The sequence below is a fragment of the Lycorma delicatula genome, chromosome 13, assembly GCF_047948215.1.
Source record: "Lycorma delicatula isolate Av1 chromosome 13, ASM4794821v1, whole genome shotgun sequence".
Lineage (NCBI taxonomy): Eukaryota > Metazoa > Arthropoda > Insecta > Hemiptera > Fulgoridae > Lycorma > Lycorma delicatula.
In genome coordinates, this window is record NC_134467.1 from 17,471,830 (window position 1) to 17,543,918 (window position 72,089).

At 32.1% G+C, this 72,089-nt stretch overlaps 1 protein-coding gene and 1 pseudogene across 1 annotated transcript; both read right to left on the reverse strand.

Moving 5' to 3' along the window:
• Positions 1-1,399: 1,399 nt before the first annotated feature.
• Positions 1,400-5,245, reverse strand: LOC142334027 (uncharacterized). The gene is made up of 4 exons (XM_075381695.1): positions 5,210-5,245; positions 4,099-4,251; positions 3,876-4,004; positions 1,400-1,492 (listed from the first exon to the last, which is right to left on the reverse strand). Exons 1-4 carry the CDS (start codon positions 5,243-5,245, stop codon positions 1,400-1,402), a joined length of 411 nt encoding a protein of 136 aa, XP_075237810.1.
• A 14,518-nt stretch (positions 5,246-19,763) lies between these two features.
• Positions 19,764-59,044, reverse strand: LOC142334067 (chromobox protein homolog 1 pseudogene; annotated as a pseudogene).
• Between the last annotated feature and the right edge of the window lie 13,045 nt (positions 59,045-72,089).

Genomic DNA, 72,089 nt, shown 5'->3' on the forward strand with positions numbered 1-72,089 from the left:
TTACTAGACAAACAAACATTCATCTGTTTCACAGAAAAATTTATTAGCAATAATGATAATATTATATAAATTAATAAAAATAATAATTTAATACTTTTCAATATGCTTGGTTGCATCTTCCATAAGCAGAGGAAAAATCATATTTAAATGAATATTATATCGTATTTTAAATTCTGCTCAAAATTAAACTAAAATTTATAATAAAAAACTTGAATTTTACATTAATAATAAAACTTACCCTTTCATTTTTAATTTTAAAATCTTCTGTTTTAATTAATTCAGTCTCAACAATTTCAAGAGGATCTATTGGAAAATTACTATTATCAATATCAAATGTATTGTTATTCAGTTGTTCAGTATCAAATTCCTGAAACGCAGAAAAAAAGGCTGGTGAAGTATTGCATGACTTTCCCAGTTACGCCGATCGAGTATAACTTTTATAAAATAATTATTACGTTTGCGTAAGTAATGAAAAAATTGTCTCTCATTTTAGGCTGGAAGATAATGTAGCTGCCAAAGCTGCATTAATCTTTATATACCTTTAAGTGATTAAAAAAAATCTCATCAAATTGTACTTGAAACAAGCAAAAAAAAAAAAAAAAAGTTGCAAAAGTAAATAATAATTTCAATCAAAATAAGAATATTAAAATGTTTTTTTAATTGATGAGATTTCTTCAAAGTAATGAAACAAATATAAATAATTAATTTAAATCTTTAATTTTTCTTTAATCCAAATCTATAATTTACCAAATGAAATTAGATTTTGGAATGCTTAAGTAAATAGCAAGACATACATTTTACGTTTAAGGACAGCAGCTTCAAATCACAGAATTTTGTTACTACAAAAATATTTTGACATGAACAATAAAGTATTTCTATATTTACTTCAATAAAACACATAACCAGTAGGAATAAAAAATACTGTATTGACTGGTTACAATTTTGAAAATTTAATCAGTCAAAATCACATTCTGCACACAGTAGTTTTAAAAGATTTGACTTTCAGCTTTTAAATTCTCAACACTAACAGGAGGGAGGAAACTTATAACAAACATATTAAAAAATTGATATAACAGGTATAACAGGATTTTAATTCATCACATAACCTTTTGGATGAGATACATAGTGCAGGAATTAAAGAGCAAAAAACGACAATTTTAGTTAAAATTGTCCAACTGGATACTCATAACATAAGCCAATGGTTCCATTTAAATTGATTAACACAAAACATTTTTTAGTTTCCAGTAAACTGCTGCACAAACATTTATATGTATCTAAAAGTTTTCTAAAAACTTGAAAAATGTTTATATTCTAATTTAAAGATGAAACAATAATGAAATAATGAATTTTATTTAATAATATAAACAATTACATCATCCCACTGTTGCCAGTAACATGGTTAGTCTAAACAAAGTACAAATAAGATTAAAAAAAAACATAAAACAGTCCAATCATACTTGCCACTGTAATTGTGCAGCTTTCTCTGCAGCATCTGTGGGTGAAAATAACGAGAAAAATCGTATAACAACACAAATACACAGATACTTAACGCTAAGTTTAGATACTTTAATTTTACTAAGTTCTTAAACTTTAAATTTAGAGAAGTTAATAAAAGTTATGTTACAGTCCGATTCAAAAAATTAATGCCATAAAAGTGAAAAGCTAGTGGTTTACTCTATTATAAAAAATATTTAAATTATTTATTTCTTTAATATTACTTGGTAATTTGTTAAAATAATTTGGACCGAGATAGTTATGATATTGAGAGCATTTTGTTGACTTTAGGTTTCTTTGCACCCATTCATTCATGGGTGCAAAGAAAAATCAAATTTGCTGCTGATATAAATGACCACTAATTTTTAAGCATATCCATCTGACAACTCTACTGTACCAGGCAAAACATCTCCCGATGGTTTACTAATGGAATATTTTTAATATTTTAAGAATATTTAAAGTAAGATTTAATATAACATAAAGAATCAGCCTTGCCAAATGAACCAATTGCAATATTTATTTTACAAACTGTAATCTATCCTTGTAAGACATAATCTCATGCTTTGCTACCAGACAATGGATTCATCAGTGACATATATAGGGCATAACAAAAGTAAATAAAAAATTTTCTTGCAAAAAATGACATAGAGAAAAATGTTTCCAGACTAATTCAAAAACATTTATAAATTACAAAATGATGAATCATATATTTTATTTATACATTTAGAATAACACATACCCTAAAATTTATGAACAATCATTTTTTTATTCAACATAGTAATGTAATGTTACCTTAATACACGTTAAAAAAACCTGGTCTTTCATTGAACTCTGAAGACTGAAGTGGTACATTTAATGCATAATTATATTCTTTCATTTCACATTAATTAATAAATATATATAATCTTTAAGTATTAAGATTAAATATCCAACTTTCTATTGAATATTTATTTAAATTAGAAGTTATTATTTTTTTTATTATAACTAATCCTGAATAAATCATGATTCTAAATAAGGAATACCAATTAGATCATTGGAATTATGTTGAAAAGTAGCATTAGCTTTATTCTCATTGAAAGGCTAATAACTTTTCAATGATTTGTCTCATTGATTACACTGATAAACATAATTTTTGTTTCCTAACATGTGATACATAGTTTTAATCTGTTTTATGCTGAAAACGAATATGAACTCAGAATCTTTCTATGATATTAATTTGAAAGAGACATACGATGTGATGAAAGACATTCTTGAAAAAATAGATTATAAAAAACATAGTTGGAACATATATGGTGATTTGAAAGTTATAACTATTTTGTTATGCATGCAGTTAGGCTGTACTAAGTACATATGTTTTCTTTGCGAATGGGACAGCCGAGCTAGGGAAAAACATTATGTTACCAAAGAGTGGAAGAAACGAGACAACTTAACTCCAAATGGGAGAAATATTAATAGCCCTTAGTTGAACTTAAAAAAATAGTTTTACCTCTCTCCATATCAAGCTAGGACTAATGAAAAATTTTGTTAAGGCAATAAAGAAGGTTAGTCTCGGATTTTTGTACATCGGTCAGAAATTTCCAAATGTAAGTGAAGGAAAAATTAAAGAAAGAATATTTTTTACTCCTCAAATAACAGAATTGGTCAAAGATGATGTATTTAACTCGATGTTAAATAATGTAGAAAGAGCAGCTTGGGCTTCATTTAAGGACATTTGCAAAACTTTTCTCGGCAAACAAAAATCCAAAAATTACCACGATATGTTAATCAACTTCTTACTTTATACAGAGGTATGGGATGTAATATCTTTGAAAATACATTTCACATCTGGATTTTTCCCAGACAACCTCGGAGTAAGTGACGAACACTGTGAACCTTTCCATCAAGACATTTCGATAATAGAAAGCCGCTATAAAGGGAAATGGAATACTAACATGCTAGTCAATTACTGTTGGACATTAATTTGGGATGTACCCGAGGCTATTTATAAAAGAAAAGGATCAGCAAAATCATTCTAACACAGGTGTATCCATGCAAAATTATAAATTTTACAGATTTTAACTACATTTACCCTAATTTTTTTTTAAGTGTAATTTATTTAAAACTAAGGGTGATAGAAAAATTGTATTTACAGATCTGTAATGTACGCAAAAAAGCATTCATGAAATTGTATCACCCTTAGAGAAACATTAAAAAAATTATTTTTTGTCTATCAGTGTTACTGAATGACCCTCACATTTATTTTTAGTTGCTGCATTTCTAATTTTATTAGTCTATTTGCAATTTTATTTTCTCGATTAGATAAGTTATCTATTTTTACAGTCCCCGACATAGAATATCAATCAGTAATAAATAAACGTAAAACAAAATAATTTTTACCTTACCAATTCACTTTTAATTGTCAAATTTTCTGATTTAATAAAGTTGGTCTCTTCAATCATAAAAGGATCTGTTTCATTAACATTGCAATTAGCATCAAGTTTGTACTTTCTCATTTTTGATGAATCAAGTTCCTGAAACATAAAACCACAAATTTAACGCTACAGAGCTAACAACGTCTATAATTTCATGTAATTTACATAAAAAAACAAATTTAAATAAACTTACATCTTCAAACGTAGTACCACTTTCGCTCATATGATGTGGTAAAAACAAACATACAATTTCTTCCATTTTATTTTGTTCAAACTCAAATTTAATATCATTAATGTCAGATGTAGTTTGATAAATGTAAGTATAATTTGCACGTGCACTGACTATCTAAAAGCAAAAATTTAAATATCTGAATTTAATTATATATAACAATACAATATTTGTAAACTGTATAATAAAAACAACATTTTCATTAAAATCTGTAACAATAACTAAGGTTTTGATTCTTATCCTTTATTAGGAAGCTGTTCGAAATGTTTTTCTATTTTAAAACGGGTAGATTAAAAATAATTAATGTACATATGTTTTCTGTTTTGAAATGCAGAGACCATATCCATTCTAAGGGGGCAATATTCACATTATTTTAAATTTTTAAATAAATATTTCAGTATCCAAGTGGGTTTTTTGTTAAATTATTTATAACAACTTTCTGTTAAATAAAATTCAATGTATTAATTCAGTGTAAAAAAATGTTTATATTACATACCACCTACACAATTCTTTCTAAATTGAAATCTTTTTTTCATTTTTTACAATTTTGAAGGTCAGAAGGATATAATAACCAACAGTACTTATTATTAGTATGTGTGATAGGAAGTCAGTGTCTAGCAATTAATGGCGGCCTTCCATGACTTGCTGTATGGTAGCTGTTTCAAAATTGTACAGTTTTGAAAATACAGTTAATGCACGAGGGTTGTGGTTAGGATATTTCATTTAAAAAATAAATTCAGCTAGGGGCAATACAAAATAATGTGTCTGGTTGTCAAACTGAGGCAGACTGGACTTCATGCCATAACCTCTAAATCAAGAGTGTACTTATGAGCATATCAGTCTACAAATCAATAAAATGAAATAAATACGATGAACTTTCAATTAAATGAAACTTCTGAATTTACTCAGTTATATGAATACAAGTCAATAATTATTGCGGTGCCAAATTGAATATGTTCCTTGATAATGTAAAGTAGTACCAAAATCCATCAATGTGGCATTGGCACTTAAAAAAAAAAAAATCAGGTTCCATATTACTCAGAACATCCTCACTTACCCTGAATTATTTATTTACCTTGATTAAACCTTCTTCTGATGATTTCTGCCTCATCGATCTCGGTTACCTCACTGGAGTCATCCAATTTTAAACTACTTTGAATGACACTAAACATCAAAACTTTGCATATGTAAGAGCTCCTGTCTTTTCATGCCTGCTTCAATATTTTTAAGTTACTAAACAGAAATCTTACTGAAGTGGTCACAACAGAATTTAAAATGCTACAAACTGACATATTTTTCACGTGAAAAGTTGTGGTTTTCAAACTCCACAAGTAAATTTGTTTACTTGTTGTTTTGAAACGGTTTTCATTTGTTTTTTATTACAGTCATGTCTTTCTTACAGTGAAACATGCTGTTTATTACAGCACTTAAGTAGTTCTGTATAGATGGTATAACTCTATGTGAAATTAGAAACGGGTTTAGTTTCATTTTGTCTTGCAAAATGACTTAAGTAAGCTTGCAATTGCCACAAGCAAAAGCAGTATTATAACTACATGAAGCCATGAATTGACACCAAATGGAGGTTGCCATAGTATCAGATGGAGAACTGATTAGAATGGGATTGAAGATAATGAAAGTATATACTGATTACAGAGAAACTTTGAACGTTTTCCAACTTTTGAAAAGATAAATAAATTTATTTTTATATACATACTGTAATGGGGGAGAAGCTTCTAGTAAGAGAAAATGCCAGAATAAAAGAGAGAAAATGAAATTAAACTGATCTAACAGATTGAAAAAGAAGAATTCAGAAACAACAAAGAAATTCAAGAAAGAATCTTTATAATAATGTAGAAGATTCGGACAACAGAAACCATTACACCTGAGTGAACAAAAGGATGAGTTGGCTGCTGTTAACATGTAGCATCATAAAAAGAGAAATTTGTATGCCACTGGTAAAAAATTATCTGATTTGGTTGGAAAATTCTCAACCAAATTTTGGAATTGTTTGTAAAACTGATTTTTGTATTTATTATCATAAGTGAATGTAATTATAACAAATTAAGTTGAGAAAATATTCAGATCAAGTATAAACATATATATACTGTGTCTGTAAAATAGTAATGGGATTTTAATGGTTACAGCTTCAAAAAAAAGCATTGTAGAGAGATAAACTATACATTAAATAAAAGAGAAACACACAGATTTCAATGTGTGCTCTCTTAGTTGCCCTGCAGACATCAAGACTATATTCAGTCTCTTACCACACGTAGCAAAGAACATCTAGTGTGATAGAAGAAACAGCTTCAGTAATCTTTTCTTTTAAATGGTTCAGATTTCAAACTTAAACGGAAAAAACTTGTGTTTTTAGAACCACCAAAAATAGAAATCCATAGAGGTAAGGTCTGGAGACTGTGGAGGTCTCCAGATGCTCAAACAATGCTCTGCATTGTTTGACTAATTATAAACAATAAAAATTATTGCTTATAATTATAGATATAAATTAACAAAAGTTAACTTACGCTTGCTTCGCTCGCTAACATCGACTAACAGTGTATTGTTTTGATTATTTAAATATACTGTGTTAATTAGTCAAGATTTGTGAGCGCAGGTTAAGTTTGGTTAAATTATATTTTTAAATAAATAAATATAAATGGTTCCTAACATGTTCACACAACTTGATTTGGCGATGAAAAATTATTTTTTCAATTTAAAAAAAAATTTTTCAATTTTTTTTTGTTTTTAAAATTATTTTTATGACCAAAAACAAGAAAATATAATGACTGTTCAGGGGGATTTGGGGGGGAGCCGAGCCCCTTCGATTGTTATAATATACAGTTCATAAATGTAAAATTATAATTTTACACTCCTATAATTTTACTCTCAAAACTCAAAGTGAATTCCTAACATGTTTACAACTTCATTTGGTGATGAAAAAAATCAAAAATATTTTTAATAAAAAAAATTTTTTTTACTTCTTCCTCCCCCTCATAGAAATTGTTTTTTTTTCAACATAATAATTATTTTTGAGTGATTATGAGTTGATTTGGATAAGAATTTTTGAGTGGCATAAAATGAAAAAGTGCCAAAGTCTGATTTAAAGTTCTTGCTATGTTATGATACAAATTTAATGTGATATTGTTATATTTATAAAGTTGTCATGTACATATATGTTTTTTTTGTTCAAACATTTCAATTGCGGGAGGTTATTGAAATACAATCGAAATGTTGGTTACTAAACTATTGTTTTGGTTTATATCGATCAGTATAAGTGTCGATAGTGGGCAGGTGTCTAAGTTAAGAAGAGTTAAAAAACGGGAAGGCAACAACAATGAGAGAGAATATATGCTACAAGAGTTCTTTTTTGTAATATTAAATTATATTTGAAAGAAATATAATTTAATATTTAAATTATAAATATTAATATAATTAATATTTATAATAATAAATATATACAAAGAGATAATTATATATATATATATATATATATATATATATATATATCCCTCTATGAATCATGACACCTTGCCGTTAGTGAAAGAGCTTAAGTGCTCAGCGATACAAAGTAGCTGGACGGAAGGTGTAACCATATCGGAGAGGTATCTGTTGAGAGCCAGACTAAGGAATGATTCCTGAAAGAGAGCAGCGCTCTTTCAGTAGTTGTTAAGGGCGACGGGTAGAAGGATCAGGACGACTTAAACGGCCATATCAACATCACTCGGTCGTCTGAGTAATGCGCAGCTGAAAGCAATGGAAACCTACAGCTGCTTTTTTCCAAGAAAATGTAGCTCTCTGCATTTTCATATAGCAATGATGAAGGCGCCTTCCTTGGTAAAATATTCTGGAGGTAAACTAGTCCCCCGTTCAGATCTCCAGGTGAGGACTACTGAGGAAGGGGTCACCAGAAAATTAAAAAATAACATTCTACAAGTCGGACCATGGAATGTTAGAAGTCTAAAAAAGGTTGGTAGGTTAGAAAATTTAAAGAGGGAAATTGATAGGATAAATGTAAATGTAGCAGGAATTACAAGGTTCAGTGGGAAAAGGAAAACGACTTTTGGTCAGATGATTTTAGAATAATTAACTCAGATTCAAATAATGGGCAGGCAGGAGTAGGTTTCGTAATGAACAAGAAGACAGGGAAGAGAGTAGAGTATTTCAAAATGCATAGCGATAAAATCGAAACCTAAACCGACAACGATTGTTAACGTCTATATTCAAAGAATGTGACGAAGCAATTAAACACATAAAAGGAAGTGAAAATTTAATAATAGTTGATGATTGGAATACAAGCATTGGAAAAGGTAGGAAAGGAAATATAGTGGCTGAATACAGGCTGGGCAAAAGGAATGAAAGAGGGGACTGACTTATAGAGTTTTGCACGAAGTGTAATTTTGTATTGCCAACACCCAGTTTAAAAATCATAATAGAAGAATATACACATGGAAAAAGCCAGGTGATACTGCAAGGTATCGGATAGATTATATCATGGTTAAGCAAAGATTTAGAAATCAACTCGTAGACTGCAAAACGTACCCTAAAGCAGACATTGATAGCGACCATAATTTAGTGTTAATGAAATGTAAATTGGGGTTTAAAAACCTGAAGAAAAGGCATCAGATGAATTGGTGGAATTTAGAGAAATTTGATGAAGAGGAGGTAAAGAAGATTTTTGAGGACATCGCAAGAGGTCTAAGTAGAAAATGTAGAAGAAGAATGGGAGAATGTTAAAAAGGAAATTCTTAAATCAACATTAGCGAAATTGGGCAGAACAAAGAGAACTGGTAGAAAACCTTGGGTTTCAGACGAATTATTGGAGCTGATGGATGAACGTAGAAAGTATAAGAATGCTAATGATGAAGAAAGTAAAAGGAACTATAGACAATTAAGAAATACTATAAACAGGAAGTGCAAACTAGTGAAAGAAGAGTGGATTAAAGAAAAGTGTTCAGAAATGGAAAGAGAAATGAACTTCGGTAAAATAGATGGAGCATACAGGAAAGTTAAGGAAAATTTTGGGATACGTAAATTAAAATCTAGTAATGTTAAACAAAGATGGTACACCAATTTATAATACAAAAGGCAAAGTTGATAGGTGGGTGGAATATATTGAAGAGTGGGCTTTAAAGGATACTGTATACGTGGACGTTGAGAACCTCTGCAGCATACAATGAGGAAGATACCATAGAACATTCATGTGTTCATGCGAGATTGGTTTTTGCTGTATAGAGAAGCAGAGATAATTCTGTGTTCTTACCCTAGACATCAAGAAAGAAGCCGTAATAAGAAAGGAGTCTGACAAGAATGTTCCCTATCACCGTTACGTTTTAATTTTTACATAGAACTAGCAGTTAATGATGTTAAAGAACTATTTAGATTTGGAGTAACAGTACAAGGTGAAACGATAAAGATGATACGGTTTGCTGATGATATAGTAATTCTAGCTGAGAGTAAAAAGGATTTAGAAGAAACGGCACGGATGAAGTCCTACGCAAGAACTACCGTATGAAAATAAACAAGAACAAAACAAAACTAATTAAATGTAGTAGAAATAATGAAGATGGACCACTGAATGTGAAAATAGGAGGAGAAAAGATTATGGAGGTAGAAGAATTTTGTTATTTGGGAAATAGAATTACTAAAGATGGACAAAGCAGGAGCGATATAAAATGCCAAATAGCACACACAAAATGAGCTTTCGTCAGAAACATAATTTGTTTACATCAAAAATTAATTTAAATGTAAGGAAAAGGTTTTTAAAGTATATGTTAAGAGCATTGTTTTATATGGAAGTGAAACTTGGACGATCAGAGTACCTGAGAAGAAAAGATTTGAAGCTTTTGAAATGTGGTGCTATAGGAGAATGTTAAAAATCAGATGAGGGGATAAAGTGACAAATGAAGAGGTGTTGTGGCAAATCGATGAAGAAAGAAGCATTTCGAAAAATATAGTTAAAAGAAGAGACAGACTTGTAGGCCACATATTAAGGCATCCTGGAATAATCGCTTTAGTATTAGAGGGTCAGGTAGAAGAAAAGATTTGTATAGGCAGGCAACGTTTGGAATATGTAAAACAAATTGTTAGGGATGTAGGATGTAGGGGGTATACCAAAATGAAACGACTAGCACTAGATAGGGAATCTTGGAGAGTTGCATGAAACCAGTCAAATGACTGAAGATAAGAAAAAAAAAAATATATATATATATACACAGAGTGTTTCTAAAATGATGGGCTGGCTGTACTTTTACGTATTCTACTTATAAAACTAAACAAAAAATCTCCTTAGGAAAAACGGCAATTTTTCCTTCATTCTCCACTTATCAGCAATTTTGTTATTTTTTAATATAAAAATTTATACCCCAAGTTCAGATAGAGGAATCACATTAATATTTGATAAGTGCCTTTATAATAAAGTTATAAAATTAGCAAAAACTCAGGACTTAAATACCTTCACAAATTACAAAATGGCAGCCATGGTTTTACTGGTGATTACATTGCAACATATTGTGTAACAATTATTAGATTTGCAAGTTGAAACAAAAATTCAAGAGATTATACACAAAAATATTTTAACCAAAAACGTACACTTAGTGTTTTGCAAAATGCAACCGATTCAGGTGTCGATTTGTAAAAAAGAAAATACTCAAATTATTTATTTTTTGATAGATTTATGAATTTAATGGATGCAGAGTTTAGCAAACATGAAAGTCAACTTTTAGAGATTGGTTTTAGTTTCAACCTAGTTAAATAGATATAAGAAAGATTTAGAAATTTAAAGTTATTTGTTAATAATAAGTTAGGATATTTCACTTCAGAAGATAAATGCTGAAAAACATGGTTTAGTTACAAAAATTAAAAATTGTCAGAATGGTAATTATAATACTCATATTCGTAATTTAGCTTTAGGTCTAAAAGAAATAAGGCATTAGAGAATGATATATTTTTACAATTGCAGATAAAGGGAAAAACCTGTTATTACTTTCAAAAAAGTAATTATATCTCATAAAAAACTTGTTGATTTATTAAGGTGAATTTTACAGTTAAATCTGAAACAGAAGTTAAGAGTTATTACGAAGTAATCTATTTTTAGGGAGAATTGATGGTTTTATATTAACAGTAATGAATCTGCAACTACCCAAGTTATACTCTCTTATTAAATTACACAAAGAAAATCATCCGGTTAGACGAGTAGTTTCTTATATTCCAACTCCTGCTGTTAAATTATCTAGAAGGATGGAAAATATTATCCTATCTCATTGTAAATTTTAACCAAAATTTAGTATTAAAAACTCAACTTCACTAAAAAAAATGAATGATTTGTATATTCCACATACTATCTAATCAAATCGTAAGATATTCTGTTTTCTTTTGATGTAAATTGTTTCCTAGTATTCCGCTATAAAATATTATCAATTTTGTTAACAATATTGTTAATAATCTATATTGTTATAGGTTATCAAAGATTTTCTGTGATTACACAGAAAACTAATGAAGTTGCAAGAATTACTTTGAGTTTAACAATAACACTCTGAAGGAGGATTTAATTATGGGTAATCCATTTAGTCAATTAGCTATTAGATGAATGACTTAGAAAACAGCATTTGTGCTCATTCTTTATTTAAATACTTCAAATTTTGGTATAGATATGTAGATGACCATTTTTTGTGGTTTAACAGGTAGCTTGAGACTATTAGGAATATTCTTGAATTTTATTAACACATTACACAAAAATGTAGATTATACTTTCAAGGTTGAACAAGATAATTCTATTATCTTATTGGATTTGAATAATACTAAAATCAATAACAAATTGGATTTCAGCATACATCACAAATCCTTACCCACTGATGCTGTCATTCACAGTACATCACTACAACTATTTGTACAAAAATTAGTAGCTTTTAATAGTTATATTCAAAGATTGTTAAACTTTCCAATGTTAAATTATAATTTTGAGAAAGACCTTAATATTATAACACAAACAGTGGTAAATAACGGTTTAAAAAGTCTATTGTTCAACTGCTTCAAGATAAATTATGTAAAAAGACAACAGCAAATTTTTTCCTTCATCAAGTAACTAATTCCAACAAAGGAAATTTCACGTGCGCTCACACACACACACACACACACACACAGTGAGAGAGGGGGGCCGCAGAAAAAATCTTTTTAGAAAAACAGAGATCTTGATAATGCTTTCAAATATGAAAATTCTCTACATAAATTTATTAACAATCACAAAAAATAAAACTGAAACTTAAAAGATTAGGAATTTACAAACTTGAATGTAGTTCCTTTGATAAAGTTTATATTGGACAGATTGGTAGAGCTTTTGAAAAAAGGTATAAAGGACCATAAATAACCATTTTATGGTTATTTTCCAAAGTACTTTGGGTTGAGAACAAAGATTTAAAATTGAACCTTTTAAAGTCATTGGAAATTAATAGACATAAGATTCAAATATACCTTTAAATGATCGATTAGACTAGAATAGTTCACCATAGTTGAACTTATGGATGTGAGATGGGCTTCTTTTGTTAAGTAATGCCTCCTTTTTCTAAACTGACCAATAGTATTTTGTGTTAAATTTATAATTTAAAAGACATAATAGAAACTTAAACTAGAAGTCTGAAATATAAATTAACACCTACTAAGCTCAAAATTAAATACGGTAGTTTAGATTAGATAATCTACGGAACACTATTTTTCAGATGTTTAAAAAAACCTTTCATCTGATAAACTTAAAAAATTGTTCAATTTAAACAGTACGTCTTTTTGATAAGGGGTAGATTACTACTTTCAAGGAATAAGTGACTATTGTTTTTTAAAGGTTTTTTGGGGTTTCATTAAAACATATAGGTCTGCAAATTATTCACAATATAACAGGAATAATAATAAATTGTCTACCTAGAACAAATACAAATTTAAATATTATGATAAATAAGCTACAACTGCAGTTTATACAAGAAAAGTATGTTAAGTATACGACTGCATTTAGCACGAAAAAGCAATTTTATCCATTTAAATTCAAAATACAATACTGTAAATTACTTACGTTAGACAAAAAAATCTCAACAAAAATTCAAACAGCAGACAAATACAAAACTTTCACGCAAACACACGTTAACGAGATAGACGGTTCAGTTTGGTTAGTTCAGAGGATCGTCATTCATCCTCTAAAGTAATACCTGACGCTAATTCTAAGAGGCTAAATATAAAAAAGAATAATTTAAAAAAAACAACGATTTAAAACAAAATTACTAAATAAAATTAAAAAACAAATCACTGCTAGGTGACTTTTTGTTACCTAAAAGCAAAACAGAAATAAATGAATTTTGTAACATACGAAAACATTTAAAGGATAAATAAAGGGTTCAAATCCCGATCAGGCTTAGCGGGAACGGAACGGAAAGGTGGCGGGAGTTTCATTTCTCCCTTCGAAAACGCAGAGCCTGGACAGTGTCACTTGCTGCTGTATCTATCTATTCGGGCGTGTTTTTATGGGTTTATTTTAATGTCGGGTATGATTTTAATGGTTTCTTTTAGTTTTTATGGTCGGACTTCCTCCGGGGTAGCCCCATAGGGGATTCCCCGTATGACAACTTTCAGCTCCTTGTCCTTCGGGAGCTGAAAGGAGTGGAAGGCAACGCCCTTTGAGTGCAGAAAACTCTGCCTCACTGCAGCCTAATAGACAGCCCGGTGCTTTTGGCAACCAGGGGCCCCCCAATCCTCGACTTGATATCTCTTGATAATGCTGGCCACTCCTTTGGACAGACCAGCATTATCGGCGGGATTTTCTCCCGCCTGACGGTAGCAGGCTGTGATGGGCCACCATCATCAGCCTGCGGAGTGCCGTCTGCAGCCCGCTACGGACTCTGTCTCCATAGGAGGCGCGGAGTCCCGGCGTTTCTGGCGCTTCCTAGCGCCAGCCTCGCTTTCCTCTCCACCATCGGACAAGTCCGTTGGGGGAGAACGGGGTGGAGGTGGCCTTACTTTTCCTTCCATTTTAGGAAAAATAAGGGAGAATTAAAATTTTAAAAAAATAAAAAATTTAACTTAAATTACCACTTCTTAAAACTGTATGTAGATCCCTCTTTAGATTCCAACAGTAGTCTGCAAATATTTCTGGGTTAAATATTCCCTGGTACCGTGTTTCCATTGTAGATTCTCCTGGTGAAAGCAATCCCCATGTTCATCACTGATAGCGCCGAGATTGTTATGGAAAAAATCCAAATCTGAATGTAGGAAACTTTTTCTCGTTTTACTAATGCCTAACATGCTTCACTCCTACAGTCACTACCTCTCTTTTATGTAATGGTTTTTCCTTTCCCTGTTGTCCTGCTCGCACAAAAAGCAACAGAAGTTAGTGTATTCGTTGCAATCCAAGTAAAAGCACTATTACTTTCAGATCTCCGCAAATATGGCATAAATATTTCTCATACTGAAACCTGCTCAATAAAGTTTCATATTTTCATAAGACTCCTTTATGCAAACAGCGTATGCTGTGGTATTTATTTCTAATGTGAAGTAGAACAGCTTTCAAACTAAGCTTTGACGAATCAGTTACTGTTCATCAGGATGGTGCATATGCACCAAAGCTTCCAGTAAAGAGTCCACATCATTACAGTATACTACTACTACTATGAGAGAAGAAATGTTCAAATCCTGACTGTTATGGAAAACACTTATTTTAGTGTTTTTTTGATTGTAAAAGATGCCATCCATTCAAACTTGATGCCAGAACTTCTGGCATCAATAAATTTATATCATAAACCAGATCATTTAACTGACTGATTAATTAAATGGGGTTCAGTATATCTACTTTCTAAAACGTTTGGATCTCAATCTTCATCGCCTTATAAGTCAGCACAAGATTTGACATTTTCATCTTCATCTAAGTTCCATGTTTCTGATGGTACTGGAATTGGAAGCTCTTGGCTGTATGACAAGAGGAATTATCCGGATGTTTAACAGTACGTCTATCCTTCAGTTCTCTCCAAACCATTGGAATTGCATTCACTTTACTGAACATATACCCACAAACATAAAAGTCGGCCACAAAACTGAACATTACACACACAAGAACTTCCAGTTGAATGAGAATTACAAATATTTCTCTAATAACTAATGAGTGGATATGTTTATAGCAAGATGAAAATAGGAAGAATGAATCCCATTCTTGTTCATTTTAATTGATGTGTAAATAATAAATATGTCTAACAAATCAATGAGAATTAAGGGACTGTAATAAATAAGCAAAAGCTATTTATTATTTGATAAATAATATAATAAAATACGTTCACAAAATGCTATGCTTATACAGTTCATGCATGATAGTACCGAAAAATATGAATGGTAATTACAAAAAAATTAAGCCTGATAGAATTCTGATTCCATAATTGAAATCAGCATGATATAACAATAAGTTATTTATTCTCATTTAACAAAATGGATTAGTGTAATCAGTGACAGCTCGAAACTAAAATTAGTAGGGGTGCTGCTCCAGAAAATTTTTTTCTAGTGTTTTGAAGGCCACGGTTAAAGTTCTCTGTAAAATAAAAGAACCAAAAAAAAAATTAATAGAATAGCTGGAAGAAAGATAATTATATAGTTTTACACTTTATCACATTCAAGAATATGGTACACAGTTTATAAGCACATTGTGCTTAATAACCATAATCGGTTCAACCAAATAGTAAAATATCAATACAGATATTTTTTAATATTATTACATGGTAACTTAACAAAATGAGCAATTAAAAACACTACAGTCCAGCGGTACTTAATTTTAAATTTCTATGTACTTTCTTTCACCCTTCCTTGGTGTTTTTTTTGGACAATTTAGCGTTCAAAGAGCCCTTGCTTACCGCCATCTTCTGATCACTACTGAAAAACCTAAACCGCTTTCATATTCCTTCCACTGATTAAACTAAAAAAGGGAACGAACAAGGAACATTCTGTACACACACGAAGTAAAAAAAAACTTACCACCTTCCACCAGCGTCGGCACTGCAGGAGCGACAGTGCTCTCTCTCACTTCCTTGCAGCCTCCTATGTGCACAACAGCCAAACACCACACCACTGGAATTGTGAAGCGCACAGTTCCATACAAACATTTTTGTGTCTTTTTCATAAACTGGGGGATGGTTACTGATATTAAACTTAATGATTATATATTGTACAAGTATAACGAAAGAATTAAAGAAAAAGGACTCATTATATTAAATGTTATCGATATCAAGTGGAAATTGTTCAGCTAATAAAAATACTCAGAAATATAGGCTATAGATCATTGTCATCACAAACTAAAAGAAAAAATGATGGGAGTGTCTATTATTTCATTACTGCTCCAGCCAAAACTTGTAAGAATGATCATATTAAAGATTTTGTTTCAGAGTTATTTTCTAGATAGATTAGAAGGTACTTTTAAGTAAAAAGAATTCATTAACATTAAAAGAAGCTATTGCTCAAACATGGATTCTAGTTTGTACAGAATTTTGCTTATGAAATATTAAGTATATACATGTTAACTCATAATTTATAATCAGTCACATACAAATGTACTAGGAAAAGCGTACCAGATATTGATTCTAGGGATGTAATGCAAATCTGCAGAAATTATATGTCCAACAAAAAAAAACTTTTAATAACAGTCTTAAATGAAGAAGTAGCTAATTTTTATAAGTGGGTAAAACAGTTCAAAAATGGTCAAACCTCAGTGAATGACAAGCAATGTCCTGACCGGCCAGTTGAAGTGTCAACTCCTTTGCTTGAAACCCACATTGACACATTATTCGTAAAGACCGACATATTACAGTTGAACATATAGCAAAAACAGCTGCAGTCAGTGTTGGCACAGTTCATAACGTCGGTAACAAGCTCAAGTACAGCAAAACAAGTGCAAAATGGATCCCAAAAGAGTTAACACAAAGAAACAAGACTGAAAGTGTGTACAGACTTGAAAGAACGCTATGAAAGGCAAAGTGACTCTTTTCTAAACAATATTTTAACGTGTGATTAAACTTGGTTCACCATTTTGAACTAAGAGTCCAAAAGACAAGCATGGAATGGAAGCACACCAGCTCACCTGCCCAAAAGAAATTCAGAACACAAACATCAGCAGGAAAAATCATGTTGACCGTCTTTTGGGATGCCCAAGGTGTTGTTTTTTGTGATTTGGAAAACCAGCGTACAATAAATAGTGTCTACTACTCAGACCTGCTGATAAATAAAATAAAGCCAGCAATGAGAGAAAAACGTCACGGATCTCAAAGAAAAGGCGTGATATTGCCACACAACAATGCTCGTCCTCACACCGCCCAGCTGACCAAAGAAACCATTGGAAAATGGGTTGGGAGATACTACCACATCCTCACTACATTCCAGATTTGGCTACCTCACATTTTAATTTGTTTGATCCACTCAAGGAGGTATTACGTGGAAAAACGTTCAGCAACAAGGAGGTAAAAGAATATGTGGGGAAAGTGGCTCAAATAACAAGACAAAGACTTCTTTGCATCAGGTATAAAAAAAAAACCCAGTTCATCGTTGGGATGAGTGTATTTAATATTGGTGGGATTATGTTGAGTAGTAAAAGTCTCATTTTGTAAAAATACAGTTTTTTTTCTACATCAATTTGTCTCTTTAATTATTGAATGTCCTTCGTATTATTATTTTTACTTGAAATTTAAATATTAAAAAGATAATACCAGTCATCTGTGTAACGACTACAGCATTGTCGCTGAATCTTCTATATGATTTTAGTTTGAGTGTTACATTGACTTGTAAAATTTGATGAAATAGCACGAGATTCGAGACATTCAGTCATGCATAAAATATAACATTAAAAAACAACCCAAGAAAAAAATACAGTTCAAAATTTTTTAAAAAATCTTGTTTCTTACGCTTGTAACATCAGTAAGCATTACATATGTATGTTAGTAAGATATAAAATATTAATTAATTTAACTATCGATAAAATTAACCAAGATTATATACAGTGAAGACCCAAAAATACGTGAAAGTTAAATGAAACGAAAATTAAACAATTATTTGATGTTTCACAAGTAATTTACAGTATACAGAACTATCAAGTAGTTGTTCATTTTAGGTCAACTGTAATAGTCTTAGTGATTTTTCCAATTCCTGCAAGACATTTTGTTAATTTGTATTATCACTGATAGCGAGGCAAAAATATTTGTTTTTACAGGAATTAGCAGCTAAAAACTATTTTCAGGCTATAAGAAACTTTAACTGAGATTCAACTTAACTACTTGAATGGGAAGTTTCAAATACGGTAAAACATAATCTGAAGTTAAATCAAGATCTAATTGATTGGCTGAAACAATAAAAAATCTTATTGAAGTTTATTTTACAATCAATGAAGATCATACGTAAATCATTTTTGAGGTGACCAAATTTTAAAATGGTTGTTTTGAGTTCTTTGTGTTAACCAATGAAATACGTTAATAGCTTACTGGGAGGTTTAAAAAAAAAACAAACATTTGAATCTTTGTCATAAATCGAGAAGTTCAAAATTACTAAAATTTTCACACTAAAGTTGCAATTGTTATGGAACTTGATAATATGTATATTATTACAGAAGAAATAAGGATCATGTCATTCTGAATGATAAAAAATTACCATAAGACCTAACAAAAATAAAAATCTTTGTATGTAGTAAATTAAAATTGTTGTCTGATCACCGATGAGATTTCTGATACAACTATTGATTTGATATGACTTAAGTGAACAAATAACAAAATGAAAAATAAACATACTTTGACAAAATGCTTGATACATCCTCTTTTGTAACGTCACACGCAGAGATTTAATTTTTAACATTCAAAAAAGTGAATCCCAGTGAAATTAATCGTCACTTATAATTCATAGTAAAACCTCCCTTTATTTTGATGCGGTGTAATTATATAAAAACTTCAAAGGGTGAAAAATAGTTAATACAATATACGAAAAACATATTGTAATGCTACGTATTACGGCAGACAGAAATTACCACCATTCTTAATATTAAATAAGAAAACAATGCTCACATATGAGAAATTTCCCAATGAAATTAAGACAAATGATAATATAAACTCAACTTTTGAAGATATCAACTTAATTTTTGGTGTGTGTAATTTTCATGTGAATATCTAAAAGCAATTTCTAGATTTCCTGAAATTCAGCCTTAAAATAGATGAAAAAAGATAAACAAATGTTGAACAATGATTGCAAATGTTCCCCCTTTCCGACAATACAGAACAAGATATTCAGCGCGTATAGGCTACCAAATACTCCTCAGATAAATATCTAAAAACAATTTTTAAAGGATAAAACAGTGTACAGCGCAGCAACTTAATCAACACAACCACTATCACTGTTACTGTACGTGCAATGTGACTGACTGCACTGCCTCTGGTTACAACTAAAAAAACATAAAACAAACAAAATTGACTATGACCAGAAATCTGTGTACCAAGTAACCATTTGGAGTGGGCGAAGATATATATATATATTTGCAATGATTTGTTTGTTAGAATAAATAACCTATTCTAATAATTACCAAGAAAAAGTAATGGCTGGGTGAACAGTCAGCAGTCATTAGCCAATGACAAAAGAAAAAACACATTAAATAATATTAAACTTTTTAATTTATTTAGAAAAATCATTTAAACAATTATTTTCAAAGATAATTATATTAACGTCTATAAACTAATAAATTTAAGTAGAATAAAAGGCTTCTTCTACGTTTACTTTTATTTGCTATGATCATCGTCATTTCAATTCAATTCATATCTGATTTGAACATCCATCATCAATCGACACAAGTGAAGAAATTGTAAAAAAAAACCCTAATATAAATAAAAAATACAATGACAAAATAATAATTAATAACTATGGGCCACATTCTCCAATTCAGTTTTAACTATAACCAGTTTTTAACTTTTCTTCAAAATTAATTAAATTTTTAAATCCATTTACGTTAAATTCTAATGAGGTTGGTTTTCTTTAGTATATAAACTAATTTATTAATACAATCGTTTCAGATACATGATTTATTTGCATGATGATTTTGAAGACATTACTGGAAAAAAAGTCACATATACTCAAGTGAGTATTTAGTGAAGTAATTTCTTTCTTTAATGAGCAAATTCCTAATTATTATGAAATAAATCATCGAAATGAAATTGAGAATGATGAATCTGATTTTATAATTAGACCAAAGACATCACGATCTATTAGAAATAGCAATGAAAATTAATTTTTTAAAAGATTTAGAATGCATAAAATACAGCAAATCAGTTTTTGAATGATAATTTTCTATAACCTAGAAATCCCTTCTTCTTTTACTAACCTTTGCGGGGAAAAAACTCCAAAAATCTTCCTTTTTCTATTACTACAGAGCACAGTTGATTTAGTTTTTCTCGAGCCTCTCCTAGGGAGGGAGGGGGGCAGCTTCCATGGCACAAGTGGTAGCAGCTTGGCCTGTCATTCGGAGATCAGAAGTTATATTAATTGTAATGTTATTTCAACTTTCCAAAAAATTTATATTTCCATTAAAGTATGTATATCTTTTAAAAAACTCATCCCATTTATGTTACTGTTAGACAAATCTATATCTCAGAACCAGACTATCTTTTGTATGCTAAAGTGTTTTTCACTGAAAGTAGAAAGCATAAAAATATCTTTTGTCCGCTCAGTAAGATAAACTAAACTATCCTGCAACATGTTGGGTTTGTTTGGTTCAAAGCAAAATATTATTCCTATCATAAGTTCAGTTGGGATAGCCATGATAAAACGTGGCTATAACCTTTCCATTTTAGAAAATAATTCTTAAAATTTATAATAAATTTTTAAATTTTAGAAAATTTCTTTGGGAATCCGAAGAATATTCAGAAGTGCCACTATGTATGAGGTGTGGTGAAGAAAACACTAATAAGAGATTAGTGTTTTCTTCTATAGAATTTAAAATAGAATTGCATCGACTACAGAACTACTTGATGCAAGAAAAACAACCCGAATCATGGAGACAGTTAATTGGGCTTCAAAATCAAATTATGTATATAGTATACTTTTTGTGTATTTAGTATATTTTTGTATTTAAATTTATTTTTCAGCGGTTGATTAGTTTTAGTTTATGTTTTATTGTAGTGACTAGGGGAAAATTAAGAAACAAAATTAATGGCCAGGTGCATTTCCCTTTAGTACACGCTTCTACTGATGAAGGGCATAAAGAGATGAAGGTGTATGCAGAGTTGAAAACCATTAATAACCATTGCTTATATGATTCTAGAAACATAAATAGGCTGAATTAGTAGAGACAATAATAACAGTCTGATGTATTTCACAAAGAACAAAATGGGTCACTGGTTATTAGAGTTACAAGATATACAAGAAGTACAATCATTCTCTTCAGAGGATGACTCAATTGCTGATCCCAATTATATGCTTTCCAATCCAAGTAGCTTTTATCCACCGTCAGGTTCTGATATGTCTTTTATTGAAAATGACAGGTTCTTATCATGAAGAGCTTGTGATGATGTCTCATGTCACACTAATTAATGAGAAGATTGAAAACATAAAGAAATTGGTGCCATATTTTGATTCTGATGAAGATACTGACACAATTCATCATGCATAGGACATGAATGTCAAGAAAAATGTAGGACAACATGCAACAGAAAAAAAATGCTATTTTTGAAAAAGAATGTCAAAAAATACATTTTGCGAGCTAATGAATATATTTCTTCAACGAGAAAGCTAGTAGCAAGTCGTGTTACGGGCCCTGGCTGTAAACAGAATTGCAAAATGAAATATTGTTAAGTGAGGCTGACAGGAAACAAATATTTAAAGAATTTTAGTCTAAAAACAAGTCTTGGGACATGAAAAATCAGTATATCATAACACAAATTTATTCAGAACCAGTACACAGGATTGAATGCGAAATTGTAGGATAAATAGAGAGGATGAAAGAAAAATGACAAATGTATATCACAACATTTTTAAATAAAAAAATATATGTCTGTCTATCTATGTTCTTAAGAACTCAAGGAATAAGTATACAGATAATGAAGACAGCTCTGAAAAGGGTTTCTGAAAGTGGTATGATGTCAACTGATAAGCGAGGTAAACATGCACCATTGAATAAAAACACCACCAAGTATAACTTAAGTAATAAAAGGATTAAATATACATAAAATGTTTTTATCTTATACATGCGAGTGCGAGTGAACAAAATCGAAAATGAAGTAATGAGGTGGCAAAAGAATAGGTTTTCTGTAAAATTTTTAACAAGGAGTATAATTTGTCAGTTAAACTTCTTGACAACAATACGTGTGATGAGTGACAAATATACGTGATGTTGACAAATGTGGTGGGTAAGGTTATCAGTTAAAGAGACCATCACTTATACCGGAAGAAACAGTTTCTTTGTATGAGGCTGATAAACATTATAAACCGAAAGGTAAAGACAATGAATTGACCGGAGAAAAGCCATGAAGCCAGCTTGTAATGGTGAATATACAGAAATGCTTGCCTACCCCGTTCCTTTCCAACAAACAATTAGTTTATCTTGGAAAGTTATGGACATTAAATTATACAATGAAACATCCAAAAACAACCAATTCATATTACATAGTTTATGATAAAACCACCGGAGAGCGTGGCGGAAATAAAATGGCGTCATGCTTCTTGAAATAGGTAGGAAAATATTTGTGAGATGACACAAACTTCCTGTTTGGTGTAATAATCATTCGATCCAAAATCAAAATCACCATACGATTATAATATATATGTATGTAATAGAAAAATGTACAAGTTATCAACCGCAAGTATTCGTTGCCTTGACACACTTGTGCAGAAGTGGACACAATTCACAGCATAATCAAAAAGAAAAAAAGAATTAAAATCCAGGAAATAATTACGTCTATGACTGGGCAAAGATGATTAAACAAAGTCGAAAGAATGACTTTATTACACACGGATAGCAACTTGTTTGTACAGAAAACAAGATTTGCATGATATTTGCTTTTTGGACTTAAGATAGTCTAGTTCCAAAGTACAGAAATTAGAAACAACTTTTTTCACTTGCACATTCATTTCTGATCAATCTTTTTGTACATTAATGGAATCTGAGTCAAATTCAGGCTGCTTGCCTTCAAGTTTGCGATTTGCCAGTAATTCTTTAATTTTGAAATTAGTTATATTGATCTGTTTAGGTCTACTAGACTCACCACTAGTATTTATCATAGATTTTACATCAAATCTTTCTTCCCAGTTTTCATAATTTCCTTTTAATTTTAGTAGTGTATACTCCCATCCCATTTTCCTAATTTATTTTTGTAAATTAAATATAACCTAATTTCTTCTTGATTAAAGTTTTTTGCTCTTTTTTCTTTTTAATATTATTAATTTGACCAAAAATTTAAATTTATTTAATTTTATTAATTATATTTCAATAAAATTAATTTTATTTCAACATAAACAGCAATAAAATACATAATAAAATTAAGTTTGTTTTTATTTTAACAGCTATTAAAAATATCAGAAAAATTTCAAACAACTTCATCAATATTTTAATATTAAAAAGCATTAACGTTTAAAATAAACTGCAAATAAAAATCATTATTCATTGATCATTTTAACGACAAACTATTTTTAACTAGATTATAAAGAAAGTGACTCAAAAACTAATAAATTATTGATACCAACTGGGTAATAATTATTAGTTACCATCAATACTAACCAAAGAATGTTGTAGTCAAACAGAAAAAGAATGATAAAGAGGAGAAAGAAAAAGAACCAACAGAAACTAAAGGATAATCAAGGAAGAAGAAAGCTCAAAGATATAATGGTGGCAATTTTGTCAGGCTAGAAAATTTCTTGTCATAGAAAAGAAAACCCAGTGCCGTAGTTCATTATTAGATTGTAGTTGCCAATACGGATAAATATGTAATAATATTAAAATGAAATATGACTATGAAATGGTCTTCAATTTTTTTGATTTGATTTTAATAAAATAATTATTTTTATATAATTTTTGAACATTTTTTTCTTTTCCAGTTTAATATAATAACAACAGCCGTTTCTTTAGTCATTTATTTTTTAAATGAAAGTACAAAAGTTGAAAATTTACAACTAATGAATCAGTAATGAATTGATAATATATACTATATTACTTTAATAAAATGACTCCACTTTGTCAAATTAACAAATAAAAGAAAAACATTTTTATCTTCAATTCTGATTTTAGAAAAATGTTTCAGATTTTTAGAAAAGTACAGAAATTAAGAGGCATGCTTCTTAGATATTATTAGAATTGGTATAAATGTCACATACAACTTTCATAAAATTAAACTTATAAAAAAAAAAAAAAAAAAAATGCAACATACAAAATCTGATTGAAGTAGTTTTTGACAGAATTTATTCCGGCATCTTATACTTAATCACATGTAAAAAAAAAAGTTTTCAGATCAAAGTACAACGTACCAAAGTGAATTACAATTTGTACCATAAATGTACAAGAATTAAAGATTTACTCATTATCATCACAGTTTGGAATGTGCCATGTAAGCCGCTCTTCGTAGAACTGTATAACGATTTGAGGACAACGTACATTCGCTTCTTTTGCGGGTACCAAATCGGCTTCATCTGTACCTTTCCATTTCATTAAAAACATTAATTCCCCGCTAGAATCCGTAGCTCCGATTATTTTTTCTGCTTCAAGTCCTCTATCAAATCCCTTAAGTTTATCATCATCATCTTTTTCTTTTTTATTTTTTGAATTTAAATTACCAGATGGTTTCTGTTTCTTAGAAGGTGGAGTAGAAGTAGCAATCTCGTCTTTCTTAATATCATCTTCAGCTCTCTTCTTCCTTGAAGATCCTTTAGTCTCTGTCTGTTCCTTTTCTTTCTCTTTCTCTTTTTCTTTTTCCTTTTCCTTTTCCTTCTCCTTTTCCTTTTCTTTCGGTTCTTTCTTTTTTTTTGCAGATGACGAAGGAGTTTCTTTTTCTTTAGTTTCTTTTTTACGTCTATTTTCTTCAAATTCTTTAATAAGCTCAGGACAATCTAAATTTTCTTCGGGTTCCCACGTATTATCATCGTGGCTATAACCTTTCCATTTTAGAAAGTATTCTACTTTCCCTTTTACGACCCGACGATCCAGTATCTTCTCCACTGAGAATTCTTCCTCTTCTTCATCACTAACGTTGTTCACATCTTCAGCCGATGCACTTTTTTTGCTCATTTCTGAAACAAAGGGAAATATAAGTATAATCATTAAGTTCAACGTACATCAATAAATATTATCATTCTTGTGTTGATACTATTCTGGTACTCAGCGATTAAAAAACATGAGTATTAATTTGTTTTACGCAATCGACTTACAGAACAAAAGATTATTATTCAATAAAAATAGGGATATAATATACAGAAAGTAAGATGCAATTTTAAATATTGCTACTGTCAGTCAAGATAGTGTGTAAACATACAAAATCTGTTCAATCCATTGGCGGCAACTCCCTGATGCTACCTTCATACATTTTTATAAAGTTAATACGCTACATAGTTTAATTATAGTATCTAAGCAAATGGGAGATGCCTGTTATAAATTACATTTACAGAGACCGTGTAATGAATGAATCAATATTAAAATGCAGGTGCGAATTTTAACAGAATGAAAATTAACACTATCATGAATAAAGCAGGCAACGGTCTTTAGTTAATGACGATATGGTGTATGAAGTTAAAAAGAAGATTCAAGAGTGTAGATGATCAACCATGACATCATTCCAGAAATCCAAATTGCAGCATCTGAAACCCTTTCTTATTAGTAGGCGGTCTACACAAGATCAAACAATTTTTGCATCATATATATCTCTCTACAGAAATGAAACATCTGGTGTCCTGACAATTAGTACCTTAACACTGATGGGAATTATGTACAAATGTGTACTTTAAATATCAATAAAAATGTTTAGCAAGTATAATTTTTTTTTTGCCCATCTGAACTTACTTTCTGGATTTCCCTCATATACGATGAAGAGGATCATGTTTCTTTAATGTTCTTAAAAATGCTAATAATATCTGCTAAAACAATAGAATAAAGTTTACAAGTAATGTAAATATCAATATTGAAAATAATCAATTATAAACAGATGATTCGAAATTGCATGACTCCAGCGATATGATTCTATATACAAAAAAAAGAAAAACAGTTCAATAGCAACTTGTGAAACATTTAGCCCTGCTTTCTGTTCCCTCTGTGAAATTAAACTGTACTAAAATTCTTGCGGTACAGAAATCATGGGTAAATTTGGAAGCTTCCTTATGGCTTTTGATGTAACAAATTGAATAAAAGTGGTCCCAGACCTCAATTACGTTTTAAGAAAAATGGGGTAAAACACAAAAATGTTTTGTCGAAAAATATACTTATGGAATAAAATAACTTTGTTAATTTACCAATAAACAAATAGAAATCTCTAGTTAATTTTGTAGAGAATTTAATTCTGAGATAACTGATGAAAGTAACATCTATTAAAATTAAACACAAATTTGAAAAGTTCAACCTAAATTAGAAGCAAAACACACAAACTGGATTGGAAGTGATACAATTTTAAACGGAACAACTTTCATCAATGTTTGAATAACATAATGTAAATAAAAAGCTGTCCATAACAGAAAATGTGCGACATTATTTATAAAAAAATTCTGGGACCATTAGTTATCAATAACCTTACAGGAGATGCATACTTCATTTTTGGAAAAATAATTTACTGGCATTTTGAAGGGCGTACCTTTACAAACTAGATCGCAAATGATTTTCCAGCACGATCGTGTAATGCCACATTTTTCATTAGCTAGAAATCACTTGAATGCTAATTTCTTAAATTCGACTGGACGTGGAGGACTGATCAATTGGCCACCACGATCTTCTGACTTAACGCCACTAGATCATTTCATTTGGAGCCACAAGAAAACGATAGTATACCAACAAAAGTTAATATACTAAAGAAGAGTTACTAATTAAAATATGAAATGGTATTGAATTTATACGAAAAAATTCTGAGATGATACAAAAAGAACCCAGAAATATTTATTTCGGGCAGAATGCTGTACACGTTATAAAGGAGGAAATTTCCAACAATTACTTTACAGATCTGTTTATTCTCTTACCATTTATCATTTCTTGGATTTTATTTTTTGCTAAATCAAGAATAATGTTTAATGAGGTTTAAAGCTATTATACTACAAACCTAAAGAAAATTGATTTTCAACAAAGAATTTTGTGTTTTACTTCAGATATCTTAAAAACTACTAGAGTTACAGTTCTGGGACCTGTTTAATACTATTTCCCAACCCAAATTACAAAAGATACCATCAACGTTACTCCTTAAAGTAGGTCCCAAAAATTACAACACGGCTTCTTTTTATTAGAAGAGCTAAAATCCAGGGGAAATCTTTCACTAACCATAACTTGAAAACAAAGTGTTTCCAGACCTATGTTTATATGAACTTTCTTCATTATTTTCACTAGTAGACCATGCACTGAAAGTTTCTTCGTGGGGTATCCTGTGTACAAATAACAACCACCAAAGCACAGTAACAGAAAATCCTAAAACTAATTCCAACAGTCGACTTTTGCAGGATCCCGCATCATCAGTCGGTAAACAATTCTATAATTACATCAAAGAAATAATAAAAACTTAAAAATTTAGAATAAACACACATTAATATTCACAAAATCTGTAATAACAACAAATTGCCTTTACTGGAACAATGTAAATTTGTCACACATCTTACGTTTGAATGTAATATACATTTTAATATAAATATATTAAAAGTATATTAGTACATGAAATAAAACTAGTCAGAAGTGTTGATTCTATAGCCATTTTAATAATCATACATACTGTGCATCATACAAAGAATAAGTATTAGCTATGTACAGACCTCCTAGTACGAACATAAATTTGTTTCTGAATGAACTTGCAAGATACAAGAATAAACAACAAGAAAATAATATTAATGAATGAAATATTAATCTGAGAAATATTTGAACATCTTTGTTATTGAGGAATTGTTTCCAAATATTATAAAATCAATGAGAACATACAAGAATAAAAAATTTTATGTAGATCATATTTTTGTAAAGACAAAATCAAACTACACTGAAATCACAGGCATTAACATATTGGCTGCTAAGAGACCATAGTCAGATTGTGATTACTCACTTGACATCCATTGAAAACAATGACACATAAAAGCAAAATAGTAAAACAGAATATGAATTATTAGAATCGCTGCAAAATGAGGTTGGGATATCTGGGATAACATTCATCCAAATGTAATGAATTCATTGGTAAACTGCAAGAACATATTAATGCGACTAAGTATTGTTAAGTAACCCACCGACCATGTTGGTCTATGCGTCTTCCCAAATCATCTGATTTGGAAGTTGAGAGTTCCAGTGTTCAAGTCCTAGTAACGGCAGTTAATTTTATACGAATTTGAATACTTGATCGTGGATACTGGTGTTCTTTGGTCGTTGGGTTTCAATTAACCACACATCTCAAGAATGGTCGAACTATACAAGACTACACTTCATTTACACTCATACATAACATTGCCATTCATCCTCTGAAGTAATACCTGAACGAAAATTCCCGGAGACTAAGCAAGAAAAAAATAGTATTGTTAAGTAATTAAAAAACAATATGAAAAACTCATGGATCACTGCAGATCTGTTACATTCCATAAAACACAAAGAAAATGTATATTATAGAATACAGAAAAAATTCAACTAATTCTGTGACATTATGTACTTATAGAATACATAGAAATAGATTAATTACTATTATAAGGATATTTAAAAATTAATACAACAGATATGTGATAGCTAAAACCCAAAAAAAGGCTGTAATACAATAAATAGTATGACAAAAATTTGGGAAATCACTGAAATTTGTAATTTAAACATTAGCGCTGCCCATTCCATTATCCATAATAAGCTGAATTACCACAGAACATGTTCCAGATTGGTTCTGAGATGGTCGAATTGAAATCACGACACCCGAATTCACATTTGTATAACAGAAAGGCAACGATTTTCTAGATCACATAATAATGTTTGATGAAAGTTAAATTCATCATTATGAGTTGCAATCTGAACATCAAAATTCATTCACCCAAAAAAATTCAAAACCTAACTATTATGCATCGGCAGCTATTAAGGTGATCGTAACATCGTTTTGGGACTTATTAGACCAATTTAGTAGAATTATTTGGAAGAATAATAATGTATAATCAACTGAGAACTTTTGTGACATGTGAGAAACCAAAGTAAAATGCTATAAGGAACATCCTGGTTCTTTCTCAAAAAACGTAATACTTCTGCATACCTGTCCTACACCACACAAGAGGTACAGGTAGCTATTCAAAAGTCAGGTTGTGAAATGTTGCCATATTCACCTTAAAGTCCTGATGTTGCACCATCAGATTTTTTTTTTGTTTGGTACTCAGAATTTTTGTCACCAAATTTGGCAACAATGAGTAGATCAAGAATGTGTTATAAAAAAAAAAAAAATGGCTCATCAGGAGGTGAACAGTTTTTTACTACACATTAATTGGTTTGCTTGACATTTCTCCCACCACCACCCCATTTGGTTGCCCTAAAGCATAAGACCGAATGTCTGTGCCACCAACGGCTATCGAGCCTTGAAACAGTTTAACGATGAGTGTCCTAACTAGCTCCTAGAGCTAACCTAAAAGCATGAGCAGAAAAAGCACGGTACCATGCACCACCCACTTGCCAAATATCACTAAAATGGGTAGGCACACCCTGTCAACTACTAAAACATATATGACTATCAATAATTAAATTTATCTTGTCAAAGACAACAATTCACTGTCATGCCTAGGCCGCTGAATGCCAGCAAGTACCTGTCCACCATTAAAGTGCTTGGAGCCTTAATCCGGCTGGTAGCCAGCCATATCTTTTGATTAGCCTCCTACAACAGCTTGGTAGGAGTCTTTTCCCTTAGGTAAACTACTGATGTCGGTTGAACGAAGAAACCGCATCAAGGAACGCCCACACGGTCTGACAATGTGGTTCTCGCCACATTGACTCGCCGCTTGTGAGTGGCCAATTTTTCCCTTGACCTCTAAGTTCCAGGATGGCCTGAGTTCTGCCCCCCCCTCCCGCTGCAAGAGCTGGGCAGTTGAACATCATGCGTTTGCTCGACTGGGCTTACCCACAAACACACAGCTCATCAGCTGCCAGGCGGAACCGAAACTACACATTAATAAAGAATATTACACAGTAGTAAAAAATTACAAAAAAATTGTTTACAATGGTGATCCTGTGTTCGAATCCCAATCAAGCACAGCATTTTCATATACTATAAAAGCTGTCATTTCATCTCGTCCTATGAAGCAATACTTAACAGTGGCCGCAGAGATAAAAAAATAGTTTGCAATTCTTTCTTATTCTCTGAAATGAGAGCTTACAGAAAGATAAGACAAGCAGCTAAATGAAGCTGTGCATAATGTTGAAAAAGCATCAGTTTTATTAATCATGAATAAATAATTTTTCTATAATCACTGGTCTCTTTAATTATAACATAATCCTCCGAGATTTTTCTATTATGTAAGATTAAATAAAAAATTTAATGTAGAAAAGGGTTAACATTTCTTTAACAATGTTTAATCTTTCTTTTTCCTGTTTATCCTCCGGGAATTACCGTTCAGGGATTATTTTAGAGGAAGAATGAAGATGATATGTATGAGTATAAATGAAGTGTAGTCTTGTATAGTCTCAGTTGGACCATTCCTGAGATGTGTGGTTAATTGAAACCCAACCACCAAAGAACATCGGTATCCACGATCTAGTATTCAAATCCGTATAAAAGTGATTAAAAAAGTAAAAGAATTAAAATACATATAATATATATGTATGTATATATGCATAACAATTGCAACACTCTTACAAAACAGATGTAATTATTTTAATTTAACTTATGACTTTAACATTTACAAAATTTATCTATGATGAATTGTTGTTTCTAATTTTGTCATGTGAATTTTATATTTATTGTATATTTTAATTCTAAAATATTATAAATTCATCCTGAAGATGGCAGAATAGCCAAAAACATTTGGGGAAATCAAATAATATATTGGTAAGCTGTTTTTAATATTATATTTATAGTTTACAAATAGTGCTATGTACTGTATTTTACAAAAATTATATATATATTTTAAATTTAAGCAAATTAACACATTATATTTGAGTTTTTTAAGAGTTATGAAACTGTCAACTGTCCACAAACAGTAAAATTTCATTAATAACTTACATTTCTATGATAATAAACAAATAATAACTTCAATTCAGTTTTCATCATCTGACTGCAAGAAATCCATACTGTTAGTATTAAGAGATACAACGGGAGTCTCAAAAGTTTGAAAATTGATATAGATATGGCCACGTTGTGAATCATCACAGATACAGGGGGCATGACTCAGTAGAATCATGATGAACTCACAAAAACAAAATGCAATGTTTGTTCATTCTTCACTCTATAAGCAAACTGAATGCTGTAAAAACTAGAATATTTCATAAATAACAGAAAGGCAACAGATCAAAAAACTTGAAGAAACTAAAAACCAAAGGAAAAAGTACAAGAACTATATTGTAAGAAAGGAAATATCTTTAAAAAAAAAGGAAAAAAAACTAACATAAAAAAAACCTTCGGCATACCAGAAGGTGAAGGTAGATTTCATTGGTGCTAAGTAGGAGATAAAAAAGATACTACCTTAAGGCTAAGAAGAACTTCAGATTTTCTCAATACGACAATGCCCCCCCCCACACTTCTTATAATTTCAGCACCATTTTGGTCATCACTTGCTGTAAAAGTTAGTCATATTAAAAATTGTTTCATAAAAGAATTTTAGGTAATATTTGGAGGACTAACGATCGTTTTAAACCGATTTGATACTGTGCCTATTAAGGGAGGTATGATTCTTTTTAGTCTTCAAAACCCCATTCTTCAACTCCCTGGGCCAATTGTTGGATATCAAAAAATGTACGTATATAAGTTTTAGGCCCTTATCCAAAGAATAGTAAGAACTTTAGACGAATTCAATATTTTACTTAATAAGAAAGTTATAGCAATACTTTGTTTTTTGTTTTGATCATCCGTTGGCGCAAGGGTTGGTCATGTCAAAAATAATGTTTTAGGCAATATTTAGAGAACCAACTACCACTTTAAACTGATTCGATACTGTGCCTATTAATGGATATATGATTTTTTTGTCTTCAAACCCCCATATTTACCGCCCCCTGGGCCAATGGTTGGTGATATCAAAAAACTTTACTTAAATAAGTTTTAGGCCATTATAAAAAGAATAGTAGGAACTTAAAACGAATTCAGTATTTTACTTAACATAAGTTATAGCGATATTTTGTTTTTGTTTTTAAAGCCCCCCTGGTCCGATTTTGGCTGTTAACAAACTCGACCAAGATTTTGGGATGAGTTATTTTTAAGGAAATATTTGAAAGTGATTGGTGCAAAATTACAGAGTTATCGTGTCCACAAGTGAAAAAAAAAAAAAATATATATATATATAAACTTTTGAGATGACGGTGATTTTGTGGTCTGGGGAATGTGAAACAAGATGATATGTTAAAATTTTCTGGAAGTCGAATCATGGTACCTATTACAATAGGTATTTTTCTTATTAAATCTACCTAAAAAAAAAAAGACAAACAGAAATGACAGAACCATAACAACAATGGAGGGGTTGGATTAATGAGGTGAGGTGGTGGGCCCACATCCTGCAGATGGTTTTTTTTTTTTGTTTTTTTAATTGTACTTATTCATTTAAAGATCTTATATAAATATTTGTATAATATTATATATATAATACTTATAGAAAATAAGTAACTAATGAGGTTGAAGAGATTTATTTCTATTGATATGTAACACTATTTGAATTAAAATAGTTTTTTATTTTTTAATAAAATTTTAGTTATTGCATTTATAAATTTTGTACATCATTTGTTTACTAAATAATTTTATATTTTAGCTGATTTGAGATTTAAAAACTAACAGAAGACATTTAACAAAAGCAAACTTTAAAAAAATGTTTAAACTTTAACAAGATCCAATGTATTCCTTCTGGATATGCTATGAACAAGTATTTTTAATCAAGTGTTGAAAAGATATGCAACAGTCAACGAAGAAAACTACCAAAAATTGAACAGCGGTAATCAGATCCTCATAATGCTAATGCTCCGACCCACATGGCATAAGGTCTGGGTGTGCAGCAGTTTCGGATAGAGTAAAAACAAGATCAACAGATCATTTTTCCTATCCACTCAACCACACACTACATAACGTTTTTCTGTTCCCTTGTGACCCAAAATAAAAGAGAAATGTCTTGCTCATACAAGAGAAATGAAAATAAAATGCAGACAAAAAATACAATAAAAATTTCTAGAAATGATTGCAACAGAGACAAAAATTAAGTACATAATAAAAAAGCGCATTTTGAAGGAAACTGGTTTATTGTATAACCTAATAAGCAATTTTTTTTTAATCATTTTATTGGTCCTTTTATTTATAAGTACGTCAACTTTTCAAATGTTAAAAATAAAAAAATTAAATTTAGCAGATAGTTTAGTTGAACCTTGAAATGATCTATTTATTGGTACGAGATCACATTTCAGGGTAACCTCCATTCAGGGACTATTCAAAAATTTCAAATGGAAAGAATATGATTGACAAAAATTTTACATTTTAAAGGACACTTAAAAAAAAATTTGATGTAAAACATTCTGGAAAGTAACAAACCAACCTAAAATAGTAGCATATTTAATTTCTTTGACAGCTAGTTTCAAAAATTGTCTACAGTAGCCTTTAAATAACTGCTCAAAAGTGAAACAATTAAAAATAATAATAATAAAAGTTACCAAATGTTCCTCAATAATCTTCAGCCTTGAGACAAACACATCCCAAGTCCCCATTGGAAAGGGCAACCAAAAAATTCTAAATGGAAACGTTGATATTTGAAGGGAATTGAAAAACAAAAAATTTTGACAAAAAAACTTCAGACTATGACAACCATTTGAATGGCAACAGTTTAATTTTTCACCGTTAGCTTCAAAAGTAGCCTTCAGTACATCTCGTACAAAAAAATATTGTTTCAAAGTAGAAATATTTACTCTTTCTTTCTTCTTGTTTAGCCTCCGGTAACTACCGTTTACATAATTCTTCAGAGGATGAATGAGGATGATATGTATGAGTGTAAATGAAGTGTAGTCTTGTACATTCTCAGTTCGACCATTCCTGAGATGTATGGTTAATTGAAACCCAACCACTAAAGAACACCGGTATCCACGATCTAGTATTCAAATCCGTGTAAAAATAACTGGCTTTACTAGGACTTGAACGCTGTAACTCTCGACTTCCAAATCAGCTGATTTGGAAAGACGCGTTAACCACTAGACCAACCCAGTGGGTTAGAAATATTTACTACATTTAATTTTTGTATGTTTAACAATTAGATTATATATAAATGCATAATTTATTATATATATATATATGTCGGAGAATAAAGTACAGTGGAGTATCTTCCGACAAAACGATGAGAATATTCTTTAGAATATCTGTATTTTTAGTAGTTTTAAGAAATGTACTATTACTTGTAATATTTTGTAAAATAAGGTTTAAATTGTTTTATTGCGGTAGGCTTAGGCCTAGGTAGGCACATTGTTGTCAACGTAGTCGGGATCCCAGGACGATAGGGGTATCATAAAATTAATAAGGAAAAGGAAATATGCAGTAGGCATATTATTTGAGAATATTGAGAAAAGGCAGTCTTGCTTTGGAACCCAGATCGAACAGACGTCCTGGTGATCGCGAATTCGTTATTTCCCTGAGCCTCGGTCTATCGCAAGTTGTTTTAATATTATTTGAATTCTAAATTAAATTAATCTTATATTATAATTCGTGTACTACTGAGTTATTGATAAGTGATAATTATCATTTGTAATTATTTCACTGTACGAGTTATCTACTCATTTTTATTAATTGAACTTTATTATAATCTTATATATTGTCCACTTGTAATAATAAAAATGAGTGAAACACAAAACGTTGAATCCCTGACAAATCTCGTCGCCTCTCCGACATCAGAAGTGGGATCGTCTCCATCTGGTCCATCACCTGATCAGTGGAATACATTGTTTGAGTTTATGAAGTGTTGTATGCAAAAGCCATTATCGACAAAGAAAAGTGTTGCGTTACCACGATTTAATCCAGAGAGTGCGGGATCGGATTCTGTTGCTTGGTGCTCTGCAGCAGAACTGTGTCTATTAGAAAATCCTCTTCAAGGCAGTGAATTGATATCTGCGCTTAGCAAAGCTTTGGAAGGCTCAGCAGCTCAGTGGCTATCCCAAGTGGCAATTCCGGGTATACAGTGGTCTCAATTAAAAGAACTTTTTGTGTCACGCTTCGGGGGACAAGAAACTGCGACAGCGGTTGTGCTGAAAATTCATCAGGAGGCACCAACCAAGGATGAAAGTGTCGGCGCCTTTGGCATTCGACTTCGATCATCGCTAAAGGCCCGCTGGAGGTCTTTAACAGTTGACGAAATAGTTAATGCGGTTGTGCTTGCGCGATTGACCCATATTGATAATCGAGTGGAGCGCGTAGCATTAACTAGCGACATCAAAACGGAAGCCGAATTTTTGAGCGAAATGCGAGGTTTTTCCTACACCCGAAAAAGACCAATATCAGCTTCAGATAACTCATCTACATCCGATTTGAAGCGTTTTAAGCCAGCAGCTTCAGGGAAGTGCCATTTCTGTGGGGAAATAGGTCACAAAAAGTTTGAGTGTCCTAAACTTAAGAAGAAGCAAGCGGAGCAAAGCAGTAACCATCGTGGCTCCAAAGAATCATCCTCTTCATCGCGCAATGTGACGTGTTTCAAATGTGGGGTAGCTGGTCATATTGCGCCAAACTGTACGGCTCCAGGTAGCAGCCGTAGCGGTCCAGGGAACAACAAGGAGAATGGTAGCGTCGAACGCCGTGTGAATCTTTGCACAGTTGCGCTCCTACTGGTATTCTAAACCATCTTGGTGAGTCGTTTCCATATTGTTTTGATTCAGGAGCGGAATGCGCATTAATAAAGGAATCGATAGCGATTAAGTTTTCTGGACGTAGAATTAATGAATTAATAATTTTGAAAGGCATCGGAAATGTTGTAGTAAATTGTAGCATGCAAATTTTATCTATTGTAATTATGGATTTGTTTACATTAGAGATCCTTTTTCACGTTGTCCCAGATGAATATTTGAGTTATAATATTTTAATTGGTCGAGAAATTTTGAGCTTGGGTTTTGAAGTAAATATTTCTCAAAATAATTTTAAAATCTGTAAATCTAAAGTAGTAAATGAATGTAGTAAATTCGAAATTATAAATTTTGATAATGTTGATACAGATGTTGATAAAAATGATAAAATAAGATTAGTTTCAATCTTAAAAGAGTATGAAAGTTCTTTTATTACGGGTTTTCCTCGTACTCGCGTCAACAGTGGTGAACTTGACATACGTTTAATAGATACAAACGTTACGGTACAGAGAAGACCATATAGACTTAGTGTAGAAGAGAGACAAATAGTTAGAGAAAGAATAAATGAGTTACTTGAAGCTAATGTTATTCGTCCTAGCAATTCACAGTTTGCTAGTCCTATCTTACTAGTCAAGAAAAAGGACGGATCGGATCGTTTATGTGTCGATTATCGTGAATTAAATAAAAATACAGTTGCAGACAAATTTCCTTTGCCACTTATTTTAGATCAAATACCGAGACTTAGAAAGGCTAAATTCTACATTAGTTTAGATATGGCCAGTGGTTTCCATCAAATTCCTATACATTCGGAATCTATAGAACGTACGGCATTTGTTACTCCTGATGGTCAATTTGAATTTTTAACAATGCCATTCGGCTTGAAAAATGCTCCTTCGGTTTTTCAAAGAGCAATTTTAAAGGCATTGGGTGAGCTCGCGTACACTTTCGTTGTAGTTTATCTAGACGATGTACTGATAATTGCAGATACGATAGAAGAAGCGTTTGAAAGACTTCGAGTGGTATTAAAAATTCTTATAGATGCGGGATTCTCATTTAGTTTTTCAAAATGTTCTTTTCTCAAAACATCTGTTTCATACCTTGGGTATGAGATTCAAGAAGGACAAGTTCGTCCAAACCCTCGTAAAATAAACTCTTTAACAATGTTACCCGCTCCAAGGACCGTTACTCAGCTTAGACAGTTTATTGGCCTTGCATCTTATTTCCGACGGTTTGTCCCTAAGTTTTCACAAATCATGAAACCATTATATGCTCTTACCTCAGGTAAAAAATATATTGAGTGGACTGAGACACATGAAAACGCCCGACAAAAAGTAATTCATACTTTGACCAACGAACCCGTCTTAATTATCTTTGACCCGGATTATCCTATAGAACTGCATACCGATGCTAGTTCCGATGGGTACGGAGCAATACTCATGCATAAAGTAGACGGTAAAAATAAAGTTATTGAATACTTTAGTAAAAGGACAAGCCCAGCCGAGTCCAGGTATCATTCTTACGAACTCGAAACTATGGCCATTGTTAAATCTATTAAACATTTTCGGCATTACTTGCATGGACGACAATTTACTGTTGTAACTGATTGTAATTCATTGAAATCTTCTCAAAATAAGATTGATCTTAATGATAGAGTCCATAGGTGGTGGGCTTATTTACAGGCTTTTCAGTTCGAAACGGCAAACGTATGTCGCACGCGGATTTCTTCTCTCGAAACCCTTTGTCCGATTTACCAAAACAGGTTAATAAAATTGAAGAGAAACGCGTTAACCTCGCGGAAATATCGGTTGATTGGCTTCTTGCTGAACAACAGCGTGACTCGGAAATTTCGGAAATAGTCACCAAATTGCAAAGCGATGAGCTATCGGAAGATCTCTTAAAATCTTATGAAATTAAAGCCGGTACGCTATACCGGAAAATACAGAGAAAAGGCGAAACCCTTTGTTTGCCGATTGTACCCAGAGCATTTCGGTGGTCCGTCATTAACCATGTACATGAGTCTGTTATGCACTTAGGTTGGGATAAAACACTCTATAAGGTTTATGAGTATTACTGGTTTGAAGGTATGTCTAAATACGTACGTAAATTTGTTGACAATTGTATTACTTGTAAACTCTCTAAAGCTCAGTCAGGTAAAATTCAAGCTGAATTACATCCCATCCCTAAGACCCGCATACCTTGGCATACTGTGCATATAGATATTACAGGTAAATTGAGCGGTAAAAATAATACTAAAGAATACATTATTGTTATTATAGATGCTTTTACCAAATATGTTTATTTACATCACACCAGAAAAATTGACTTTAATAGTGTTATTAAAGCTTTAAAGGCTTCAATATTTATATTGGGAGTTCCCGCTCGTGTGATTGCCGATCAAGGTAGATGTTTTACTGGGAAAGATTTTAAAGACTTTTGTAAATCTTTAAATATTAATTTACATTTAATAGCTACAGGTACTGGTAGGGCAAATGGTCAAGTAGAGCGTGTAATGAGTACGTTAAAAAATATGTTCACTGCTGTTGAGTCTAATAATCGTCCATGGCAAGACGCCATTGGTGAAGTTCAGCTAGCTTTAAACTCAACCGCGAATCGTATTACCAAATCTAGTGCGTTAGAATTATTAATTGGTAAGAAGGCAAGACCTTACGGGTTGTTAGTTGATGACAACGAAAATGAAATTGATATCTCTAATGTAAGACAACGAGCGATTGAAAGTATAGAGGAAAATGCTAATTATGAGAAGATTAGATTTGATAAAAATAAAGCGAAGGTTAATAAGTTTAAAATAGGAGATCACGTTTTGATTAAGAACGAAGAACGTAATCAAACGAAACTCGATAGGAAATTTAGAGGTCCATTCGTAGTAACAGAATTACTTGATAACGACAGGTACACACCAAAATCTTTAAGTAGTAGTAGAAGTTATAAGTATAGTCATGATAAGTTGAGAGAAATGCCTGAGAATTATATTCCTAATGAGTTGGATGTGTCCTCGGACAATGAAAGTTGTGCCGAGGAGACTGTTGATGTTGGTCCTGAAACAGGGACTATGGTTTAAAAAGAGACCACCAATGACGCAATGCACTAATGGCTGGCAGCAGGTCGTGGACCTGGCATTTTTATTTTTCGCACATGCATCAGTGTGTAGTCGTAACTGCAAACTAAATTAGTGGCTAATGTTAGTTTGATCAGGGCGCGATGGGCACCTGATGATGTGTCGGGCAGGTAGTTGTGGCAACTACAGAATATGTATGATACTGTATGTGGCATACAGGGTAGCCTAGAGATAGTGCAGAGGTCTATTGGTGGAGGAAATAAAATCTTATTTGACAGTTAAATAAGGAATAATGATTGATGGCTTTTCGATCTCTTGAGTACTGTACGATGACTATTTAGGATAATGAATAATTAATGGATTTCTGTTACTCGAGAGGACTTCTGAATCTATCTTTTGTACTTTAACTATTGTAAAATGCTTTATAATGACCGAGGTCAGTTGAAAACAAAAATTAAAATACCACTGTAACTCAATGTTTTAGATACACCCGAGGGCGTGTGATTGTCAGAATGGCCGTGTCGGAGAATAAAGTACAGTGGAGTATCTTCCGACAAAACGATGAGAATATTCTTTAGAATATCTGTATTTTTAGTAGTTTTAAGAAATGTACTATTACTTGTAATATTTTGTAAAATAAGGTTTAAATTGTTTTATTGCGGTAGGCTTAGGCCTAGGTAGGCACATGGTTGTCAACGTAGTCGGGATCCCAGGACGATAGGGGTATCATAAAATTAATAAGGAAAAGGAAATATGCAGTAGGCATATTATTTGAGAATATTGAGAAAAGGCAGTCTTGCTTTGGAACCCAGATCGAACAGACGTCCTGGTGATCGCGAATTCGTTATTTCCCTGAGCCTCGGTCTATCGCAAGTTGTTTTAATATTATTTGAATTCTAAATTAAATTAATCTTATATTATAATTCGTGTACTACTGAGTTATTGATAAGTGATAATTATCATTTGTAATTATTTCATTGTACGAGTTATCTACTCATTTTTATTAATTGAACTTTATTATAATCTTATATATTCTCCACTTGTAATAATAAAAATGAGTGAAACACAAAACGTTGAATCCCTGACAAATCTCGTCGCCTCTCCGACATATATATATATATAACCTTTACTAAAATACACTGCATTGTAAAGTGGATATTCAAAAAGTCAAGTCCGTTTTCAAATTTCAAAAAATCAATAGAAAAAATAATACTTAAATGATAAAATAAAAATGTGCACACTTTCTTTTACATAATGCTGAAAAAGGTTTTGCAATTGTGTTACACTAAAAAATTTATCAAATAAGTTTCTGTTTAACTCCCATAAGAACGATCTGACCGTTTCATTCACTACTTAATTATCAAAACACATTCCTCTTCAATGTTGGTTTTAACTTTCCAAGTTGCTGAAAATTAGACCAGCCTGTAGTAAGCATGACTTTTCCCACTTATTTCAAAAGCAGGGATTCTGTAAGAAATGGGTACAATTATGTTGGAGAATGATAGGAAAGTTTGCCTGAACGCTTGTGCCCGATGAAGATTTTTAAATTTTCTAATATATACGGTTGTTCCTTACTCTAAAATCCAGTGAAAATAACAATTGCATGAGAAGTTATTGCTTTGTGATTATACATCACCTAAGTTATTGTGGATGAAACAACTTCCTGTATACGTCTCATCAGATATGGAAGATCAATCATTATCAAACATTTTATACCAATAAACAATCCTGATGTCAATGACAAAGTAGATACAGCAACAAACAAATTAATCTGAACAAAGGGAATTTTCATTCTGTGGCAAACTGCTTATTGTTTGGTGTTTCAGGTTATGTTGTTCAAATACAAACAGAATTAGTGGTTTTTGTGCTTTTACAATTCATTGTCAATTAGTTTTTGGTGACCTTGTGAGTTTCTGTTATAAGTTTGTTATTCGTTTCTAGTGAATACAATGGCTATAACCCCAACAAAAGTGGTAAAAAATTGTTATTCTGTCTCAACCCACACAAATGACTAAAAGAGAGATTGCCAGTGAGTGTAGTGTGCGGTTAGGTGCTGTAAATAAAATTGTGAAAAGGTTTAAGGGAACAGGTTCCGTCTCTCCAAACAAAAAGGAAAATAAGGGCAGAAAAAGAAAACCACGCCTATCGATTACTAATAAGAAAAAGCAAAATTAATCCAAAAATGTCAGCTGTTGACCTTATTAGGCACTTGAGAGTCAGTGGTACTAATGTTTCTGATATTACAGTTTGTAGAAGATTGTTGGCAGCGGGAAGAATTGCTCGAAAACCTAAGAAGAAGAAGTCACTGATGCAGGTTACGAAGACAAAGAGCTCAATGGGCAAAGGAACATATAAAATGGACTATTGAGATGTCGAAAAAAGTTTTTCAGACGAGACTCATTTCTTTGTCCAAGGGGAGAGAGTAGCCTACATTCGTAAGTCAGCAGATGAGAAGACTATTACGCCAGCACACCTGCAACAAGATCCCAAACACCAAGCCAAAAAGATGTTTTGGGAATGGTTTACACATGAAGGGCCAGGAGCACTTACGCCTGTGGATGGGGTAATAAAATCAGATCAATACATTAACATATGCCAAAGAAAAATAGTCCCACTTATGCAGAACCCAGAACTCGTTTTTCAACAGGACCTTGTACCACGTCACACGTCAAAGAAACCGAAAGAGTACTTCAAAAACCAAAACATTTAAGTGTTCTTATGGCCAGGGAACTCCCCTGACCTGAATCCCATTGAAAATCTACGGGCCATATTAAAAAGAAGACTTGGGAAAAAGAACTGTAGCACAAAAACTGCCCTTATTAGTTCAGCGATACAGGTTTGGTTTCTATATAAAGAAATCAAAAATCATTGTTCTAACTTAGTGGAATCAATGCAAAAGAGGAATAATAAGATAATAAAGAATAAAGAAGGCCACTAACTTTTAAATTTGAGTAAGTTTGACTATTAAACATTTTTTCTTTTAAAAATAACATGTTCGGATTAATTTGTTCGCCACTGTACATATGCACTTGTTTCATGTATTTTGTAAGATTGCTTATTTATATATTTTTTTGTTCATAAAAAGCTAATTGCAATATAATTCTTATCTTAAATATAAAGTAACAAGGCTGTACTTATATTTTATGTAATTGTTACTATTAGAGGAAGAAACATAATTGTCTGATGCAGAAAGTCATAATTTCCCCCCCACCAACTGGCTCTTAAAGCCAGCACTGAGCCTGTGGCAGATTTAAAACAGACATTTCTTTTTGAATATACCTTATAGCTTCTAAAAATACGTAGAAAATAAATTCTGCTATACTTTTAAAAGTTTAATTTAAATTCAGTAACTAAACAAAATTGAATTAATGAGAAAAAAATTAATGCCAGATTTCAATCTTTCTTACAATACATATTTTTAAATGATTAAAAATAAAAAATATATATAATAATAATAATCATAAAATTACCTATTATTATAGTCAATATAAAACTTACTGTCTAGTTATAAGTTTACTTGGATGTAAACTAACTTTGATAACACGTCTTATTAGTTTTCGTTTATTAAAACAGATGCTGAAAACAGACAAAAAAAAATTTGTTAAGTTTCACTAGTTAATTTAAAAAAAAAAAAAAAAACCATTCATAAATTAAAAAAAAAATTAATCTACACCCGAGCCATATCTGGAAAGTAAAATAGCTTCCTTCTGCCACCGCAACAGTGTTGCAATCGCAGCTGTGAACAAGCACGCCACATTCTCTTATTCATTGGCTTTCGATAGATGCCATTACAAGTCAGCGACATTTGTTAACAACTGACTAAATATTGTTTAAAATTGTCCGAATCATTCAAGAATCCCACAGATTACAAAATTAGGGCAGATATACGCAAGAAATGTAAAACCAGCTAATATTAAATGAAAAATTACTCAAGTTTATAATGAAAAAGCTCCAAGTGTTGGGAGATTAGAAAGTAAATGCAGCAGTTCCTTGGGGGGGGGGGGGGGCAGTAATAAGTATGATAACTAAGGGCACCCTTCCATCATCATGAATGATTTTTTATGAAAGTGAATGAAAAAAATAAAAGATTAAAATCAACAGTTTACAATTTCTTATTATATATAAAGTTCCCTGAAATTTCACAAAGAGTTTTGCATGAAATCATAATAAAAAATCTAGGTTATACAAACTCTGCTTTCATTATTGCTGAGAATATTGACAGAGGTTAACAAAACACCACGCGACTAGACTGCACAGTATTTTCTTACCAGATACAAAAATTATGGTGGCAATTTTTTGAGCCAAGCAGTGACTGGTGATGAGACTTGGGTCTCTCCGAAATAACAGATCAAAACCACCAGTTCAACATAAAAAAATCATATATGTACTATCTTCTGAATAAAAAAGAGGTTTTGTTGGTTGATTTTTTACCCAGGTCAAACTATAAATGTTTCACTTTATATAATACACTATTAAAAAAAACCATACAATCCAAAATGCTGTTGTGGGGTTTTGTTGCTTCACGACAATGCTTGTCCACATATTGCCAATGAAACTCATAATCTGATTGGAAAATTTGCCTGAGGTCAATTGAAGCACCCATCTTATAGTACCAATCTTGCACCAAATGACTATTATTTTTCTTCATTTCAAGCAGTCTCTTGTTGGACAATGCTATGATAATGATTCAGTCGTGAAAAATGCTGTACAACAGTGATTTATCTTACTGACAAGGTCTTTGAGGAAGGAATGAAAAAACTGATGACAAAAAGTGCTTTAATAATGGTTCTAAATTACGTAAAAAATAATTTAAGCCAAGCACTTCCATGTAATAATAAATTTGTTTTGGTGATGAAGTTATATGTAAAATTAAATTGCAATTTGATTATTTAAATAATTGTAATTAATGAATTTATTAAATATATACTCAAAAAATTACGGTGTTAATCAAGGTTGGCGAGCATAGGTTAAGTTTGGTTAAATTATATTTATAAAATAAATATTTATTTATTCCCCACGTCCGGAACACAACATCTACGTTCCACGTCCAGGGCGGCAACAGCTGTACTCAAGTACATTACATATAGCTGGCTAACGGGGTTCCGAGTGTTGTTTCTCGGATATGCTTTTTTCGGTCGATTTACATCTATAGGCCGAATTACAGGACTGGACTTTACGGCCACCTGCAGATACGACATTCTTAACGATTACGGAAATGGATTAATACCGCCTTTAGAGCTAGCGATGTGGCGGCCACGGTCAAAGTTATTTGCAGGTGTAACGGAGACCTTTCGTCGTCCACATGCCCCCCGCGGTGGCAAGCATGTAGTTAAGGTGCCCATGTTCGGAGCATGGAGCCCTGAAAGCTTCGGTGTATTTGGTTATTACGAAGGAAGAAGGTAATTTCTCGAGGGTGAGTTCTTTCCTCATCGCTCGAGAAATAAACAAATGTGCTGGAGGCCCTGTTAAAGAAATAAGAAAAACTTTCACGGGACTTCATGTAGAGACTGTTAATGATATACAGTCTCAGAAGATTCTAGGAATGAAGAAAATTGGAGAATTAGCTGTACGTGTTGATCCCCACGGCACGCTCAACACCTCAAGGGGTGTTGTGGTCTGTCGGGATCTTCTTAACTGTACGGAGCAGGAAATTGTAGAAGAATTAGCGCCGCAGGGAGTATTGGAATGTCGGAGGTTGAACATGAGAAGGAATGGCGAAGTCCTTCCTTCTGCATCCCATGTTCTTACATTTAACCGGCCTACTTTACCGGAGAAGATAAGAGCGGGCATACATCGGTTGGATGTGCGGGCATTTGTCCCGCAACCAATGCGATGTTTTAAATGCCAACGCTTTGGACACACCGCTGTTAGGTGTGAGAGGCCGCAAATATGCGTGTGCGGTGATGCAGTTCATGAAGGAGAGCCGTGTAAGGAGCCTCCTACCTGTATAAACTGCAGAGGACAGCATTCCTGTAGATCCAGGAACTGTCCTGTTTACAAAGACGAAGTAGCTGTGCAGGAAGTAAAAACCCTGCAAAAAGTCAGCTACTTTGAAGCAAAAAAGATCGTAAACGCCCGCAGACCTAGAGCAACAACAACATATGCTCAGGCTGCGGCTGCTGTTCCTGCTCCTGCTCCAGTTGCTGTTGATGAGAGTGTAATCATCAACAAACTCGCACCTACCTTGGCTGGCTTAATTGAGAGGATAATCGAAAACAAAATGAAGCCTCTCAGCACTAAAGAACCTGTTAAGCCAAGAATAATTGTACAGCCTCCTGAAGACACATCTGCAAAACAAAAAGTCGCTCCAACACAGAAGAAAACGGACACTAAACCTGATATCCAAGTCCGTCTTAGCGAGATTTTAGTTGAAGATAAGAAAGTGACAGCTACAGAGTCTGTTATGGTGGCTCCCAAGCCTCCTGTAACTGAAGTGGCCTCTAAGCCTCAGAGGCCACAAAAAATTTCACAGGGGGGACGAGTGTCCCCCCTTCCACTGGCAGTGACCGGTGCGCCCCCCGTGTCGGGGAGCGGCCAGGTTGCCGCCTCTCAATCGACGCCTGAAACCGGCGCCGATCCATGCCCGTCGTCGTCGGCGGCTTCGGTGGTCTCCGATTCGGAGACCGGAAGCTACACCAGCGACGATGTTCTCCGCGAACATGATGCCGTTCGCAATATGGAGAAGAAGAGAAAAAAAGGATGGCCGAAAGGAAAACCAAGGTCATAATTTAATTAAAAATTAGCGAGTCGATTGTACAATGGAACATCAATGGATGTTTGAAAAACATCCATTGATGAGCTCCAACGCTTGGTACATGACGTAGACCCGATTTGTATATGTCTGCAAGAAACGCATTTCCGCCGAAATGAAAATTTTAAATTAAAAGGATTCGATATATTTCGGCAAGATCAACCCCCAAATGTAAGAGTTAGAGGTGGAGTAGCTATATTAACATCGACTAGAGCTACCACCGAAGCGGTTGCTCTAAACACAAACCTACAAGCGGTCGCCGTTAGAATGAAGCGTCCGCTCCAGGTCACTGTCTGCAGCATATACTTGCCGTATTTTGATTGGAATAAGGATGACATAGCAAGACTAATTTCCGAGCTTCCACCACCTGTTTTACTGGTGGGTGACTTTAATGCTCATAATTCTCTTTGGGGATCAGATCGAGTAGATCCCCGTGGAAGAGAACTGGAAGGGTTCCTGATGAATTCAAAACTTATTATTTTAAACGACGGATCAGGAACCTTTTTCAATGCCAGAGATGGATCGACGTCCTGTATAGATCTTGCACTTATAAGCGGATCGATAGCACCGAGGTACAGCTTCCATGTCATAGACGATCTGCATGGAAGCGATCATTTCCCGGTGCAAATTGTAACTGATGTTACAAGAACAATATATCCCATCCCTAAAAGATGGTTATTTGAAAAGGCAGACTGGACGAGCTTCACAGCTAGAACGATACTCCCGGAAACAACTGGAGTTATCGGAGACGATGTCGATGCCATAACAAATGCAATAATTGAGTCGGCATAGAGATATATTCCCAAAACATCTGGGAAACTTACGAAAAAACCCGTTCCATGGTGGAACGATGAAATAAGTGAAGCTATAAAAAGAAAGAAAAGGGCGTATAACGCCTTTAAGAAGCGTTCTAGCATAGAAAATCTTGTTGCCTTTAAGAAATACAGGGCGTATGCAAAACGTCTTATGATAGACTCGAAAAAACGATCCTGGCAGCAGTACGTGTCATCCATCGACAAAACTACTACTGCATCAGATGTTTGGAGGAAAGTGAAGGCGATTTGTGGGCGTAATGATTTTGCTCCCATAACTAGCGTTCAAGATGAAGATGAAATAAAAGACACTCCATATGAAATTGCAGAGCTGTTATCCAATCACTTCGAAAAGGCCAGCAGAACGGCCAACTACGAGGAAGGTTTTCGAACCAAAAAAGAAGAACTCGAAGGTCTACTAAATTTTAGAACTGAGTATAATTACTCATATAATGTACCATTTAAAATGGAAGAATTCGCGAAAGCGTTGGAAAAAGCAGGTAACACAGCTGCTGGTCCGGATGAAATCCATTATAATATGATCAGGCAGCTGAATACCACTGCAAAACGCAGATTATTAGAACTTTATAATAAAATATGGCGGGATGGAACGTACCCGCAGCAGTGGAAAAAAGCTCATGTTGTTCCAGTACCAAAGAAAAATAAAAATTTAACAGACCCCAATAGCTATCGTCCTATTTCTTTGACGTGTGCCGTGGGAAAAATACTGGAAAAAATGATTAATAATCGACTCGTCTGGGTTTTGGAAAAAGAAAACCTGATATCACCGTATCAAGCAGGTTTTCGGCAATACCATTCTACCACTGATCAAATGATCAGCTTAGAGGACATTATATATAACAGCTTTATTAAAAGGAAACATTGTGTCGGAGTCTTCTTCGATCTTCAGAAGGCTTTTGATATGACCTGGCGTCATGGTATAATGCTCCAGATACATGAATGGGGCATTCGTGGCAATCTGCCTATACTGCTCAGCAACTACATGAATGACCGTACCTTCAAAGTTCGCGTCAACAATGAATATTCATGTGAAAGAATCTTGGAAAATGGCATACCGCAAGGTTCGCCGTTGAGCGGTACCTTGTTTACCATTGCCATTAATAAATTGATACTAGCCATTCCAGTAGAAATCAGCAAAAGCGTCTATGTTGATGATCTGGCAATTGGGTATGCCAGCAACAAGACTGCTATGGTGAGGTACAAATTGCAACGAGCGATCAATGCTCTAAATGAAGTTGCAAGGAATAACGGATTCCAATTTTCACCAGAGAAAACGTGCTGTGTACACTTTTGTAGGAAGAGTATTCCTCATCAAAGTCCTGCGTTGACAATTGATGATAATCCAATACAATAAAAAGACAGCGTAAGGTATTTAGGACTAGTATTGGATAAATCCCTTACACGGGGATTACATATACAGGACTTGAGTGATAGATGCAAAAGACCCCTAAACATTATAAAATGCTTATCGAATTTAAATTGGGGCTCAGACAAAGAGACATTATTGAGATTGTATAAAGCATTGGTTCAATCTAAACTAGACTACGGATGTATCGTATATTCATCCGCTAGAAAGTCGCACTTAAGAAAGTTATACGTAGTTCATAATAGCGGAATAAGATACGCAACAGGTGCTTTCCGCACAAGTCCGGCGGCTAGTCTGATGTCTGAAGCCGGAATAATGCCACTACATTATAGAAGAGAGATTCTCTTGTTAAGATATGCAGCAAATATATGGGCTTTCCCTGCTCATATAAATAATAAATTGTTTACGAATCATCCCATGGCTGCATTATACGAACGTCGTGCTACCTATTCCAGACCAGCCGGAATTAGGTACCACAAATTAAGAAGAAAATATGAAATTGCTATACCAGAGACTCTAGCAATTTCTACTAGAGAAATACCGCCATGGCTCTTGCCAGCGGTAAATACAAGTTTGGATCTCTCTCAAGGAGAAATAAAAAAGAAACCAGCAGTGATCATCCAGCAGGAATTTTTGGCAACAGTCAGTAATTACGAAGAACATATTAGAATTTATACTGACGGTTCTAAAACCGAACATGGTGTTGGATGCTCGATATATGTAGATGAAGAAGCCCACTTTTGGAGACTGCCAGATGTGGCCAGTGTCTACACGGCAGAACTCACTGCAATTCAGCAAGCTCTTCGCTACACTGAACACTATTGCGAAGAGAGAGTGCTAATATGTTCCGATTCATTAAGTGCACTCGTCGCAATTCCGAACAAGAACATTAAGGATGTCCTAATTGCAAACATCCTGTCCATTTTATACGTACTAAAACAACGAGGACAGCGATGCGTATTTGTATGGACTCCGGAGCATGCTGGTATTACAGGTAATGAAATCGCAGATGAAGCTGCCAGAAAGGCAACAGTCTGCGATGATTTGGATGCATTTCCTGTAACAGTGGCAGATGTTAAAAACCGTCTAACAAACATAGTAAAAAACAAGTGGAATGCTGAATGGAGGAGATTAAATACAAAATTAAACACAGTAAAGTCTTCTTCTTATAAGTGGAAAAGCGACTATAAGTTGACTCGCCGTGAACAAGTAGCGGTGACCAGACTTAGAATCGGTCATACGCGATTAACAAATTTATATTTGTTAACCGGCGAAGTGAGACCAATGTGCGGCGTTTGTAATAAAACACTGATTATCAAGCATCTTATAGAAGAGTGTACCATATATGAGGACCTCAGAAAGAGGTTCCGTTTTAGAAATAATATTACTGCTGATCTGGATAATGGAAATGAAGAAAATATAGTTGCATTTTTACACGCCAGTGGACTTCTTAAAAGTCTATAAAAATGAAAGTTTAAAGCTGTGACAAAAGAAACTCTAAGCGGTAGTTTATATATATATATATATATATATAAAGAAAAAATGGTATTGATAAGTTTAATTTTAATTTTAAATGTATGCATATATACATAAGGGAGTCTTGAAACGTGGCACGTATAGTGACGGGAGGTAGCCTGCTTATAAGAAGGATTCAACTGCCACGGCACCCTGGCGCGACTGATATACTGCTCAACGGCGGTTCTGGTCGCCCCGAGGGTGCTTAAACAAACTATAAATGAGACTCGTAGAAGAAAGATATGGTAGGATTAGTTTTAATTTTTAATTTTAATTTAATGGTCTTTTGGGAACCTATCTCAAATTTTAATATTGGCGCCCTTTACACCCCATAAGTGTTTGTGATTGTCCTTGTCTTTATGTCTTAAATGTTTTGTGTAGTTTGTGCTTTTAAATAAAATGTAAGGGCCCTTTACACCCTTACATATGACGATCCAGATGGTGATAGTAGTTTATTTTAAAGATTGTGACGAGGGCTAATGACCTTAGCAGTCGATGCCCATAAAAATTCAGAAAAAATATATATATATTTATTTATTTATGTTAAATTCTATATCGGCCCATTTTCCACCGAAATCCGATTGACTACTTTGTTTTTAAATAAAGCTGTAGCTGCGGTGGCGTTAATACGTAAGTACCCTTAAAAAACTATCTTAATAATAATAATAATAATATTTTTAAAATTATAAAAAACTATCATATAATGCACACATCAGTTTTAATTAGTATTAAGTAATAATTTTATAACTATTATATTTTTAAATAAACACGGCATATAAAGAAAATTGATTTACTAAATTTATAATAATGAAATTTTATTTACAGATAAAAAATCAACAAACGAACCAATCAATAAAACAACTAAGAAAATATAAAGGAAACTGGAATCATTTGACTGACACCCTAATAAATTCATATCTACGAATAAACAGGACTTAATTGATAAACAAAGGTTATGCTAAAAAAAGAAAAATACTACTGGACCTAATGTGTAAAACTTTACACTGAGAACTACAAATTTGAGAATTTTATTTAGACTAACTTTAGAAAACTGGCCTAAATGGTAGTAATCAGTGTATGTAAGCCATTATTTTGTGAAAACCAAATAATATATTGATTTATTTTCTTTTGTTAAATGATAGTAAAAATAAATAAAAGGAAATGTTTAACATCATTGTTGATTATTTAATATCTACAGGATTATTTTTAAAAAACTGGTAAGACTGTGTAACTTTCTTAACTTTTCACTTGACAGATTTTATTTCAGATTAATAAGGTTTTAAAATAGTAATGACAATTATGCGGTATTTAGGCTACAATATTGCAAAATGATGAAAAAAATTTGGGTTTGATTTAATCTTCCAGATCCAGGGATGTTTTTATGTTAAAAAAAAAAGGTATTAAAAGTAAATTAAAAAAAAAAAAAGATTTAAATTTTCAAAGAATTTGTAAATTGCTACTGCGCCTGGTCACGTTCATATACATATACGTATGAGTTTTTCATCCACAAATCTTAATTGATTTTGATGAAAGCTGGTAGGGTGATGTAAACCTTATCAGGAATAGAGCAGAGCACTATTGATTTTCAAGTGAATTGGTTCTCAGGAACTGAGTTAGACCTCCAAAAACAGGGTTTCAAACAACAATTTTAGTTTTTTTTGTTCCGGTGCACAATTTTTACAGACTTTGAGAAACCTGGTAGGATGATGCAAACCTAGTAGAAATATAACTCGACTGATTTTCAAATGAATCAGTTGAGAAGACCGTAGGTTTTTCTCCATTGGGGAGAAATAATTTTTACTAGTTTTAATTTTTGACTTCATATAATGCATAGAATATCAAGATTTAGAAAATGAAAGTATTTTATAAAACCATTTAAAATTCCAAAGTTTTAAGGCGATCTGGGGACAATAAAGTTTATCTCTTAACAGTTTTTACCTCGCATCTTGAATAAACTTAATTTTTTTTTTGAAAATATTTAAACCAAAGGAAAATAGATAGCAAAAAACAAATATTTCAATTTTAGGTAATGGGGATTGATTATCTTGAAAAACCCGGTTTTTTTTTTATTATTTATATATGCTTTGTAAGTAACAAATCTGCTTTAATGAAGTTTTCTCTAAAATGCCTCTGAAGAAAATTTTTTGCAATAACCCAACCCCCCTTGATGAATTTAGAAAAAAATTAACATTATCAATGCCACATAAAGAAATATATAAAGCAAATTTGAAGAAAATCAGTTCGGTCAATCCTGAGGTATAAGGCCAAAAAAAAGTGTCACACATACATATATGCATATTTTTTTTTTGTCTAAATGAACTTTTTACATCCTAAAATGTAAAGATTTGCAAAAAAAACCAATACCTTATTTTTTATATAATTACATACTTCTCCCTTTAATACAGCTGTTCTAACAAAAGTAAAAAAGGAATGAAAAATTTATAAATTTGATAGTAGATTTAAATTCAAGGACAATACAATTGGTTACTCCAAACTAACAAATATGTAACTTCCATTAATCATAAGGAAACTATTTCTAATACGGAGCTCAGCAGATCCTGTACTAGAGTACTGATTGTAAAACTATTTAGAGTATTCCACAAATTTCATTTATTTTTTTTTACAATATGAACTAAAATTTCATGAACCATAAAGAAAAGTAAAATATTTGCTATTTACTGGTTAATAATGAAAATGTTTGTCATGCAAGCATATATTACTTTTACAACCATAGTATTTTCTCAAAGAATCTGAAAAGGGCAGTTTAGACATGAATACAATTTTTTTAATCCCATAAAATAATAAATCAGTTGACCAACAGCCATTACATTTTAATGTAACAAAGTTTGTCACATTTCTATTTTTTACATAATGATAGAATTCATAAACATATTGAATAATGTTAGTGCCTAAAAAAACTGCCTATGATACCCAAAATTTAAACAATTAAAAAGATTAACCAGGCTTTAACGATCGTAGCAACAGAGGTTATACAAATTAAATAGTGTAACTGTTCCAAATGGCTAAACTTCAGTCAGGAAAGATCAAATACCAGTAGGCCAACCAAAATTAAAATACCATTAATGACACACACAGTTTGGGGTATTTCTGAGTAATTACATGATCAACCTCAATTTTTTCCATATTTTAATATACCGTGAGTAGATATGCTTAGGATCAGAAAAACACAAGATTTAAATGTTAGAAAGTAGGTTTGGACAGCGAGTGACCTGTGCAAGGTTAAAGTTCACACTGCATGATCAGTAATGAAATCAATCAATTTTGTTAAGTTATAGAAACCGGTTCAGATGCTAATTTGTTCTGTGGAAAGAGGTTACAGTTATGGATAAATTATCAAGGTATGGCAATATTTAATACCATATTGTAGGATGCTTGAAATCTATGTTGACAGGAATATAAACACTACAGAGAAACAAAACCACATGTTCTGTGTTATGTCATGTATACGATGGAGAATGACCATGCAAAGCTTACAAACCTTAATGAATTTGCAAAGAATGCCATCAGTCATCTTCAATAGTTGACTCCAAGTCAGACTCTCATAACTATTAAATTAAGGTTAGTTTATGGTTCATTCCTCTCTCTCCCTACAAAACTTTTATTTCATGATGATATAAAAGGAGCTTAATAAACCTTATGAAGAATGCCTTCAATCATTTTCAAGGGCTTACTCTGACAACTATTAAGTTTAGTTTATGGTATATTCCTTACCTACAAAGCTCCTTAACCTAACCTCTCTCCAAGAACAGATTGCCATAACCCACAAAACTGACTGCAAATTGGCTACAGTACTGATATTACGGCTTGTAACTTTGACCTTGTATGGGCCACCTGCTATCCAAACCTCTTTTCAGACATTTAATTCGTTTTCTTGATCCTAACATATCTATGGTATACTGAAGTATTAAAAAAACAAAAAAAAAACTGAAGATAATCCCTTGCTCACAATTACCCAGTTTGATAATAGAAAATCGTCCATTGACCATACAAGAAATTATAAATGGCACTGGAATTGGTTTTAATTCCATAAACCCAATTTCAACCAACTACTTAGATATACACAAAATGGCAGCAAAATTTGTACAAAGCCTTTCACTTGAATATTAAAATATTCTTTTTGATGTTATATGGAATATCCTGTAATACACCGGCAGTATTGCTAAAATATTTAAAAACGTAACTTATGATGAATTTTAGGTGTATGGTAACATTCCGGAAACAAGAATTCAGTTGTTACAATCACCTCTAAAACTAAAGAAAGCAAGACATGCGAGAGGCAAGGTGAAAATGATACAGCTTGTTTCACAACTGCAGCTTTGTGCATCATAAATACAGACACATCAAAAAGAACAAACTGTCAAATGTACAGTACTACCATTAAGTTTTGTAATCTTTATGATATAGTTTAGTGCAGGACAGCAGACCTGCACAGGTATCATATAAGCAGCAGTTATATCACAACAATGTACCCAATCCATTTATCTGATCTAATCCAGGTTTCTTGGTCATGCAATTCCTTATTTTACGCAGTCCTTGTGATTTTTTTTTGGTTTTCCCCAACCTGCATTTAAACAGCTCCAATTTGGCAGCCAGAAGGATATGTCCAATAATGGAAGTGCTTCTGGATTAACACGGTTAGTCACAAAGGAACTTTGAAAAATAGTAAAATTGGAACCACCGTGTATGCTATTTTTTCTTCTTCACATATTATTGTCAAATAATTTTTCAGTGGTGCTAATATAATTGAATTTTAAATTACTAACAAATGACAAATTTTCACAAAATTATATTAATCCACTAAAATTTACTTGAGTAGCATTATAGCAATTTTTTATTACTATATTAATACTCCTTTTTTCAACGTAATAAAGGTATGCAGTAAAGTAATTCTTTCATAGTAATCTAAACATTAATATTTATAAATGTTTTAAAAATTATGTGAAAATTGTTAGTAGTATTTCCTCTCTCTTTTTTCCGTTTACCCACCGGAAACTCCCGTTTTGTTTTTTATTTAACTGTTAATCACGTTTAAGGAATTATGCGAGTTTAGGCCCGCACAATTATTCAAACATAATCTCAAATCTTCAAATAGATATACATTAATAAATGAACGTACTGAAGAGCCGTGTAACGCACCCATACTAAAATAACAAAAACCATTACAGTCGATGTACAGGCCAGCAATTTATTATTCTTCACTTATACACCGCCGGTAAAGTCTCGTGCACTAAATCTAAGAAATCAGACAATTTTGGTACATTTAATAATTAGAATAACTCTGATTAGAAATATAAAATGTCTATACGAAGTTAATAAATATAATAAACCAAATTAAAAACATAAAATCGGAACAAGAAGTAGTTCAGCCTCTTGCCGCCAAAAATTAGGTGGATTACGAATGCTACACATATATATAACCGAGAACAGATTAGTCTTACTGTCAATAGACTTAAGATTAATCACAAAATAATTTAATATATTTTTCGATTATTGAAATCAATAAAATGAACTAGATTATAACAATTTGGTTTTCAAGTAACTTTTAACTGATGACATAACCTACATATTTTTACACCTCGAAAAGAAACGTACGTCAATAGATAAATTTAGAAATAGTTCAAATCAATAAAAGTAATGTGTACAACTCTCTTAAAATAAAATAAATCACACATACCAAGTTAACATTAAAAACCAAGGTAAAAGTATGTATAAATAGTGGAACTTACTTAATTAAAAGTTCATTAAATACCAGGACGAATAACTTTCACCCTAACTGATATCACTTAGATTAAAATAGAATCTATTAAACAAATGTATTCTAAACTTAACACAAATATAACACCCACGTTTGCTAAATTACTACTACAAATGATAGAACGTGCTTGCATCAACATGGACGCTAACGTTTGGAAGGTATTACTGATTGCGCGGACTCTAGCTACCAACGCCATCAACATCATCATCTAAATCTTGCACCTAATCAATTGCTTCAAATAAAACGCGTCTGCGTTTTCAAAAGCACGTAATTTTATTTAAGTATCAAAATATAAATTAAAAAAAAAAAACTCTTGGGCAGAACTGCCCAAAAAGACCTACTTTTTATTAAAAGTTCAGTTTTAATATATATATATTTTTTTTTGTTTAATATTGCTGACAACAGATACCGCAAAACAAAGAATTGTCAACGTTGCCAATTTGCATTATAATCAACCGAGCTTTAAACTTACTCGCTCAAATTTTTTTGACCTTTTAAATTGAGCGAAACTCAAGAACGATTAAACCAGTCTTCAACAAATTTTCACCTACACAACTTCAAATACCAGCACATCTAGATTTCAATGAAATGTATCAATTAGTCTAGTTTTGAAGATTTTCGAACCACAAATTTTATACATAAACCTTTTAATAAATAAGGAAACTCCAATTTAAGTGAATGGTATTTTCGTATTCCTCATATCTCAAAACTAAATTCATTTTCAGCCCTATTCCCATCACGCAACCTTTTCTTCTAAAATTCAGTAAAAAAAATTTATCGAAATCTTGTATCTTACTTTTTCGTGTCCGAGTGATGAGACATTAAAACCTTTGCGACCAGTATTGTGATACCAAAACACCAGAAGCATTTATTTGACACAGATCTTCTAGTGTGCATTTGGTTGGGCAGAGGGTGCACTTTAGGAGATGTTCAGAGTCCCTGAATCTCACTGCACTCACAGTTCAGGTCGTTAGGCTCTATTTGACGCCATCTAGCGCAGTTAACTCTGGCTGGTGCAACTCCAGTTCAAAGTCGGTTTAAAGTCACCCACGTTTGCCAGTCCAGATCATATCCTGGAGGGGGACCTTTTTGGGAACCATGGAGGGGGCTCGGTAGATGTAGAATTCTAAAATCCCGTTCTCTATTTCAGTCTCGGAGGGGGTGGTTGCTCCATCTGGTACATTGTATATCGTGTATCGAAAGATTGTCTGAACCGTTCAATGTACTCGGCTTCAGCTCGACATATTCCAGGTTCCTCCATACCCGCCGCTCGGTGCAACTTTTCAATAGGTTGGGTTTCATACATCCCGTTATTAAACTACAGGTCTCGCTCAGCGCTATATCAACCCTTTTGGTGTGTATTGATCTGTTCCACACAGGATATGCATATTCGCCTGTTGAATAGCACAAAGCTTTAGCTGTCGTCGACAGGACAGTTGGCTTAGCACCCCGTTTACTGCTTCGGAGTTTCGGAAACTCCGAAATCTTGTTATAACTATAATAGCAAAAACTTCCCAAAAATTTTATTTTTGCGTTTTAATTTAACTGCACATTCGTTCCAGTTTTTCGGAGTTCGATCGCCTCTGCTAAAAAAAATCTGATGTGGACAACACATGACCTTCTTGTATACCTATTAAATTGCATATACACATTTTTTTTAAAATGAAAAGTACGTAAACTTTATTTCATTAATAACGTCTGATATTTTTTCATATTGTTATTATTAATTTATTATTTATCGTATTTTTTTTTTTTAAATCAGAGATTAATAATTATTAATAAATCAACATATTTAAATTAAAAAAAAGTTAAAAAAAAAAGGAGATGAAGTCTAATTTGAACCGATATGCCTTCACAAATATATCATTAATTAAAATTTTATTTGGCTGTAACTCTGGAACCAATGAAAATAAGTACCACTTATGATATATCGATGAGGGCTTATTACTGCAGTTAAGAAAAGTCCAAAATCCAAATATTTTGTGCTTTTATGGACACTTTTGGTTCAGTCGATTGCAATGAAAAGGGGAGGTGCATAACTAGATATTACAACAGTCCTAAATCCAAAATTTCAACATTCTATTACCAATTGTTTTTGAGTTATGCAAGATGTATACGTACATACAGATGTCACATCGAAACTAGTCAAAATAGATTCAGGGATGGTCAAAATGGATATTTCTGTTGAAATCTGAAAACCAAAATTATTTGCGATCGCAATACTTCCTTTACTGCATACAAGGAAGTAAAAATTAAAGAATTTAAACAGCTCTTAATAGAGGTACATTACGATAATATGCCTACTACATCTGAGTAGTTTCTACATTTTGGAAGATATCTGGGGATTTTTAGTTTTTTTTTTTTAACATAACAAGCGGTCATAAAAATTATTTTAAAACTATAGATTTTGAAATGACAAACCGAATTAAATGTAATAAATACAATTTTTTTCTGAAGAGATATAATTCTTAGTTGGTCTTTCAATTATCTTTAATAACTACAAAAACAATTTTTTTTTATTAACAAAAAATGTATATTTAAAAAAATTGTAATAAGTTACAAGTTTGAATGATTTATTTGTATAAATTAAAGTTCCACTTACGTACGATTTAAAAATATATTTTCAAGTACTTTCGTAATTGCTACTCCAGCAGGGATTTCTTATAATATATTAATTCAAAATTCATATGTCATAATATGTATAATTATATTTAAATTAAAATTGTTACATTCATAATAATCAGTCGTCAAGAAATAAAAAATAATTTATACGTCAATAATGTCATGTCCGTAAGATGTTTATGACTGTTATGGTATGTAACAATAGTATAGTTATATAATAGTCGTAACCATCTTAACAGACATGATGTTAGAGTCTTATTGTCATATAAATTATTTTTTATTTCTTGACGAACGACTATTATGAATGTAACAATTTTAATTTAAAGTAATAATACATGTTATACTAATTATACATATTGTGACATATGAATTTTGAATTAACATCTAATAAGAAATCCCTGATGATGAAGTAGCAACTACGAAAGTACTTGGAAATATATTTTAAAATTGTTGGTAAGTGGAACTTTAATTTATATAATTGTATTAATACCAATGGTGCTAAATGAAAACATTATATATATATATATACACACATACACACACAAAATACCTTGACTTTCACCATATTAAAAATCAATGATACTTATATATCTAGATTAATTTTATAAAACACGGCCCATTGGTATATATATATATATATATTGTATAAAAAAATTATAAATATAAACTATAATAATTTTGAATTAGTCATATATATTTTTATGAATTGTGTGATATATTTGATCATAACTGTAATAAATTAATGAATACTTACTTTGAACAGGAAATTTAAAAATCTAATAAATATAAAATATAAAACACAATAATAATTTAATTAATAAAATAATAATCAGGTATGTAAGAAATTTGAAGCAGATGTGGTCAATAATAATATTGCATTTAATGATAATGAAATAAGCATAATTAAACATGCTTATAAATTTAATCTACCAATTTTAAATAAAAATAAAATTATCAAAAACACCATTTAGACCTGGATAAAAATATATTTAAAATTGATAATCTAAATAATAAAATAAAATTAAGAAATCAGTTTGTTTACATTATTGATAATATTAAAAATAATAATAATTTAAATCATAACTATAAGCACACAAAAAAAATTACCATATATGTAAAAATATATAAAACAAATTAAAAGAAAATAATTCATTTACAGTCAAATCTGACAAAACTAATACTCTTGTTATAATTTTTTTCTTTTTTTTTGTGTTTGGGGGCGAAAAATGTCAGTGTTATCATCGCCAGGAATTTTATTAATAAAAGGGTAAAATAACTCCAAAATAATAAAACTTACAAGGTGTAAAATTAATATTAATCAAACAATAAAAATTTACTAAAACAAAAGTCAAAAAAGGAAAATAAAACTCAAAACTAATATCGCAGATGAAAACTTTAAAACATAAAAGTTAAAATAATGGAATAAAAAAAACCATATAAAACTTACCTAATTCTGATAGGTTGAGCAAAAGGCTCCATTCTCGGATAATAAAATTAAAGACAAGAACCAAAAAAATCAAAATTGAAAGTAAAGGTTAAAAATTATCAACAAATCTACTAGCATAAAAATATATACGATAATATTACATTTTTTGCAGTAACCTGGTACTATGCAAAAACAGAAACATCTGGTCCAAAATTTCATTATTATTGTACAAGATATCACGGATGTTGCTAGATAGATTAAACTTATGATGCAATGCCGGATAACATACGCAGTGCACGAGAATGTAGTGCACAGTCGAGCAGCAGTATCGTATGGATAGGGATGTGATGCCTCCAGACATTAGGTACTCATGTGTGATCCTCGTATGTCCTATCCATAACCGGCAGAGAACCTCTTCCTCACGACTAGTTTTTCTGCAAGAGGAGCCCCATGGCAACACTGAATCTTTAATCCGTCAGAGTTTATTATCGACGGTAGTCACCCAGTCACTTTGCCACCTTGCTCTCAGTGATTGTTATAATATTGTTATATATTGAAAAAACTAATAGATTTATAATAATTTCAAAGTAATTAAGGATCCTACCAACAAAATTAAAAAATATATTATTTCAAACATTAAAAAATATAAACACATTTTCAAGGATGAATACATTAAACAAAATTTTTAATTAACCAATACAAAAGCTCTTATTTTAAAAGCACTGCCCAAAATTCATAAAACAGATATGCCTAATGAGACTTCTAATAAATTGCATTAATTCACCTCCATATCTACTAAATAAATTCCTAACACTTTCAAAGAAGACATTAAAATCGACAATAAATATAACCTAAAAAAGGGATATGAGTTAGTAGATATAATTAATAATAAATAACACAACCAAACTTATAACATTGGATATAAAACATATATATACTAATATTGATACCAACAAAACTATTGATATAATTAATAATACTTTAAATTAAAAATAAATAATAATATATAAAATTATTAAAATTATATATTAAAGATAATTATTTTGAATTTAACAATAAATATTATTATCAACAAGAGAAAGGTCTTACTATGGGTTCACCAATCTCAATTATTTTGGCTGACATTTTCATGAATAAATTGGAAAACAATAATTTACATAACACATTTAAAAAAACATAAAATATTATTATATTAATCATATATAATCAACAATTTAATAATGAAGAAAACAAAATAACTGAAAAAATTAATTCTTCAGACAATAACACTGAATTAATATTAAGTTAAGAAAACAACATAGTATAAATAAAATTAATAAAAATTACAATAATAATAAATTTGATATTGATATATATGAAGAAAACCTATTAAACAAGATATTATAATTCATCATGACTCTTGGAATCATAAATGGAATCATCATCCTTGGAATCATAAAACTGCAATATTTAACACTTTAATATAGATATTAATATTGCTCTAGAGAGCAATAAAATATCTAAAACATAATAATATAAATTTAAACAATGAATTAAACAAAAGTAATGAAATGTAGTAGAAATAACAAAGATGGATCACTGAATGTGAAAATAGGAGGAGAAAAGATTATTGAGGTAGAAGAATTTTGTTATTTGGGAAGTAGAATTACTAAAGATGGACGAAGCAGGAGCGATATAAAATGCCGAATAGCACAGGCGAAACGAGCCTTCAGTCAGAAATATAATTTGTTTACATCAAAAATTAATTTAAACGTCAGGAAAAGATTTTTGAAAGTATATTTTTGGAGTGTCGCTTTATATGGAAGTGAAACTTGGACGATCGGAGTACCTGAGAAGAAAAGATTAGAAGCTTTTGAAATGCAGTGCTGTAGGAGAATGTTAAAAATCAGACGGGTGGATAAAGTGACAAATGAAGAGGTGTTGCGGCAAATAGATGAAGAAAGAAGCATTTGGAAAAATATAGCTAAAAGAAGAGACAGACTTATAAGCCACATATTAAGGCATCCTGGAATAGTCGCTTTAATATTGGAGGGACAGGTAGAAGGAAAAAATTGTGTAGTCAGGCCACGTTTGGAATATGTAAAACAAATTGTTAGGAATGTAGGATGTAGGAAGTATACCAAAATGAAACGACTAGCACTAGATAGGGAATCTTGGAGAGCTGCATCAAACCAGTCAAATGACTGAAGAAAAAAAAAACAATGAATTAAATAATATTTAACATATAAAATTTAATAAATAAACTATATACAAAATAAAATATACATAAAAGGTAAAATAAAGCTAAAAAAAAATAATATTAGAAATAAACATGTTAAAATCAAATATAATATAAATTAGAGAATTCAATAAAATTTTTATATCATTCGAATTAAAAACTGCTTGCATAAGTAATAACAAAATAATAAACTGCATAAATAATAGAGATCATTCAAAAACAACAATAAATTTAATCTAGACAAACAGGGTCTATACAGTTTGGGATGTGCAAGCAGTGATTTGAAATATGTCGGTATGACTAATCGATCCTTCTCAATCAGATTAAAGAACACATAAATTGTATAAGCAAAGGATACATAGAAAACTCTAACTTTGCCAAACACATCCTGGATCTAAATCATAATTATGACCCAAACAATTTTATTAATATCCTTAATTACTCTAATAATACATATATAACAAATATTTTAGAAAAACTTCAATAACAACAAACTGGTAAAAAAGCAAACCAGGTTTGAAAATGATATTTTCTTCAGGCAAGTTTTAAATGATAATTATTATTAATTCTTATTTGGCCAAACTTATTTCCTTATAATAAACATAACAAATGTGAATATCACACTGAGAAGATTCATTAAGTATGACTTCATTTTAATAATTATCAATCAATTTTTTTTTTTGTTTAATTCATTTAATATGTTAAGTATTATTATTATTATTATTATAATACGTATAATTAGTTATAATATGTCCCTGAAGATGGAAATAATTTTTCAAAAGCGGTAGGATGTAAATTTATACAAATATTTGTAGGTAAGTGGATTTACAATTTACATTTATAATTTTTTTAAACTTGTACATCTACTGTTAAAATGATAAACCTGCATTAATAAGATTTAAATTTTACAAGTAAAACCTATTTAAGTCTTACATTCTCTAGTAAACTGATATGGAACTTATTGATTCTAAGAATGACTATTTCAACTGAGATTTATTTTTCATAATAGATTCCTACAACCAATACGGTTATAGGAAATGAACAGATATAATTTTTTAATGTAATTCTTTCTAAAAATATCTGCATTCATAGTTCAACTACATTTTAGTACATGATATGTATACACTTTCTATTTTGTGGCTGAACATTAACATTTTATCATGCTTAATATAAAGGTCAGCACTATCAAATCACAGAATTGCTGAACTATTGATTCACAATGATTGAGAAGGACTTCTTTTCTTTCTCCAATGTGAAACTAAAATTGTATTTTTGTAAATATTAACCGAGATAGATTTCTCATTAAAACATAAACTATTGTCTAGCTAGGACTTATAAAAATTTATCAAATATCCTTTTGTTATAATGACATTATTTGCAAATACAGAATATACTTTTTTTAGTATTTTAATTTTAAGTGTCCATGACTACTCCTCTGGGATTACGTTTTTGGTTTGTTTGCACTCTAATCACTAAATTTTTTTATTGCTATTATAGTACTTGGTTTGTATCGAATAATTGGCTCTGTAGTGGCGTATCTTATATGGCAACAAAGTTAGGCATGGGGTCTTTGTGCTTCCACGAGTTTGGTAGAGCAGAGTAGTTCCAGAGGGCTACATGGTAGTGTTTATCAGGTGTCTGATGCCTTCAGATAAGGCTACGACAGGGTGGAATTTACTGATGGGAATGTCTTTCAAGTCATTCGCATCGGTGGCATCTCACCGAGGCCAGCTGATGACTGTGGAGTGTGATCAGTTCGAGGGCTAGAAGATGTCCTCCAATTAAGCCAATAATGGCTAGGAACGGAGGGGGTGGTATGGCAACCGGACATGTCACAAGGCGGTAGTGTTCTCCCTTGGGGGGAAATTGAGATGTCTATGTTTTTTGTATACTACTTTGAATTAGACACTGGTTAGCATAAATGGTATTTGACCCAGAAGAGGAATGGAGAGACATGTTTATTGGGTTATTTCATAAAATGTAGCTGATTCAAACTTCCAAATATACTCATTTTTTATTCTTTTCTTATATGTACAGATCATATGATATCCTTCCAGAAATTACTGACATTAACTAATCTTCCTCGATTACTGAAATAAGGTCATTTCACCCAGTAGCCTTATACTGCCTTTGGTGTGGAGAGTCTTAACTTCTTACCACCTAAGAAGAAGACCATCATCCTTAACTTGACCATTGACCATTAAGAAGATAAATTTTATACCTTTATGCCCAATTGTGGCCGGAATCACACTTTAACATTAGTGGCAAACTACCAGGTGTTCCTGGATACTCTGTTTCCAGATGCTGAAGCAGAATTCAGCAGCAGGGCAGATGAGACACCATTCCTTGGTGTATGGGCTGTGGATCCCATAGATATAGATCGAGTGGCTTCTCGAATGGTACTGAGAAAGGCACCAGGGATTGACCAGCTTGACCTGGACATATTCTATCATCTACTGTGTGTCATAAGAGAGCCACTTGACAGACTGTTCTCAGGGTGCTTTCCAACTTGTTGGAAGGTGGCTTTGGTGAGGATGCTCTTAATATCAGGAAAGGATCGGAGTGAGGTCAGCAGTAATTAACCCATCAGCCTCTTGCCAGTAATCAGCAAGTTGCTGGAAGGGATGGTTGTGGAACGGCTCTAGGAAAACATCGATATGAACTCATTAATAAATTGAGGCCAATACGGCTTCATGAAAGGGGTTGACACCGAGGATTGCATCTTAAATGTTCTTACCGAGGTGGAAAGCGCCGACTAAAAATAAATATGTTTTGGCAAGTTTTATTGACATAGAGGCAGCATTTCCTTCCTTGTGTTGGAGTTCTGTTCTGTATGAGTTAGAACGCCGAAATGTTCTCATAGCCCTGCAGGTCATGATACATGACTATTTGTCTAACTGTATGGCTCTGTTTAAGGATGCGCACCTAATTGTGGAAAAATCAGTCACCAGGGGCCCGCAGGGTTCCATTCTCGGTCCCTTGCTGTGGAATCTGGTATCAATGTATTTCTGGGATTGACATTCTCAGAAGGGGTCACGGCCCAGGCTTTCGCCGATGACTGTCTCCTGTTAGTTCGTGGTAATTCATGACCACAGCTAGAAGAACGGGTGCAAGCGGCTTTGTCAACCGCAGAGGGCTGGATGGACATGTAAAATTTAAAGATTTCTGTGCCCAAGACGAAGTGTATGCTTCTCAACGGTGCACAAATTATCGTACAGTCGAAACCCCCATATTAAGTATAAAGGCTGTGTAATCAGCCGAGTTAAAGTTCATAAGTACCAAGGTGTTTTGTTTGATGAGAAGTTGCTGTTCAGCAACCACATTAGGCAAGTAGCAGTGGACGCCGTCTCTGTGATGCACAAGCTTAGGAGGATTGCTCAAAAGGATTATGAGCTATCGGGCCATCATTTGTACATGGTGTACCGAGATGTCTTCGAAAGAATGACCTCTTATGTCCGTTTGGGTGCAAAGGTTGGAAAGACATAGAGCACTTATTCAGAATTTAAGGAGTGTCCAGCGCAGAGTCTTAATAGTATGCATTGCTGTTTTTAAAATAACCTCCTACGAGGCTACCACTGTACTGGGCAAGGCCAATCGATTTAGTGATGAAAGTTCGGGCGGCCATGTGGAAATTGTGAAGAGGAGAGAGGCGGTTTCGAGCTGGACCTGTACCGAAGCAGAACGGTGATTTCAATGCACTGGTTATAAATTTCAAACAGTTGCCTATCTCCTGCCTGCATAGGAGGCTTTACAGCATCGCGATGGAAGCATGGCAACAAGAATGGCACGACTAAGGGAAGGTCCTTGTATAGATATATACAGGATCTGGTGGGATGGTATGCCTCTCCATCATTTTTAAGGGCATTTGGAGCCCGGGTGCTCTCTAACCATGTAAATTTAAACCAATATTTGTTCGGTTCCGCCTAGCAGCTGATGAGCTGTGCATCTGTGGGAGGTCCAGTCAAACGAATCCATGACTGTTTGACTGCCCAGCTCTTGGGGGGACCAGAACTCAGGCCACCCTGGAACTTAGAGGTCAAGGGGAAGATTGGCCACTCATAAGCGGCGAGTCAATGTGGTATAAGCCACATTGTTGGACCATGTGGGTGTTCCTTGATGCCGTTGCTTTGTTCAACTGGCATCAATAGTTTAAGGAATATAAGCTATGGCTATGGCTTCCTATGGCTATACCGCTAGCCATAGGAAGCTACCCTCGAGAAATGGCTGGCCATCGGACAAATTAGCTCCAAGCGCTATAATTTGGTGGACAGGTACTTGCTGGCATTTAGCGACCTAGGCGTGGCAGCAAATTGCTGTCCTTGACAGAATAGATTTTAATTTATTGACAATTGTATATTTTAGTATGTAGGCGGGGTGCGTCTACCCATTTTAGTAATATATGACAAGTGAGCAATGGAACACGCAAGTGAGTGGTGTAGGGCACACGCTTATTCCGTTCACGCAGTTAGGTAAGCTCTAGGAGCTAATTAGGATATTGGTCACTAAACCGTTTTGAGGAACAGTAGCCGTTTGTGGTACAGACATTCGGTCTTATGTCTTAGGGTGACCAAATGGGATGGTGGTGGGAGAAATGCCAGACAAACCAAACAACCTTTATGTCCCATTTAATATTTTCCAGACAGGGTATGACTCCCTTATTGAAATAAGAGGATGGGAATGAATCTTGGTAACCCATTTCTGAAATCATGCTTTTTCTGGAGTGACTTCTCCAGAAATAAAGAAGAGCTGTGGGAGGATCAGTGCTTGGGTCTGGCTGTCCAGTAAACATAAAGTGATGCCTAGGATTCCCTAAGAATACAGAATATCCTTAAAATGTGAGGCCAAACTCTAGGAAATGATTCTATTTAACATACTGAAGAAAAAATATCCAGTGAACATAGGTCTGAAAACGCATATTTTTCTGTCTGTTTGCCATTTTTTGTTTTTTAAGAAAAAAAATTATTTTTGAAAAACGATTTGAAATAGGCAATCAAATTTTGTACTTTATTTTATATTATTTTTTAATAGGAAAAAAATGATACTCTTCATTGACAAATCACAAAATGGTAGTCTTTTCAATTTTCCAATCTTAAATATCTTAGGAATTATTAATTCATCAAATTATGTTTATTATAAAGATTATGAAACATTTTTTTGTGAACTAAACAACACCTTAGTTGTAAAAATCCGAAGACAAATAATAGAGTTATTGCAAAAAGTAGGACTTAAATAATATGGAAGAACATAAGAAAGAAGACATAATAAGAAAGAGAGTCCGACAAGGATGTTCCCTATCTCCGTTACTTTTTAATCTTTACATGGAACTAGCAGTTAATGATGTTAAAGAACAATTTAGATTCTGAGTAACAGTACAAGGTGAAAAGATAAAGATGCTACGATTTGCTGATGATATAGTAATTCTAGCCGAGAGTAACAAATATTTAGAAGAAACAATGAACAGCATGGATGAAGTCCTACGCAAGAACTATCGCATGAAAATAAACAAGAACAAAACAAAAGTAATGAAATGTAGTAGAAATAACAAAGATGGACCACTGAATGTGAAAATAGGAGGAGAAAAGATTATGGAGGTAGAAGAATTTTGTTATTTGGGAAGTAGAATTACTAAAGATGGACGAAGCAGGAGCGATATAAAATGCCGAATAGCACAAGCTAAAAGATCCTTCAGTAAGAAATATAATTTGTTTACATCAAAAATTAATTTAAATGTCAGGAAAAGATTTTTGAAAGTGTATGTTTGGAGTGTTGCTTTATATGGAAGTGAAACTTGGACGATCGGAGTATCTGAGAAGAAAAGATTAGAAGCTTTTGAAATGTGGTGCTATAGGAGAATGTTAAAAATAAAATGGGTGGATAAAGTGATAAATGAAGAGGTATTGCGGCAAATAGATGAAGAAAAGCATTTGGAAAAATATAGTTAAAAGAAGACTTATAGGCCACATACTAAGGCATCCTGGAATAGTCGCTTTGATATTGGAAGGATAGGTAGAAGGAAAAAATTGTGTAGGCAGGCCACGTTTGGAATATGTAAAACAAATTGTTAGGGATGTAGGATGTAGAGGGTATACTGAAATGAAACGACTAGCACTAGATAGGGAATCTTGGAGAGCTGCATCAAACCAGTCAAATGACTGAAGACAAAAAAAAAAAAAAATAATATGGCACCCATCTGTTTTTTTATCCATGACTCACTTCATACCTAAATCAAATTTTCTGATTAAAATTGCTAAAAATTCAATATTATGGATATTTAATAATAATTATTGTAAGAGCATCTGAGATATTGTTTGTTTTCTGTTGAGAACACAACAAATGTTCAATGTGACCTCCATTTATTCTAACACAACAATCCACACGTTTAGTGACGGACGTACATGCTCAAAAATTCCTGGCTGTTTCCTGATTTTTTGAAAAGAGTGGACAATTCTATCCTCTAACTGATGAATATCGACAATTGGTGTTGAATAAACAAGAGACTTTACATCCCATAGATAGTAGTCTAATGGATTCAGATCTGGGGAGCGTGACCAATTCATCATCCTTGAAAATGATCAGTTAATTTTTCTGACACCAATTGCAAAATGGGCAGGCGCACCATCATGCATGAACCATATGTTCATTGTGCTAAGGAATGTCCTCCAGAAGTTCAAGTAAGTCATTTGTTATGAATTCCAAATATGAATCACCTGTCAATCTATGTAGCAAAAAGAATGGCCTAATTAGCTTATCCATATAGATTGCTCCCCAAACATTCAGAGAAAACCTGTGTTGACTTCCTACTTGAAATACTGCATGAGGAGTTTCCTCACACTAAACATGTTGGTTGTGGAAATGTTTTAACCATCCTTAGTGAAAGACCCAACGTCTGTAAAAAGAATGTTAGATATCTACTCCGGGTTACGGACACACTTGTTAATTAACCACCGACTGAATGCAATCCTTGATTAGTTATCGCCTGGTAGAAGAGATTTTACCTGTTGCAAGTGGTACAGGTACATTAACTGTGAATGTAAAATATTCCATACTGTATTACCAGATTAGTTTTCTTGGACAGCAACTCTTCTGCACAATATTTCTGGATCCTATACAAACGTGTTCAAAACCTTTTCTTCTACCTTTGGCATTGAAACTATTTTAGATTTACCATTACTAACTATGATGGCTTTAAATGTCTCACTTTCACTTAAACGTGCATGAAGACATGAAAGTAATTTTCTATCTGGCTGACGGCGGATTGGATAATTTTCTTAGTAAAGCCTTTTTGCCTCCCTTGCATTGCCATTGACAAGACCATACATAAAATGCATATCAGCGAATTCATTATTTTTATAATTTTGATTAATTTTAAATTAAAAAAACAAAGATTTTCAAAATTCAGAGCACAGGTATCACAATTCAGTGGAAGTAATAGAACATGAAACTATTTTATTTAAACGTGAATAAAAAACAATATAAGTAAAAAAAACATCTGTTTCAACAGCAGTAATCACAGAGTACTAATTTATAGCCTTTTTGATTAATAATGAGATTTTTTTGAATATGTAGTTCACATTTTTTTTTTTTCAAAATTTGTTTGAAACTATGTATTTAATTTTCACATTTTCTTCTTACTGATATCCAAATATTTCATTAATTAAAATTTTATTTGTCTATAACTCTGAAGCCAATGAAAATAAGTACCACTTATGTGATATAAGCTGAAAAGCTCTCAATGAGAGCTTATTACTGCACTTAAGAAAATATCCAAAATTCAAGTTTTTGTGATTTTGGTCCAGTCGATTGCAATCAAAAGGGGAGGTACACAATTAGATGTTACAACAGTTCTAAATCCAAAATTTCAACATTCTGTAGCAAATTGCATTTGAGCTATGTGAGATACGTACATACCAGTGGTACAGATGTCACGGCGAAACAAGTCAAAATGGATATTTCTGTTGAAATTTGTAAACTGAAATTTTTTTCGATCAGAATACTTCCTTTACTTCACAGAAGGAAGTAAAAATGTGAGTATGTGGGTGTTGCACTGCTTTATATATCAGGACTGACCAAATTGATTTTCTTCAAATTTGGCTCAAATATTTCTATATACGGGGCATTGATCATATCCATATTTTTTAAAAAATCAGTAAAGATGTGGGGGTAAGAGATGTGGTAATCTCGAAAAAACGAATTTTGATTTTATGTTTGGAGGCATATTTTATGTTCAGAGGCATATATTATGTTCAGAGGCATTTTGGAGAAATCTTTATTAGAATAAATTTTTTACCTACAATACATATATAAATAATCAAAAAACAACCTCAACCTATTAAAATGTTTTTTTTTTTTGTTTTTTTACTCTATCTCTGTGGTTAATATATAATTTTTTTTTAAAGTTCACATATAGAGCTATCAATAAATGCCTACAATTTTTTTTCAAATTATTAGCAGACACAAAAAAGGAATAAAAATGGTTATATGGGTAGAATTAACTTTTTTCTTTTTTCTTCCTGTTTAGCCTTGGAATCACCGTCAAGTATTATTTCAGAGGATTAAATGTATGGTTAATTGAAACACAACCAACAAAGAACACCGGTATCCACCGGTGTTATATATGGATATGATCTAGTATTCAAATCCATATAAAAGTTTACTAGGACTTTAATTAACTAAAACTGTACAAAAATCCTACATTATAAAGTAAAAAATATACACAATTCTGGAAAAAAATATTTGTATCCAATAATTTTTAAGACAAAACATGCAGAATTGGCAATTTTATGTGTCGTAATACAAAATCTGCAACACAAGTTTCTCTTGGTGGTAGAATTGGTTTAAAGTATGACTATCAAACTAGATTTTATAGGTATTGATAAAAAAATTAATAAAATAATAAGTAAAATAACCATAAATATATCTTTTTATTATTTGCAGTGTTCTTTATATACACAAATTGTTCTTTTTAACAAACATAAAATTAATTTTTCTTTTTTTTTAACATTTTTTATTCATTCGCTTTTGAATATACAACAGAAACATTTATATAACATTCACTTATCTATTTACTACTTTTTTTTTTAAATATATTTTAATGATAAAAATAGTATTACTTTTTATAACTACTTACACAAAATAACAACACGATAAAGAAAGATAATTAAAATTTATTATAAAATCTACATGCTAATCTCATTTATAATACAATGAAATATCAGATAATAAAATCAGCTGTGACAAGGGAAGAAATTATTGCTTATGTGTTTTTCAAACTAAAAATTAAATTAAAAATAGTATTTGAAAAATAGGGTTAACAAAATTAAAAAGATATTAAAATTACCTTCTCTCAAAAAAAAAAGTAATAAAGTAATTAATGTATAATGGAGTTTATACATTTTAATATTTATCAGTATTTTTGAAGTAAAAGTATTAGATGAAAGACAAGGTATTCATCCATCATAAAGATTGGCAATGCTGATGACAGCCCATGAGGAGAAACGATTTACATATGTATACATCATATTGTACTACATTTTTGAAGGATTAGAAAGCTCATTACAGAACTAAAAATGGTGATATAAGATAAGGAAAAAGTGGTGAAAAAGGAAAATCTTTCCTCAGAAAAAATGTGTTACAAAACAATAACCCTTAAATAAAGGTAATTTCGAGGTCATTTCTAGTAAATAGACATTTAAACGATTTTAATGCAGTTTACTGAAAAAAATTTGTTTCTCCCATGCGCTCAAACACAAAGAACAATTTTCAAATTTTTATAACTTTTCTTCTCGCTGATTTTTTTTTTAATTTGATGATTTTTAAAATCTAAAGTATGCTGACAAAATGTAGAGTATTCAAGCTTTAATTTCTTTTTATTCGTCTCTCTAAGCCTCTTGTATAATTAATCTTGTAATAATTTTTTATCATAAAATTTAGTTGTCCCTTTCATTTTTTGTACTAGTGTAGTAAATCTTTAATTTTGGTTTGAAATATCAGGAAAACATAATTTTTTCCTTTTTTTAATCAGCCATCGTCTTCCTGCTTTAAGAAAACAATTTTCTTACAAATCTGAAGATTTTTTTTTATTAGGATCACAAACAAATATTTTTATTTAATATTTACTCCCTATCCAGAAAAAGGACTATATATATATATATATATATATATATTTTTTTTTTAGTTATATCATGGTTTGGAAAAGGAGTTAATGGGAATTTTTTGCATCTATATTTTCTACATCAATAAGCTTT

Excerpts from the sequence above, each read along its gene's own strand:
- LOC142334027 (XM_075381695.1), bottom strand. The coding sequence starts at position 5,245 with ATGAGGCAGAAATCATCAGAAGAAGGTTTAATCAAG. Across the intron at positions 4,252-5,209 it reads CAGAAGAAGGTTTAATCAAG|ATAGTCAGTGCACGTGCAAA; the intron begins GTAAATAAATAA and ends TTTTGCTTTTAG. Across the intron at positions 1,493-3,875 it reads TGACAATTAAAAGTGAATTG|ATGCTGCAGAGAAAGCTGCA; the intron begins GTAAGGTAAAAA and ends TTTCACCCACAG.